The sequence below is a fragment of the Salmo salar genome, chromosome 06, assembly GCF_965601325.2.
Source record: "Salmo salar chromosome 06, fSalSal1, whole genome shotgun sequence".
Taxonomy (NCBI): Eukaryota; Metazoa; Chordata; class Actinopteri; order Salmoniformes; family Salmonidae; genus Salmo; species Salmo salar.
In genome coordinates this window covers 3,939,032-4,011,120 of record NC_138296.1, presented here as the reverse complement: position 1 = coordinate 4,011,120, position 72,089 = coordinate 3,939,032, and the positions used below count along the sequence as shown (strand labels likewise).

Genomic DNA, 72,089 nt, shown 5'->3' with positions numbered 1-72,089 from the left:
AAAGAAGTTCAAGAAATGGTCAGACAGGCCACTTCCTGTAAAGGAATCTCTCAGGTTTTGACCTGCCATTTGAGTTCTGTTATACTCACAGACACCATTCAAACAGTTTTAGAAAATTTAGGGTGTTTTCTATCCATATGTAATAAGTATATGCATATTCTAGTTACTGGGTAGGAGTGGTAACCAGATTAAATCGGGTATGTTTTTTATCCAGCCGTGTCAATACTGCCCCCTAGCCCTAACAGGTTAACATATAATGTCACATAAACCCAAACCACAGCTAAATGCAGCACTAACCTTTGATCTTCATCAGATGACAACCCTAGGACATTATGTTATACAATGCATGCATGTTTTGTTCAATCAAGTTCATATTTATATCAAAAACCAGCTTTTTAGCCCGGCATCACAGGGCTAGCTATTTAGACACCCACCAAGTTTAGCACTCACCAAAGTCAGATTTACTATAAGAAAAATGTTATTACCTTTGCTGTTCTTCGTCAGAATGCACTCCCAGGACTTCTACTTCAATAACAAATGTTGGTTTGGTCCCAAATAATCCATTGTTATATCCAAATAGCGGCGTTTTGTTTGTGCATTCAAGACACTATCCGAATGGTAAAGAAGGGTGACGAGCACGGCGCATTTCGTGACAAAAAAAATCTAAATATTCCATTACCGTACTTCAAAGCATGTCAACCGCTGTTTAAAATCAATTTTTATGCAATTTTTCTCGTAAAAAAGCGATAATATTCCGACCGGGAGTGGTGGTTTTCGTTCAAAGAGAGGGAAAATAAAACATCTCGTGCACGAGCCCCAGTCTAATGGTCCTCTGACAGGCCACTATCCAAACGCGCTAATGTGTTTCAGCCTGGGGCTGCCTCGATATCATTCAGCTTTTTCACGGGTTCTGAGAGCCTATGGGAGCCGTAGGAAGTGTCACGTTACAGCAAAGATCCTCAGTCTTCAATAAAAAGAGCCAAGATGAACAACAACTTGTCAGACAGGCCACTTCCTGTTCAGAATCTTCTCAGGTTTTTGCCTGCCATATGAGTTCTGTTATACTCACAGACACCATTCAAACGGTTTTAGAAACTTTAGGGTGTTTCCTATCCAAAGCCAATAATTATATGCATATTCTAGTTACTGGGCAGGAGTAGTAACCAGATTAAATCGGGTACGTTTTTTATCCGGCCGTGTAAATACTGCCCCCTATCCCCAACAGGTTAAACAGACAAGAAGGTGAACCTAAACAAACACGTACACGGAAAAACACAACGACTAAATAACAGGCCGGTAAGGCAACAAGCTATACACAGCACAATCTCCCACAAACCACTAAGACAAACACATACCTTAATATAGGACTCTCAATCAGAGGCAACTAGAAAACACCTGCCTCCAATTGAGAGTCCACACCCCAATTACCTAAACATAGAAATAGACTAAACTAGATAGAACTTAGAAATACATAAACATAGAACAGTGACCAAAAACCCCGGAATACATAAATCAACTACCCCTCTACATAGACACACACCCCGAACCACATAAAACAAATACCCTCTGCCACGTCCTGACCAAACTACAATAACAAATAACCCCTATTACTGGTCAGGACGTGACAAGCAGAAATCAGGGACACCAACGTTTACAAACAGTTGCTTTGACATTGTGTGTTTGTGCGTGTGTGTGCGTGTGTGTGTGTGTGTGTGTGTGTGTGTGTGTGTGTGTGTGTGTGTGTGTGTGTGTGTGTGTGTGTGTGTGTGTGTGTAATTAATGGGAATAAGTGTGTTTTATATTACCATACAGTATAACATATGATCATTCAACAAGTCTCAAGTTACCTTAACTTCTCATTTTGATACCTAGAAACATCTACATTAAATGAATTAGTGAAAAGTGAATGATGATGATTTCTAATATTGTGTCTGGTTTCACTTGACACACACACTGGACACACACTGGACACACACGGACACAGACTGGAAACACACACACACTGGACACACACACACACACACACACACACACACACACACACACACACACACACACACACTGGACACATGCACTGGACACACACACACACACACACACACTGGACACACACTTGACACACACACTGGACACACTCTCACACACTGGACACACACACTCTCACACACTGGACACACACACTGGACACACACATACATACTGGATACACACTTATACAATCACACACACACTGGACACACACACTGGACACACACTGACACACACACACGGACACACACACTTATACAATTACACACACACTGGACACATACACAAACACACTTTGCACATACACACTGTCTATCCCAGTTATATCTGCCTGTTAAATCCGTTTCTGGATCACAGGTTCTAGAATAGCTTCTATCCCAGTTCTATCTGCCTGTTAAATCAGTTTCTGGACCACATTTTCTAGAACAGCTATTATCCCAGTTCTATCTGCCTGTTAAATCAGTTTCTGGATCACAGGTTCTAGAACAGCTTCTATCCCAGTTCTATCTGCCTGTTAAATCAGTTTCTGGATCACAGGTTCTAGAACAGCTTCTATCCCAGTTCTATCTGCCTGTTAAATCAGTTTCTGGACCACAGGTTCTAGAACAGTGTGTGTGTGAGTTCAGGTGTATCCCTCAATGACTGTCTGTTCTTCTGCTTACCGCTACAGTGTGGAACATGGTGGAGAGAACACAATGAAACCTGGGCTTAGAAAATGTGAGTGTTGACTGCTGTGAAGAATATGACTAAGAATAAGTCTTAATTCAAGTTAAGTCAAAGTCAAAGACCACCATCATAACTGACTTGGTCATATTAAATATCAGCTGTAGTTCGACAGAAGCAGAAATCAGGGACACCAACGTTTACAAAGAGTTGTTTTGACATTGTGTGTGTGTGTGTGTGTGTGTGTGTGTGTGTGTGTGTGTGTGTGTGTGTGTGTGTGTGTGTGTGTGTGTGTGTGTGTGTGTGTGTGTGTGTGTGAATAAGTGTGTTTTATATTACCATACAGTATAACATGTGATCATTCAACAAGTCTCAAGTTACCTTAACTTCTCCTTTTGATACATAGAAACATCTACATTAAATTAATTAGTGAAAAGTGATTTAACATTCTAATGTGAATGATGATGATTTCTAATATTGTGTCTGGTTTCATCCATCAGATGTCTGTGATCTCACACTGGACCTAAACACAGTAAACAGACGCCTCTCTCTGTCTGAGGAGAACAGAAAGGTGACATGTAGGACAGAGGAGCAGCCGTATCCTGATCACCCAGAGAGATTTGAGGACTGTAGACAGGTGCTGTGTAGAGAGGGTCTGACTGGGCGCTGTTACTGGGAGGTAGAGTGGAGTGGGAGAGAGGCTGGTATAGGAGTGACATATAAAGGAATCAGCAGGAGAGGAGGGGTTAAGGACTGTTATCTTGGATGGAATGACAAGTCCTGGTGTCTGTTCTGCTCTGACAACAGATACTCTACCAGGCATAATAATAATCTCACTACCATAGACGTCCCCTCCTCCAGCTCCCACAGAGTAGGAGTTTATCTGGACTGGCCAGCCGGCACTCTGTCCTTCTATAGAGCCTCCTCTGACACACTGACCCACCTGATCACATTCAACTCCACATTCACTGAGCCCCTCTATCCAGGATTTATGGTTGATGTTGACTTCTTTGGGATTTGGGACTCCTCAGTGTCCCTGTGTCAGTGATACACACATGCTCACTGGACACACACACTCAACACACACAGACAGAGACACACACACACACACACACACACACACACACACACACACACACACACACACACACACACACACACACACACACACACACAAACACTGGAAACACAAACTTACTGGACACACACACTGGATACACACACACTGACACACACACACACACACACAGGACTCACACACACACGCTGGACACACACACACTGGACTTACACACACAAGCTGGACACACACACACACTGACACACACACAGACACACACACACTGGACTCACACCACTGACACACACTGGATGGACACACACACTGGACACACACACACACACACACACACACACACACACACACACACTGGACAGTCACACACACACTGGACACACACACACTGGACACACACGCACACGCACACCCACACTGGACACACACACACACACACACACACACACAGACACACACACACACACTGGACACACACACACACACACTACACAGAAACACACACATTGGACACACACACACTGGACACACACACACTGACACACAAACACTGGACTTACACACAAACACACACACACTGGACGGACACACACACTGGACACACACACACACACTGAATGGACACACACATTGGATGGACACACACACACACTGGACACACACTGGACACACAAACGACACACACCCTCACTGGACACACACGCTGGATGGACACACACACACACTGGACACACACACTGGACACACACACTGGACACACACACACACACACACACACTGACACACACACACACACACACACATTGGACACACACACACACAAACAAATACACAGACACACACTGGAAACATACACACACACTGGACACACTGGACACACACTGACACACACACAAACACACACACACACACACACTGGACAGACACACACACACTTAAACACACACACTGGACACACACGGACACACACTGGAAACACACACACACACACTACACAGAAACACACACATTGGACACACACACTGGACACACACACACTGACACACAAACACTGGACTTACACACACACACTGGACGGACACACACACTGGACACACACACACACACTGAACGGACACAAAAATTGGACACACACACACACTGGACACACACTGACACACACACAAACACACTGGACAGACACACACTCTTAAACACACACACTGGACACACACGGACACACACGGACACACATTGGAAACACACACACACTGGACACACACACACACACACACACAAACACACACTGGACACACGCACTGGACATACACACACACACACACACACACACACACTGGACACACACACACACACACACCGGACACACACTTGACACACAGACTGGACACACTCTCACACACTGGACACACACACTGGACACACACATACATATGGATACACACTTATACAATTACACACACACTGGACACACACACTGGACACACACACACACACACTGGACACACACACTGGACACACACACACACACACTGGACACACACACTGGACACACACACGGACACACACACGGACACACACTTATACAATTGCACACACACTGGACACATACACAAACATACCTTGCATATACACACTGTCTATCCCAGTTCTATCTGCCTGTTAAATCAGTTTCTGGACCACAGGTTCTAGAACAGCTTCTATCCCAGTTCTATCTGCCTGTTAAATCAGTTTCTGGACCACAGGTTCTAGAACAGCTTCTATCCCAGTTCTATCTGCCTGTTAAATCAGTTTCTGGACCACAGGTTCTAGAACAGCTTCTATCCCAGTTCTATCTGCCTGTTAAATCAGTTTCTGGACCACAGGTTCTAGAACAGCTTCTATCCCAGTTCTATCTGCCTGTTAAATCAGTTTCTGGACCACAGGTTCTAGAACAGCTTCTATCCCAGTTCTATCTGCCTGTTAAATCAGTTTCTGGACCACAGGTTCTAGAACAGCTTCTATCCCAGTTCTATCTGCATGTTAAATCAGTTTCTGGACCACAGGTTCTAGAACAGCTTCTATCCCAGTTCTATCAGCCTGATAAATCAGTTTCTGGACCACAGGTTCTAGAACAGCTTCTATCCCAGTTCTATCTGCCTGTTAAATCAGTTTCTGGACCACAGGTTCTAGAACAGCTTCTATCCCAGTTCTATCTGCCTGTTAAATCAGTTTCTGGATCACAGGTTCTAGAACAGCTTCTATCCCAGTTCTATCTGCCTGTTAAATCAGTTTCTGGACCACAGGTTCTAGAACAGCTTCTATCCCAGTTCTATCTGCCTGTTAAATCAGTTTCTGGACCACAGGTTGTAGAACAGCTTCTATCCCAGTTCTATCTGCCTGTTAAATCAGTTTCTGGACCACAGGTTCTAGAACAGCTTCTATCCCAGTTCTATCTGCCTGTTAAATCAGTTTCTGGACCACAGGTTCTAGAACAGCTTCTATCCCAGTTCTATCTGCCTGTTAAATCAGTTTCTGGACCACAGGTTCTAGAACAGCTTCTATCCCAGTTCTATTTTGTTGTTTGTGTTTGTACCACAGGAGGATGGTGGGACCTTAATTGGGGAGGACAGGCTTGTAATGGCTGGAGGGGAATAAGTGGAATGGTATTAAACTCGTGGTTTCCATGTGTTCCATTTCATTCACTCTGTTCCAGACATTATTATGAGCCGTCCTCCCCTCAGCAGCCTCCACTGGTATGTACTGTCCTATATGTGAGAGAGCTCCAACAAGGAATTACAATGTATATGTATTACTTTTAATACCTGCAAATGGCAAATAAACTACTTGAACTCCTTATTACATTTTACATTTTAGTCATTTAGCAGACACTCTTATCCAGAGCGACTTACTGTAGTGAATACATACATTTCATGCATTTAAAAAATATATATATATTATTTTTTTTGTACTGGCCCCCCGCGGGAATCAAACCCACAACCCTGGCGTTGCACACACCATGCTGGCGTTGCAATCACCATGCTCTACCAACTGAGCCACAGGGAAGACCTATGACTGTCTGCAGCCGACTAGGCTGTTGGCGTCTGACAAGAGGTGAAAATATTATAGGAATATTCTGCAAATGTTGATGAAGACGTCACTCAATCCACCCAAAACAACATGCCGTCTTTCCACAAGACTCCCATGAAGTTATAGTGTGACGTTATGAGTTGACGTTAAAGTAACATTCTCAGAACATAGTGCACTTGTTTTATACTGGTTTAGATGTATCCTCTGTTTAAACATTTAGACTCTTACAATAACACCATTAAAATACCAATGTGATCATTTGTTGTACGTCTTTTAAGTTGAGTAACAAATTGTATAATTATATATGGACATACGCTCCATAGTTGTACAAGTATACAAGGATATATTGTACTTTTCATAATAAAAAATACTTGAAACAAGAAAAGGATGTTAATTGTGAAAACAATTTCATTATTGATTTTACATTGCCTCTCCCAGTCGCAGGTTGACCTTTGTCATGAATCTTGACATGGAGGCAGAACTGCGCGGTTCTCTCATAACCCTCAGTCCCCAGGTGGGTAGATGGCAGGTTGTATAAAGAGAAGCTAGTGATGTTGGGATTCTCTCATAACCCTCAGTCCCCAGGTGGGTAGATGGCAGGTTGAATATAGAGAAAACAATAGGCTACATAAAAAAATCCATAAATGTATAATTATTGTGCAGTTTACACGAAGTGTACAAAACATTAAGGACACCTTTCTGTCCATGACAAACTGACCAGGCGTAACTCAATATTAGGAAGGTATCCTTAATATTTTGTCCACTCAGTGGCTCTGACCCTTTACGTAACAGTCAATCCTCTATTCCGGGAACCTTCTTTAAATGTTCCCAAATGTTTCCACACTGATACTCTCTCACAGCTGCTCCAGGGCCTCTTGGGTTGAGGAGTCATTCTCTTCTAACCTAATCACAGCTGCTCCAGGGCCTCTTGGGTTGAGGAGTCATTCTCTTCTAACCTAATCACAGCTGCTCCAGGACCTCTTGGGTTGAGGAGTAATTATCTTCTAACCTGATCACAGCTGCTCCAGGGCCTCTTGGGTTGAGGAGTCATTCTCTTCTAACCTAATCACAGCTGCTCCAGGACCACTTGGGTTGAGGAGTCATTCTCTTCTAACCTGATCACAGCTGCTCCAGGACCACTTGGGTTGAGGAGTCATTCTCTTCTAACCTAATCACAGCTGCTCCAGGACCTCTTGGGTTGAGGAGTAATTATCTTCTAACCTGATCACAGCTGCTCCAGGGCCTCTTGGGTTGAGGAGTCATTCTCTTCTAACCTAATCACAGCTGCTCCAGGACCTCTTGGGTTGAGGAGTCATTCTCTTCTAACCTGATCACAGCTGCTCCAGGACCTCTTGGGTTGAGGAGTCATTCTCTTCTAACCTAATCACAGCTGCTCCAGGGCCTCTTGGGTTGAGGAGTCATTCTCTTCTAACCTGATCACAGCTGCTCCAGGACCACTTGGGTTGAGGAGTCATTCTCTTCTAACCTAATCACAGCTGCTCCAGGGCCTCTTGGGTTGAGGAGTCATTCTCTTCTAACCTAATCACAGCTGCTCCAGGGCCTCTTGGGTTGAGGAGTCATTCTCTTCTAACCTGATCACAGCTGCTCCAGGGCCTCTTGGGTTGAGGAGTCATTCTCTTCTAACCTAATCACAGCTGCTCCAGGGCCTCTTGGGTTGAGGAGTCATTCTCTTCTAACCTAATCACAGCTGCTCCAGGGCCTCTTGGGTTGAGGAGTCATTCTCTTATAACCTAATCACAGCTGCTCCAGGGCCTCTTGGGTTGAGGAGTCATTCTCTTCTAACCTAATCACAGCTGCTCCAGGGCCTCTTGGGTTGAGGAGTCATTCTCTTCTAACCTAATCACAGCTGCTCCAGGGCCTCTTGGGTTGAGGAGTCATTCTCTTCTAACCTGATCACAGCTGCTCCAGGACCTCTTGGGTTGAGGAGTAATTATCTTCTAACCTGATCACAGCTGCTCCAGGGCCTCTTGGGTTGAGGAGTCATTCTCTTCTAACCTAATCACAGCTGCTCCAGGGCCTCTTGGGTTGAGGAGTCATTCTCTTCTAACCTGATCACAGCTGCTCCAGGACCTCTTGGGTTGAGGAGTAATTATCTTCTAACCTGATCACAGCTGCTCCAGGGCCTCTTGGGTTGAGGAGTCATTCTCTTCTAACCTAATCACAGCTGCTCCAGGGCCTCTTGGGTTGAGGAGTCATTCTCTTCTAACCTAATCACAGCTGCTCCAGGGCCTCTTGGGTTGAGGAGTCATTCTCTTCTAACCTGATCACAGCTGCTCCAGGACCTCTTGGGTTGAGGAGTAATTATCTTCTAACCTGATCACAGCTGCTCCAGGGCCTCTTGGGTTGAGGAGTCATTCTCTTCTAACCTAATCACAGCTGCTCCAGGGCCTCTTGGGTTGAGGAGTCATTCTCTTCTAACCTGATCACAGCTGCTCCAGGACCTCTTGGGTTGAGGAGTAATTATCTTCTAACCTGATCACAGCTGCTCCAGGGCCTCTTGGGTTGAGGAGTCATTCTCTTCTAACCTAATCACAGCTGCTCCAGGGCCTCTTGGGTTGAGGAGTCATTCTCTTCTAACCTAATCACAGCTGCTCCAGGGCCTCTTGGGTTGAGGAGTCATTCTCTTCTAACCTAATCACAGCTGCTCCAGGGCCTCTTGGGTTGAGGAGTCATTCTCTTCTAACCTGATCACAGCTGCTCCAGGACCTCTTGGGTTGAGGAGTCATTCTCTTCTAACCTAATCACAGCTGCTCCAGGGCCTCTTGGGTTGAGGAGTCATTCTCTTCTAACCTGATCACAGCTGCTCCAGGACCTCTTGGGTTGAGGAGTAATTATCTTCTAACCTGATCACAGCTGCTCCAGGGCCTCTTGGGTTGAGGAGTCATTCTCTTCTAACCTAATCACAGCTGCTCCAGGGCCTCTTGGGTTGAGGAGTCATTCTCTTCTAACCTAATCACAGCTGCTCCAGGGCCTCTTGGGTTGAGGAGTCATTCTCTTCTAACCTAATCACAGCTGCTCCAGGGCCTCTTGGGTTGAGGAGTCATTCTCTTCTAACCTAATCACAGCTGCTCCAGGACCTCTTGGGTTGAGGAGTCATTCTCTTCTAACCTGATCACAAACAAAGACAAGATTCAAGCAAATAAACATGATGGTCACAATGGGGAGGGGGATTTCCTCTAGATATGCCAGCTGCAAAGTCAAAATTGTATTACAGTTTTTTACAATCGTTAACATCCTTTTGTCCAATCTGTAGTCACATTTTCAAAACTCTAAACCCAATTAGCACAACATCCGTCTTGTTGTGGACCAGAACATTAACACAATTCATGTTGATTTCACAGAATATGCAGTTAATTAACATGTTTCTAAAACGCTTACATTTTCTTTACATACAAGTTTACCGAATAACAAAATGATGGATCTTTCTTGTCTTATTTACAAATGCTTTGCACACAGCATTCCAGAAATGAAGACCTAATGTTCAAAACCTTAAATATAGTATACAGCCTTAACTTCTGCAACAACAGCAGCTCAAAAACTGTATTGAAACAGCTGATAAGCATTTTTGAATGAGCAGATCATTGAAACATTTACAAATAGCTGATTTACTGTAAGTTGTGTAAAATAGACCAACCACAGCTGATTACAATCTCAACCAGTGACATTGCCAGGTGTTGAAGTTCTTTCAATTACATGGACATACACACTAAAAAGGGTACTCTTTGGATTGATATTGTTCAATATGGATACAGAACAACACAAAGAGAGAACAAATAATGTCTGGACAAGGGAGAGGAGTAGTTGGACCAGGGAAAGGAGTAGCTAGACCAGGCAGAGGAGTAGCTGGACCAGGGAGAGGAGTAGTTGGACCAGGGAGAGGAGTAATTGGACCAGGGAGAGGAGTAGCTGGACCAGGGTGAGGAGTAGTTGGACCAGGCAGAGGAGTAGTTGGACCAGGGAGAGGAGTAGTTGGACCAGGGAGAGGAGTAGTTGGACCAGGGTGAGGAGTAGCAGTACCACGCAGAGGAGTAGCTGGACCAGGGAGAGGAGTAGTTGGACCAGGGAGAGGAGTAGTTGGACCAGGGTGAGGAGTAGCAGTACCAGGCAGAGGAGTAGTTGGACCAGGGAGAGGAGTAGCTGGACCAGGGAGAGGAGTAGCTGGACCAGGCAGAGGAGTAGCTGGACCAGGCAGAGGAGTAGCTGGACCAGGCAGAGGAGTAGCTGGACCAGGGAGAGGAGTAGCTGGACCAGGGAGAGGAGTAGCTGGACCAGGGAGAGGAGTAGTTGGACCAGGACAAGGGAGAAGGAGAGGTAGGGGGAGAGGAGTAGTTGGACCAGGCGGAGGAGTAGCTGGACCAGGGAGAGGAGTAGTTGCACCAGGGAGAGGAGTAGTTGGACCAGGACAAGGGAGAAGGAGAGGTAGGGGGAGAGGAGTAAGAATGCGTGGTGGTGTTCAAAGGAGAGTAAGAGCTGTTGTCACTGATGAAATAAGAGCCACCATCATAGACCATGTGATAAACCATGGTCTATCACTGAGAGAGGCTGGTGAAAGAGTCCAGCCTAATACCATGGTCTATCACTGAGAGAGGCTGGTGAAAGAGTCCAGCCTAATACCATGGTCTATCACTGAGAGAGACTGGTGAAAGACTCCAGTCTAATACCATGGTCTATCACGGAGAGAGGCTAGTGAAAGAGTCCAGCCTAATACCATGGTCTATCACTGAGAGAGGCTGGTGAAAGAGTCCAGCCTAATACCATGGTCTATCACTGAGAGAGACTGGTGAAAGACTCCAGTCTAATACCATGGTCTATCACGGAGAGAGGCTAGTGAAAGAGTCCAGCCTAATACCATGGTCTATCACTGAGAGAGGCTAGTGAAAGAGACCAGCCTAATACCATGGTCTATCACTGAGAGAGGCTAGTGAAAGAGACCAGCCTAATCTCAGACGGTCAGCCGTGGCTTCCATTGTCCGGAATATTCAACAAACCAACAGGTAAGTTTTGCATTTCACAAGGGCTTCTTCTATCATTGCTGTTGCTATATCCCACAGTAACTGTAGGACACCAGTCACAAGGGCTTCTTCTATCATTACTGTTCTTATGTCCCACAGTAACTGCAGGCCATCAGTCACAAGGGCTTCTTCCATCATTACTGTTGCTATGTCGCACAGTAACTGTAGGACACCAGTCACAAGGGCTTCTTCTATCATTACTGTTGCTATGTCCCACAGTAACTGTAGGCCACCAGTCACAAGGGCTTCTTCCATCATTACTGTTGTTATGTCCCACAGTAACTGTAGGACACCAGTCATAATACTGTATTTTTGTTCCTCTAAAGGACACAACGTCTTCCTCCTTCCTGGGGAAGAAGAAAGCTCCTCAGTGAAGACCAAGAGCATGCCATTGTAGGATTGGTCATCGCTGACAATGCAATAAAACTGAGAGAAATTCAGACAATAATTGTAGAGGAAAACCTGGTATTTCACAGTGGAAAGCATCAGCCTGACTACCATTGGCTCGGAATCTGACCAAACACAGAGTTGGAATGAAACAGTTGTACACAGTTCCTTTTGTTTGGAACAGTGAGCGGGTCAAAGAACTCTGGCACCAATACGTCCAGGTATGGTGTCTAGTTATATAGTGAGTTTTACACTATGGGGTCAAGGAACTCTGGCACCAATACGTCCAGGTATGGTGTCTAGTTCTATAGTGAGTTTTACACTATGGGGTCAGGGAACTCTGGCTCCAATACGTCCAGGTATGGTGTCTATCCAATATGTCTAGTTCTCTAGTGAGTTTTACACTATGGGGTCAAGGAACTCTGGCACCAATACGTCCAGGTATGGTATCTAGTTCTATAGTGAGTTTTACACTATGCTACTCTACATGTTAACATGGGTTACAGTACATACAGTAGGACACTATGCTACTCTACATGTTAACATGGGTTACAGTACATACAGTAGGACACTATGCTACTCTACATGTTAACATGGGTTACAGTAGGACACTATGCTACTCTACATGCTAACATGGGTTACAGTACATACAGTAGGACACTATCCTACTCTACATGTAAAGATGGGTTACAGTACATACAGTAGGACACTATGCTACTCTACATGTAAACATGGGTTACAGTACATACAGTAGGACACTATGCTACTCTACATGTAAACATGGGTTACAGTACATACAGTAGGACACTATGCTACTCTACACATTAACATGGGTTACAGTACATACAGTAGGACACTATGCTACTCTACATGTTAACATGGGTTACAGTAGGACACTATGCTACTCTACATATTAACATGGTGTCGTGTCTTTGGGGGTACCATTAAACTGAAGATATGTTTATCAATTAGCTCCCTGTAATTATTATCACGCGATTAAACTGATTAATCGTTTAATTGTAATTAACTAGGAGGTCGGGGCACCAAGGAGAATATTCAGATTACAAAGCTATAATTTTCCTAATATAACTTTCCTGTACTATAATATTCTATTCTATTATAGTATAGGTCGATTATCTTCTTAAGTTTAAATGGTGTATTTACCTCGCGTTCAGTCTCATTCCAAAACGTCGTAAATTGTTGTATCTGCACGAACCCAGTCTTTACTAAAATCATCCATACATCAATTGTCTTAAAATCATTTATTTACTACACTAAGTAATTAACAGAAAAACATACAAACAGTAATTATTGTCACAAAGGATTGGTATCGGAATGTGCCCTTGTGGGCTAAACAGGCTGGTCGGCCTGTTGAACAATGGGTCATAAATGGTCAGCTGAGAAGTTTACACAGAGTTCATTAATATTACAATTGACAATTGAAGGCTCACTCATTCGGGAACAATTGCAATCAATATATATTTACGCTCAGTGTGTCGTCGTTCTTTGTTGGAGAGTAGTTCTGTTGGGGAGTTTTGTCCGCGTTCTCTCTCTCTCTCTCTCTTGGTTAGAATGGAAGTGTCAGAGCGACATTCATTAATGTCGTCATAGAATGGTGGTTTCGTTGGTCTTCGCGTTCGATGATATAATTTACTTAGCTGCAGACTAATAATTAATATCAAAGACTTGTTCTTATTCTGTCGGTATCAATAGTCTAAAAGTTAACCCCGTGGTATGGTTCACTTTCAGTAGAGGAATTGGATGGTCAAACCTCTGGCCATAGAGTGTAGGCCTGGTCTTGAGAAATGTAAATCAGGGAGTGTTTTATAGTGCCCATCGAACAGGCTGGTCAAATGACGCCTGGTCCTGTATATGTCCCTGGGGCGTGCCTATGACTGAGTTAGATTTGGTTACAGAAATACAATTCTATCACATTACATCAGTACATAGCATCTCAATGTCTTACAAAAGCTTTATCCTTATTAATACATTCCATACACCCATATGAGGCAAGTCTTAAACTGAGTCTATTATATAAACAGTTTTATGGTAATATGGCTATATTGTCTCTTCTGAGTATCACAAAATTGTACCAAAAGAGGCCAACGTCATGACATACCCCCCCTGGTGGTTTGGATCTTGTTTATCCTGCAAGTTACAAATCAACATAAAATCATGACCACGTGATGTCCCATTGGTAGATCATCGTTGCAGTCCTCTCTGGTGGTTGAACTTGGTAGGCTCTCTGAAAGCGGAGCCGTCCACCACAAGGATGGGCAGTTGATGTCCGGTTGGTGATCGCCGTTGCGGTCTCCTCAATTGGTGTACCTTGGTAGGTTCCCTGGAAGCTGTAAAGTACCCCAGGAAGGGCCAGGGGATGTCCTGGTTGGTGATCGCCGTTGCGGTCCCTCCCTCTGGTGGTTTACCTTGGTAGTCTCTCTGACAGCGGGCATGCCGCCACAAGGATAGGCTGTGGGTGTCCGGATTTGGGGTCGCCGTTCCGGACCCGTCGTCCAGACTGGAAGATCTGGGCAGTAACTTAGGCAGATGTTAACAACGCACACACACTCATGAAATATATATAATTACATTCATTCCCCAATGAGCGGCGTTGTGGCACTAAGTGATGGTTGTATGGGGACTTTGTTTATGGCTCTATCACTTCCTAAGTGTCAAAGGAACTGAACCGAAAAGGAATGAAAGCATAAACAAAACAAAAATATACAAAATATAGTTCACACAAAAAAAATCATCTAATTGGACTGTATTCTATATACGTCCAATGTTCTGGCAAAATGATTATCATGGCATTGTCTCTAATGCCATATCTAGGGTTTTCCTACTTGGTGTGTTGCTTAGGCGCTATCCTAAGTTGATAACTATATGATAAGTCTACAGCTGTAATGCACTAGTTTTGGGCAGTCTACAGGTATGACCTACGGACTTCTGGGAAGAAAACTGGTGAGTGCTGTAGAGTCAAAGGCCTAGAAGTAAATGTTCAACTTTACTAAGGCTGGTATATTGCTTGGGCCCTTAAGTGGTCCTAGCATAAATCCTAATTGGATGTTCCGTTGTGCATGTGCGTTTATGCTTACACAAGCGCGCATGTCAAGGGAAGAAAACCAAGTATCCGGGCAGATTACAACTTGTTCAGAATGAGTCTGACGTAGTCAGGTAATTTTCAGGTCAATGCCTGGAGGTCAGTCAGAATTGGTGTCAAGGGAGTCTGTAGTAGTTTTCTACAAGTCACTGTCTTCCACTATTGTAGTGGCAATAGGTATGAAGTCTATTTCATAGCTATGTTATCCACGGAGGAGCTAACCTCACGACGGAAGTACTCTTTAAGTATTGGACCAGTCATACGTGGTGTGATCATGGTTCATGACTTCTAATAATTTTACTCCTGAATGGAGGGTCCTATTTATTAGTGACATGTGTGTTAACCATTGGAAGAGGGCACTGGAGATTCCCCTCCACGTGTTGCGCTCTGAGTGACTCCTATGTCGCTGTTGTCAATGGTAATTTGATTTGTTAAGTCTCTAACCTTCTTACTGATTGTAGCTGGTATTGGTACTGGTACTCAAGGGGACCAGTTATCCTACCGATTTATTCTGAAATATTATCTACCGGAACACATGATTGGAGCATTTTACTAGTTGTATTGTAGTTGAATCTACGCATGGCAAAGAATGATTATTGTTGCCATTTGTTTTGGAGGTGGACAAGTCCACTGGACTTCCTTTACGACCAGCGTGGTACACCTCAGTACTATCTTAGATGTCTTCTAAGATAATCCCCGTCTAGGGGCCTGTCTGCTCCTCACTGTTCTCATAGGAGAGTTTACAACTAGATTTGATTTATGCTCTGGCGGCTTCGTACGGTGTTGTCCGTAGTCTCGACCCCCCCACCGGCCTCGATGAGGCTCATCATGGGTCTGGGCTACTATTCCCCCCCTTTGTGCCTCGGGACCCCCCCACCAGCGGGTGGTGTTGGTGTCCGATAAGCAAATTAAAAGGTCGGACCCTATGTACGAGTTGTCAGCGGCCGCGTTTTTATGAGAGTGGCTGTAACCTTTCAACCAAATCTCCTGGTGTTTGTGCTTCAAAACGCTCAGTGGCTGTCGAGGCATGTCAGTCACCACCGCGTCCGCGTGTGGCATCCTCTTCATTACCTGTGAACTGAGACGAGGATATCGGTCTGTGATATCGCAAAGTGTTTCACAAGTGGGAGTCATCGGGTCAGTTGCTGGACTGACACCATTAGTGTCATTGTAAGGGGTGACAATCCCCAACAAAGCGGAAGGTGTATCATCGGAAGCAGAGTATACTCTGCGCATCAATGTTTTTCTTGCTGGGACGGCCGCAGTGCTTGTGGAAGTGTCCAAAGGGAAAGAAAAGTTCATCTCAACTACCGTATTACATGACTGCCAGGAGGAGGGAAGTTGCTTATTCACAGAGACAGCTGGCTCGAAATCATGAAAAGACTGGTCAATCAGGTTGGCTGATGGAATGTGTCGAGATATCGTACTATCTCCGTGGATCGGATTTTGTACCAAGAGGTTTCTAAACGTCTTTTTCTCAAGGGGTGCTTTCGACAGATACCCCTCGTGAAGGACTGCGTTGCAGCTAGCGTTAGGGGGAGACGGTGTGGTCAGTGGAGAAGGCACTGTGGCCTGTGACCATACCTGGTTGGTTTTCCAATCCATCAATGGGAGTAACCGATCCATCAAGTCTGCTCCAAGTAGCAGGGTTACAGTTTCGAGGCTGGTAACATACACAGGGTGAACGAGCGATACGTCCTGGAAGTGTAGTTTCAGCATGACTCTCAATGTGAGAGGCGAGGTAGTCTGAGTGACCCCTCGAAGTTTAGTGTTGCATCGTTCCACTTTTAACCAACCTTTAGTTGGTTTCAAAGCCCTTTTGAGATCATCAAACAATGTTTGAGAGATGAGTGATATTGTCGTACCCGAATCAATTAGCGCATGACAAGCTAAGCAGTCCTCCAGGACTGTTTCCAGGTATGGCCGTTTAGATTTGTGGTTAGTGGACATATTCCCCACAAAGTGGAGTGGTCGTTCGCAACGACGTGGTGTGCAATGTCTGTTCAAGAAGGAAGCAGATTGACTTTTCTGATTTTGAGTGGGCTTGGCTTTAACGAAGCGTTTTACCTTTTTCTTCGCAACTTTTGTATCAGAGTCTATGGACAGAGCCCGGGGACTTGTTTCTTGATCAAGCGGGCCCTGGATAGGGTCTTGAATGAGAGCGGGAGAAATTTGAACTTTAACGTCCATGCTATGGGTGTTAATTCCTGCGGACCTGGTGTCCAGTAATTCCCCGTCTAGTCCTTGTGACTTATCTTTTACCCTTTTATCAAATTGTTCTCGCTTAAGTTCTTCCCGTAGTGGGACTTCTGGAGAACATTGTTCTACGTTTTGATCGTCCTTCAACCCTTTGTTACCCTTGTGCTCTGACACTTTTGGTGGGTTGGGTGCAGGAACGTAGCGAACGGGTCGATTGTAGCGGTAGTCATGTTGATGGCTACGTATTTTACAGTTATTTCGACCGCGGAGGTTATTGGAATCAGGGTTTCGTGGTAGAAACTGTTGTTGTGCGTCATCTCTCGACGCTCCAATACCTGTTAATGCACCCTCTAACTGGAGTGAGTGCTCCTGGTTAAACTTCAAAACTGAGTGGTCAGGGCTTACATACTGAAAAGCATTTACACATACTGTGTTTGATTTCTTTCAGAGAGTCATGGAGTTGGAGACTAATCAGACCCCACATTAAATCATGTATGTAGACGAGGCAGGGTTTAACCTGGCAGAAACACGTCGGAGGGGAAGAAACGTCATCGGGAAAAGGGCCACCGTTGATGTGCCGGGTCAGAGAGGAGCAAATATCACAACGTGTGCTGCAATCTGGAGTGCTGGTTTGGTCCTGCAGAAATGTCAGATTGGTCCCTACAACACTGAGCTCTTTCTGCTGTGTTTAGATGACCTCCACCAACAACTGGTGCCAGAAGCAGAAAGGGAACAGCTGGGAGGAAACAGGAGGACAGTTCTGATTGCATGGGACAATGTAGCATTCCACCATTCACATGCAATCACAAACTGGTTTGCAGCTCATCCAAGAATGGTTTCCCTTTTCCTCCCCCCCTACTCACCTTTCCTCCCCCCCTACTCACCTTTCCTCTCCCCTACTCACCTTTCCTCCCCCCCTACTCACCTTTCCTCCCCCCCTACTCACCTTTCTTCCCCCCTACTCACCTTTCCTCAACCCCATTGAGGAATGTTTTTCTGCCTGGGGGTCGAAAGTGTATGATCATCGGCCATATGACCAAATGTCCCTCCTGGATGCAATGGATGCCGGCTGCAGAGACATCTCAGCTGAAGACTGCCAGGGGTGGATAAGACATGCCAGGGGTGGATACGGCATGCCAGGGGTGGATAAGGCATGCCAGGGGTGGATAAGGCATGCCAGGGGTGGATAAGGCATGCCAGGGGTGGATAAGGCATGCCAGGGGTGGATAAGGCATGCCAAGCGTTTCTATCCAAGGTGCATAGCGAGAGATGACATAAGATGTGATGTGGACGAGAACATGTGTCCAAATGCTGAAGATGGTATAGATTAGAACAGGACTGTGCATGTTTGTGTTTTTTCCCTTCTGTGCCTTATTTACTGTAATTGTGTTTTATTTTTACACATTTGGAACCAAAGGTCATGTATGTTGGATTTGTTGTTGATCACTGGCAGCAAGTTCAGGTTGCTAATCAAGCTTTTACTGCAGCAATTCTGTCACATACTATTTTTTTATACTGTTGTCACAAGTATCTTCGTCTTCTGACGATAATGCGAAATCGTCATCGGAAAAGGTAGACCAATACGCAGCAGGTGTGCAGTTGTTCATTTTGAACATCAACACGAATACAAAAACAACAAACAAGAAAACGAACGATAAACTGACAGTCTGCAAAGCATAGGCTCAACACAGAACAATCACCCACAAATCACACACACAAACACACCCTAATATATGGGACTCTCAATCAAAGGCAGATAGACAACACCTGCCTTCAACTGAGAGTCCCAACCCCAATTAACCAAACATAGAAACACACACACCAGACTAACCATAGAATACAAACACATAGACCATCAACCAAAAACCCGGAAATACTAAATCAAACACCCTTTACACAAACACACCACCCCGAACCACATAAAACAAATACCCTCTGCCACGTCCTGACCAAACTACAAAACAATTAACCTTATACTGGCCAGGATGTGACAACTGTACATTCTATAAAGTCATTTTAGATAGTATGTTGACAAAAAATGCAACACATTCGAGTGGTTTACAGTAAAAGGAAACTGAATTATAAAAAACTATGGATTTCATATTATCTATTGTATGCAGGTAGAACTGAAACATGAAAAGTAATGCAGTTTTTGTAATGCCATCAATTGTTAGTATTTTGAAAGTTGTTGTGCAATGATTGATTATATGTTCCTCTTGGATAGAAAACATGTGCTAGAGTCACGCCCTGACCTTAGAGAGCCTTTTTATTCTCTATTTTGTTTAGGTCAGGGTGTGACTAGGGTGGGTACTCTAGTTTTTTGTATTTCTATGTTAGCCTGATATGGTTCCCAATCAGAGGCAGCTGTCTATCGTTGTCTCTGATTGGGGATCATATTTAGGCAGCCTTTTCCCACCTATTGTTTGTGGGATCTTGTCTATGTATAGTTGCCTACGAGCACTATATTGGCGGCACGTTTTGGTTTGCGCTTTATTGTTTTCTGTGAGTTTCATCTAATAAACATGTGGAACTCTAGGCACGCTGCGCCTTGGTCTACTCATTTCGAAGATCGTGACAGCTAGTGTTTTGACGGAAGAGCTTTGTAAAAAAGGAAACCGATTGGAGGCAATGGCCATGTAAATCTCACATTGCTCAGGCTTCTTCCTGCAATAATTGGCTCCGAGGTACCAGAGGATGGGAGAGCTTGGGAGATTTTGATGGATTTGAAAGACATTGTGGAACTAGTGTTGTGTTATGTGTTCACAGAGGAAGTGATTCAGTACTTGACTGTATAGATATCTGATCATAGACAACTACTGCAGGTCATGTGTTCACAGTGGAAGTGATTCAGTACTTGACTGTATAGATATCTGATCATAGACAACTACTGCAGGCCATGTGTTCACAGAGGAAGTGATTCAGTACTTGACTGTATAGATATCCGATCACTGGCAACTACTGCAGGAGGTATTTCCAAATATTCTTTGACCTACAATAAAGGAGGGGAGAAACTACTTGTGTGTCTTCATAAGAGTTTATTGTGACATGATAATTATATTTTCATGTTCTTTCTCAGGAGGGAACATCCCAAGACCCAGCAGCCATCAGGAGACCAGCAGCCATCAGGAGACCAGCAGCCATCAGGAGACCAGCAGCCATCAACTTAGTCATTATTGACAATGGAGATGTAGCTGCTGTGCCATTCCATCCAGGAAGAGTTTATGTGGTCTTTGAGGAGAACGTGGTTATGAAGGATTTCCGGTGCTGGCCTGATGTCCGGATGTCCTAGCCGTGTCTGAATCCTCACTTAGGAAGGGACCTGATCCTAGATCATAATGAATCAGATTACATGGACAGGGATCTAATCCTAGATCATAATGAATCAGATTACATGGAGAGGAGGACCTGATCCTAGATCATAATGAATCAGATTACATGGAGAGGAGGACCTGATCTTAGATCATAATGAATCAGATTACATGGAGAGGAGGGACCTGATCCTAGATCATAATGAATCAGATTACATGGAGAGGAGGGACCTGATCCTAGATCATAATGAATCAGATTACATGGAGAGGAGGACATGATCCTAGATCATAATGAATCAGATTACATGGAGAGGGGGACCTGATCCTAGATCATAATGAATCACATTACATGGAGAGGAGGACCTGATCCTAGATCATAATGAATCAGATTACATGGAGAAGGGGACCTGATCCTAGATCATAATGAATCACATTACATGGACAGGGGGACCTGATCCTAGATCATAATGAATCAGATTACATGGAGAGGGGGACCTGATCCTAGATCATAATGAATCAGATTACATGGAGAGGGGGACCTGATCCTAGATCATAATGAATCACATTACATGGAGAGGAGGACCTGATCCTAGATCATAATGAATCAGATTACATGGAGAAGGGGACCTGATCCTAGATCATAATGAATCACATTACATGGACAGGGGGACCTGATCCTAGATCATAATGAATCAGATTACATGGAGAGGGGGACCTGATCCTAGATCATAATGAATCAGATTACATGAAGAGGGGGACCTGATCCTAGATCATAATGAATCAGATTACATGGAGAGGGGGGACCTGATCCTAGATCATAATGAATCAGATTACATGGAGAGGGGGACCTGATCCTAGATCATAATGAATCAGATTACATGGAGAGGGGGAACCTGATCCTAGATCATAATGAATCAGATTACATGGAGGGGGGGGACCTGATCCTAGATCAGCTCTGAGACACTGCCTTTATGAATTAGGGCCCAGGAGTCACCAGGGCCAACTGTAAATTGCTCTGGATAAGAGCGTCTGCTCAATGACTAAAATGTAAAATGAGTCACCAGGACAGGCATTGACAGGACGGTCACAGCCACACGTTCACTGGTGAGGTAGGACACAAGATAACTGTTAGATAGGAACAACAGTAATGATACATGGTTAGGTAGGACACAAGATAACTGTTAGATAGGAACAACAGTAATGATACATGGTGAGGTAGGACTCAAGATAACTGTTAGATAGGAACAACAGTAATGATACATGGTTAGGTAGGACACAAGATAACTGTTAGATAGGAACAACAGTAATGATACATGGTTAGGTAGGACACAAGATAACTGTTAGATAGGAACAACAGTAATGATACATGCCCTCAATGTGAAGTGACATTAATCCATAAATACAGAGCACAAGTACAACCCTTTTTGTATAAACTTTTTAAGGTAGTAAGAAAATAAACATTCACTTAATATTTCAATAAATAAGTCTTGAATTACCAATAAATCACCTGCTAGCAATAACTAGCGTGACATTACAGTGCACTGATTGACGGTGCTGGTTAGCTCGTCATTAACATGGCTAGCTAAGCTAGCAGACACTTGATTAACTTGCAGAAATATGCTTTAAATACAACAGAAATATATACAGAGCCACATTCGCTATTGACTTTCTGATATATGACCCAGTGTTCCAGATACATTGTAGTGTTATACAGTTTTAAACAGTTTTTATGTCCAGCAGAAGGAGACCTGCTCTCAGAATATCTCTGACTGAACAGCAGGCAGACCAACTTTCCAAATAGGAGAGAAGCACTCAAAACCCTCTACTTGTTCTTTCAAGGAAAATAATACAAAAATAATGGTAAGTCTGAAGACCTCTCGCATTAACAACCTTACTACAATGGCAGCAAATATATTCGACACACATAATGAAAGGAAACGTTATTAATATCACCCCTCTTTCTGAGGTGAATGGTTTCACCCACTACTCTCCCGGAACTGCGGGGTTCTCTGATATCTACGTTGCGCGCATCGCGACTGAGGTTGATGGAAACTCTACATTTTCACTTTGTCACACATGCGCCTTTGATATCCCGTTCACGAGTATCTCTGTATCCATAAATAAACAGAATATTCCTCATTTAAATTCAAATGGGTTAAATTAAATAGTAACTGAAATCTGGACACTGACTGTAGGCCTATAATCTAATATAATATTAACTGAAATCTGGACACTAACTGTAGGTCTATAATCTAATATAATATTAACTGAAATCTGGACACTAACTGTAGGCCTATAATCTAATATAATATTAACTGAAATCTGGACACTGACTGTAGGTCTATAATATAATATGAACTGAAATCTGGACACTGACTGTAGGCCTATAATCTAATATAATATTAATTGAAATCTGGACACTGACTGTAGGCCTATAATCTAATATAATATTAACTGAAATCTGGACACTGACTGTAGGTCTATAATATAATATGAACTGAAATCTGGACACTGACTGTAGGCCTATAATCTAATATAATATGAACTGAAATCTGGACACTGACTGTAGGCCTATAATCTAATATAATATTAACTGCAGAATTATGCATTTCTTGAATTTATATGAAACAACAAATGTTAATTTAGGGGTGGAGAAATATTATTTATTTCAGTATCTCTTGAGATAATGTGAATAAGAGTGTGAGGTGTTATCTTTGACACTATGATGCAAGCAGACAGTATTTTCAACCTTATCAGAAACGTGTTTCATCGTTTTCTCAGCTTTTCATTTCCTTAAAACCCTTCAGATGGATGACATGGACATTTTGCACAGGACCAATCTTTCCACTGTTTTGGAGTTATTGAGTTTTCTTTCCGGTCCCTAAACTAAACCCTTCAGACTGATGACATTTGGACATTTTGCACAGGACCAATCTTTCCACTGTTCTGGAGTTATTGAGTTTTCTCCCCAGTCCCTAAACTAAACCCTTCAGACTGATGACATTTGGACATTTTGCACAGGACCAATCTTTCCACTGTTCTGGAGTTATTGAGTTTTCTCCCCAGTCCCTAAACTAAACCCTTCAGACTGATGACATTTGGACATTTTGCACAGGACCAATCTTTCCACTGTTTTGGAGTTATTGTGTTTTCTCCCCAGTCCCTAAACTTAACGGTCAACTTTACCAGTGTTAACTAGTAGATTACTAATGCATTCATTCTATCAATGTAAAACATTATTCTGGAGAGAACTACTTTATTTAGTCTATCAATGTAAAACATTATTCTGGAGAGCACTACTTTATTTAGTCTATCAATGTAAAACATTATTCTGGAGAGAACTACTTTATTTAGTCTATCAATGTAAACATTATTCTGAAGAGAACTACTTTATTTAGTCTATCAATGTAAACATTATTCTGAAGAGAACTACTTTATTTAGTCTATCAATGTAAAACATTATTCTGGAGAGCACTAATTTATTTAGTCTATCAATGTAAAACATTATTCTGGAGAGAACTACTTTATTTAGTCTATCAATGTAAAACATTATTCTGGAGAGAACTATTTAATTTAGTCTATCAATGTAAAACATTATTCTGGAGAGAACTACTTTATTTAGTCTATCAATGTAAAACATTATTCTGGAGAGAACTATTTAATTTAGTCTATCAATGTAAAACATTATTCTGGAGAGAACTACACATATAATATGTGAACAGCCTGAGTAGACAGTAGAAACAACAGTAAATGGTATAAGATATGATGAGATCATCATCACAACACATATAATATGTGAACAGCCTGAGTAGACAGTAGAAACAACAGTAAATGGTATAAGATATGATGAGATCATCACACAACACATATAATATGTGAACAGCCTGAGCAGACAGCAGAAACAACAGTAAATGGTATAAGATATGATGAGATCATCACACAACACATATAATATGTGAACAGCCTGAGTAGACAGCAGAAACAACAGTAAATGGTATAAGATATGATGAGATCATCACACAACACATATAATATGTGAACAGCCTGAGTAGACAGCAGAAACAACAGTAAATGGTATAAGATATGATGAGATCATCATCACAACACATATAATATGTGAACAGCCTGAGTAGACAGTAGAAACAACAGTAAATGGGATAAGATATGATGAGATCATCATCACAACACATATAATATGTGAACAGCCTGAGTAGACAGCAGAAACAACAGTAAATGGGATAAGATGTGTACATCCATCAATTTAAAAACACAATACTTCAGAGTATGTAGAAAAATAACGAGATATTGGTGTGCATGTAAACGTGGTCACTGTTGTTGTAAAGTCTAGTTACAGCAGGTGTTTACTGCCATCTAGTGGAAGATACCAAGAATACAGACAGACACAAATGTCAAGTTCAATAGCCTCGTTCAAGCATTGTACAAGTCCCTACACACAGAGTCCGGGGAACAGCCCAGCTAGTCGATTACCTATCAATTAGACTCTGAAACAAGTCCCTACACACGGAGTCTGGAGAACAGCCCAGCTAGTCGATTACCTATCAACTAGACTCTGTAACAAGTCCCTACACACGGAGTCCGGGGAACAGCCCAGCTAGTCGATTACCTATCAACTAGACTCTGTAACAAGCAGTTTTCAAAGTGGAAACTAATCAGTAGCCCTGCATGTTATAAGGTAGGCTATTTAGATTGTTATTATGGAGAAACCTATTTTACAACCCTTTTTTCCATAAAACATATTAACGCTCTAGAACCGATGCACATTAAGAAATGAGGTGACAAAACACAGGAAAACTACTTTAGGAGCTCTAGAGATAAGGTGACAAAGCACAGGGAAAACTACTTTAGGAGCTCTAGAGAGCGTTAGATAAATTCGCTCTGAGGTGGTTTAAACTGCGTTATAATGTCGACTTTGCTGATGGAAAACCATATCATGCGGAGGTTTTTACGAATGCTCAGTTATTGGGTCTCTGGAGTGGAAATGTGAAATGAAAGTTCTGGGACTCCATCATGTGCTTCTGTTCTGAGAAAAACTCCACAATGAAACTGACATTGAATGTGGAGAATGAAACATCTGTTGGCTGTCAAGTAGCCTATTAATCGTTATGCCTATCTAGTCTACTGTAGCCTACCATTTAATACTATAAATATGTTGAAATGACAGGAGTCATTGCAAATCATTTTGTGCCACTTGTGTAGCCAACCTGGAGCTGGTAAACTGATTTAATAAATAGCCTATAACTTCAGTTTATTGTTGTTGTAGCCTTGCGTTATTATTCAACTATTAATGTCCATGTTGAGTTAATTCAATTGGAAGTTATCGAGTGTTACCATGGTAACAGTTCTATCTCAATGGCTGATCAGATGTTAGAATGCATTAGATTGAAGGTAACAGTTCTATCTCAATGGCTGATCAGATGTTAGAATGCATTAGATTGAAGGTAACAGTCAGATCAGGTTACAGGTAATAAAACCCTGGCTGTTGTTGACAAGCATCGACCTGTTCAGTTCATAACCATAGTATTAATATTAGATTCATAGACCTGTTCAGTTCATTACCATAGTATTAATATTAGATTCATAGACCTGTTCAGTTCATTACCATAGTATTAATATTAGATTCATAGACCTGTTCAGTTCATTACCATAGTATTAATATGAGATTCATAGACCTGTTCAGTTCATTACCATAGTATTAATATTAGAGTCAGTGATTGAAATTACAACCCCCATCCTCAGTAGCCTATTCCAGCAGGCTACTGGGCAACAGAAGCACTTCTTACCTCAAAATCGCCTTGCTATTCATGTTAAAACTTCTTATGGATCCCTTCGCACGCCAATCCCGTTAACAGGATTGATTTGACAACACCCAGTGAAATTGCAGCGCACCAAATTCAAAAACAGAAATACTCATAATAATAATAATTCATAAATCATACAAGTGTTAAACATCGGTTTAAAGCTGAACTTCTTGTTAATCCAGCCGCAGTGTCAGATTTCAAAAAGGCTTTACGGCGAAAGCAAACCATGCGATTATCTGAGGACAGCGCCCAGCATACCAACACATGAAAATCAGATTTCAACCTGCCAGGCGCGACACAAAAGTCAGAAATAACAATATAATTCATGCCTTACCTTTGAAGATCTTCTTCTGTTGGCACTCCACTATGTCCATTAAACATCACAAATGGTCCTTTTGTTCGTTTAATTCTGTCGTTATATCTCCAAAATGTCTGTTTATTTGGCGCGTTTGATTCAGAAAATACACCGGTTCCAACTCGCCCAACATGCTACAAAGTATCTAATAAGTTACCTGTAAACTTGGTCCAAACATTTCAAACAACTTTCCTAATCCAACTTTAGGTATTTTAAAACGTAAATAATCGATAAAATTTAAGATGGGATAAATTGTGTTCAATAGCGGATAAAATGAAAGTGGAGCGAGCTCCAGGTCACGCGCCCCAAACAAAACAGTCCACTTGGCTTTACACTCAGAAAGGAAATGGCTACTTCATTACTCAAAAGAAAAACATCAACCAATTTCTAAAGACTGTTGACATCTAGTGAAAGCTATAAGAATTGCAACCAGGTCCCTCATAAAACTAGTTCCTCATAGAAACCTAATTGAAAAGACAGTGACTTCAATTATTTTTTTCCTGGATTGTTTGTCCTCTGGGTTTCGCCTGCCAAATAAGTTCTGTTATACTCACAGACATAATTTTAACAGTTTTAGAAACTTTAGAGTGCTTCATATCCAAATCTACCAATTATATGCATATCCTAGCTGGGCCTGAGTAGCAGGCAGTTTACTTTGGGCACACTTTTCATCCGGCTATGAAAATAGTGCCCCCTAGCCTTAAGAAGTTTTAAATGAATGAATCTGTCAATTTGAACTAAGCAAGCTGGTAAATCATATTTCCCAGGCTACTGCAGTCTATCTGATATAAGATGTAGGCCTACCAGGGGCTAGTTTACTACTGCAGTCTATCTGATATAAGATGTAGGCCTATCAGGGGCTAGTTTACTACTGTAGTCTACCTGATATAAGATGTAGGGGCTATTAGTTAGTTTTCAGGCCTTGTGGGCGAGTTTTGAGTAGTCATTGGGCTAGAAAAAGTAATTGCATTAAATCACATGACTGTTTGGATGTGTCTGTTAGTACATTTTCTACTTCTAAGAGATAATGAATAAAATAATTAATTGTCACTGTGTTAACCACAACCAACATGTTGGATCTCTGTTTAGGGCTCAGTGCTCTATAATGAGTCACTCTTGGGAGAGAGATCAGGGGGTCCCTGCCTCTAAAATGAGTCTCTCTGGGGAGAGAGAGGAGGGGGGCCCTGCCTCTAAAATGAGTCTCTCTGGGGAACATGACACCAAAACTAAGAGGTGAGTTGAAAATATTGTTTAAGATGTATTTAAAAAAAAAAAAAAATGTTTTATCAGAAATGATTGCTTATGGGTACATTCTATATAACTGTTCTAGATTTTAGATCAATTAAATAAAATAAAATTGTATTATCCACATGCACCGAAAACAACAGGTGTAGACCTTAAAGTGAAAAGCTTACTTATGAGCCCCTAACCAACAATGCAGTAAAAACCATGTATGGATAAGAATAAGAAATAAATTCAACAAGTAATTAAAGATCAGCAGAAAATAACAATAGCGAGACTATATACAGGGGGGTACCGGTACAGAGTCAGGTAATATGTACATGTGGATAGAGTTATTAAAGTGACTGTGCATAGATGATAACAACAGAGAGTAGCAGCGGTGTAAAAGAGGGGGGGGGGCAATGCAAATAGTCTGGGTAGCCATTTGATTAGATGTTCAGGAGTCTTATGGCTTTGGGGTAGAAGCTGTTTAGAAGCCTCTTGGACCTAGACTTGGCACTCCGGTGGCGCTTACAGTGTGGTAGCAGAGAGAACAGTCTATGACTAGGGTGGCTGGAGTCTTTGACAATTTTTAGGGCCTTCCTCTGACACCGCCTTGTATAGAGGTCCTGGATGGCAGGAAGCTTGGCCCCAGTGATGTACTGGGTTGTTCGCACTACCCTCTTGTCGTGACGTTGTATTAGTTAATGTGACGACTGTTGCTCATCGAATGATTAACGGTTTATAATTGCGTGATTAAATGAATTAAGCAATGAATCAAGCAATTATTAACTCATCAACCTGGGGCACCATGGGAACAGTATTTTGATTGAGTTTCTATTTCCCAAATTAACTCAAAGGATATCAGAATATCGTTTTTACAACAGTCGCTAAATTAATCAACCTCTTGTCTCATGTCTGAACGTCGCATAATCCGGGAATCTGCACGGACCCAGGTCCCACCAATGAGTTTACCACACCAATCTTAGTTGATTATTTATTTACTAGCAAGCTAAAATGATGATAAAAATACACATACACAAAACACAGTATAGCTATTGATTAGGACTTAGTATAACGGGCCAACACACTATGGCACGTGTTACCCAAGATGGGGATTTAGAAGAGAGAGAAACCAAGAAAGTACACGAGAGAAATATACATTTGGGTTCATTTGTCAGCCATGCTTATTTAAACCTAGCCTTGCCCCGAACTGCCGCTCTTATGGGTCAGTATATAATGATGTAATTACGTGTTGCAGGTCTCAGGTGGTAAGCTCCGCGTGGGTCGTTTAGGCTTCTCAATGACGCACTTCTCCGGCGCAACTCTCTGGTTGTCCTCACGATGTCAGTGTCCTTCTTGGCTTAGTGGTCTGATCCCTCGCGGTCTTCTGAGGACAGACAGCTCTGTAGCTCAGAGCTCACAGCTTCGGACTCGAACGGTGTAGATACCACGATTCAATGGAGAGTGGAGGCTGGGTGGTTCGGCTTGAATTCACCCGCTTAGACACAGCTACTCGTCAGTAGCTCGTGTAGAAAAAGATTTCTTTGTCTTCAACCTTGTTTCGTTTTGGGGTTCGTTGACTTTGTTAGACCTTCGCTGCAGCTTGGGGTCAATTAGTCTCATATGTTAATTCTTCACTCTCCTGTCTTATACCCTCGGATCAGAAGTGGGCGTAACCGCCTTTAGGGCAATTCTCTGGGCGGACCAAGTTAAGGGGCAAGGCCTAGATTTTGACTAAAATCCTATTTTAGACACTACCTTCACATCTCATCTTTACCAAAACATTCTCTTTGATTTGGATATTTTCCACACAACGTACAATGTATAAACATCAGGCATATACTGGGAAAACTCTTAAAGGTACAATGTTTTCATAATAACGTCATCTCTTAACCTTTAATAACAATTCAAAAGTTACATACATTTTCATATTCCACCTCTCGTCATGACCACCATTGTGGCTGACGGAAACCATTGTTCCAAAGTCCCTTTATTGCATGTTTAATGTTCTGAGGCCAGTTCTCCATAGTGAGAGGACAAAGGAATTTCTCAGTGGCCTAAGGTTTATTATGGGCGTGAGGTGTCATAAAACCCCCCACATCTTCAGACCCCTAGATCTCTCCTCTTGTTTTGCTTTCGCTGTAAAGCCATTCTGAAATCGGACAGTGTGGTTAGATTAACCTCTATGGGCATCTCCGGCGCGGCCCACGCTTGGATTGCGTCCTACCTGACAGGTCGCTCCTACCAGGTGGCGTGGCGAGAATCTGTCTCCGCACCATGCGCTCTCACCACTGGTGTCCCCCAGGGCTCTGTTCTAGGCCCTCTCCTATTCTCGCTATACACCAAGTCACTTGGCTCTGTCATATCCTCACATGGTCTCTCCTATCATTGCTATGCAGACGACACACAATTAATCTTCTCTTTTCCCCCTTCTGATAACGAGGCGGCGAATCGCATCTCTGCATGTCTGTCAGACATATCAGTGTGGATGACGGATCACCACCTCAAGCTGAACCTTGGCAAGACGGAGCTGCTCTTCCTCCCGGGGAAGGACTGCCCGTTCCATGATCTCGCCATCACGGTTGACAACTCTCTTGTGTCCTCCTCCCAGAGTGCTAAGAACCTTGGCGTGATCCTGGACAACACCCTGTCGTTCTCCACTAACATCAAGGCGGTGACCCGATCCTGTAGGTTCATGCTCTACAACATTCGCAGAGTACGACCCTGCCTCACACAGGAAGCGGCGCAGGTCCTAATCCAGGCACTTGTCATCTCCCGTCTGGATTACTGCAACTCGCTGTTGGCTGGGCTCCCTGCCTGTGCCATTAAACCCCTACAACTCATCCAGAACGCCGCAGCCCGTCTGGTGTTCAACCTTCCCAAGTTCTCTCACGTCACCCCGCTCCTCCACTCTCTCCACGGGCTTCCACCGGCACCTCCATACCTTCAGGCTCTGATCAGGCCCTACACCCAAACAAGGGCACTGCGTTCATCCACCTCTGGCCTGCTGGCCCCCCTACCTCTGAGGAAGCACAGTTCCTGCTCAGCCCAGTCAAAACTGTTCGCTGCTCTGGCACCCCAATGGTGGAACAAGCTCCCTCACGACGCCAGGACAGCGGAGTCAATCACCACCTTCCGGAGACACCTGAAACCCCACCTCTTTAACCTCTATGGGCTAGGTGGGACGCTTGCGTCCCACCTACGTAACAGCCACTTGCAGCCTGTGGCCCGATTTTCAAAACTTTAAAAATCCTATTACTTCAATTTCTCAAACATATGACTATTTTACAGCTATTTAAAGACAAGACTCTCGTTAATCTAACCACACTGTCCGATTTCAAAAAGGCTTTACAACGAAAGCAAAACATTAGATTATGTCAGCAGAGTACCAAGCCAGAAATAATCAGACACCCATTTTTCAAGCCAGCATATAATGTCACCAAAACCCAGAAGACAGCTAAATGCAGCACTCACCTTTGATGATCTTCATCAGATGACAACCCTAGGACATTATGTTATACAATACATGCATGTTTTGTTCAATCAAGTTCATATTTATATCAAAAACCAGCTTTTTACATTAGCATGTGACGTTCAGAACTAGCATACCCCCCACAAACTTCCGGGGAATTCGCTAACATTTTACTAAATTACTCACGATAAACGTTCACAAAAAGCATAACAATTATTTAAAGAATTATAGATACAGACCTCCTCTATGCACTCGATATGTCCGATTTTAAAATAGCTTTTTGGTGAAAGCACATTTTGCAATATTCTAAGTACATAGCCCAGGCATCACGGGCTCGCTATTTAGACACCCGGCAAGTTTAGCACTCACCATAATCATATTTACTATTATAAAAGTTTGATTACCTTTTGTTGTCTTCGTCAGAATGCACACCCAGGACTACTACTTCAATAACAAATGTTGGTTTGGTCCAAAATAATCCATCGTTATATCCGAATAGCGGCGTTTTGTTCGTGCGTTCCAGACACTATCCGAAATGGTAAAGAAGTGTCGCGCGCATGGCGCAATTCGTGACAATAAAATTCTAAATATTCCATTACCGTACTTCGAAGCATGTCAACCGCTGTTTAAAATCAATTTTTACGCCATTTTTCTCGTAGAAAAGCGATAATATTCCGACAGGGAATCTCCTTTTCGGCAAACAGAGGAAAAAATCACAAAGGCGGGGGCGGTCGGGTCACGCGCATAAGCCCAGAGTCCCTTGATCGGCCACTTGAGAAAGGCGATAATGTGTTTCAGCCTGGGGCTGGAATGACGACATTCTGTTTTTTCCCGGGCTCTGAGCGCCTATGGACGACGTGGGAAGTGTCACGTTAGAGCAGAGATCCTTAGTAAAAGATAGAGATGGAAAAGAAGTTCAAGAAATGGTCAGACAGGCCACTTCCTGTAAAGGAATCTCTCAGGTTTTGACCTGCCATTTGAGTTCTGTTATACTCACAGACACCATTCAAACAGTTTTAGAAACTTTAGGGTGTTTTCCATCCATATGTAATAAGTATATGCATATTCTAGTTACTGGGTAGGAGTGGTAACCAGATTAAATCGGGTATGTTTTTTATCCAGCCGTGTCAATACTGCCCCCTAGCCCTAACAGGTTAACGAGAGTCTTGTCTTTAAAATGCTGTAAAATAGTCATATGTTTGAAAAATTGAAGTTTTCGGATTTTAGAGGAATTTGTATTTCGCGCCACGCCCATCTTTGGATATTGGAGCAGGTGTTCCGCTAGCGGAACGTCTAGATGTATGAGGTTAAAGGTCTTACTCACATCGGCTGTGGAGAGCGCGATCACACAGTCTTCCGAAACAGCTGGTGCTCTCATGCATGTTTCAGTGTTAATTGCCTCGAAGCGAGCATAGAAGCAGTGTAGCTCGTCTGGTAGGCTCATGTCACTGGGCAGCTCTCAACTGCGCTTCCCTTTGTAGTCTGTAATGGTTTGCAAGCCCTGTCACATCCTACGAGCATCAGAGTCGATGTAGTACAAATCGATCTTAGTCCTGTTTTGACGCTTTGCCTGTTTGATGGTTCGTCGGCAGGCATAGCGAGATTTCTTATAAGCTTCCGTGTTAGAGTCCCGCTCCTTGAAAGTGGCAGCTCTGGCCTTTAGCTCAGTGCGGATGTTGCCTGTACATGGCTTCTGGTTGGAGTATGTACGAACAGTCACTGTGGGGACAACGTCATCAATGCACTTATTTATGAAGCCATTGACTGATGTGGTGTACTCCTCAATGCCATCGGCGGTATCCCGGAACATATTCAATTCTGTGCTAGCAAAACAGTCCTGTAGTTTAACATATGCTTCATCTGACCACTTTTTTATTGATCTAGTCACTGGTGCTTCCTGCTTTAATTTTTGCTTGTAAGCAGCAATCAGGAGGATAGAATTATTGTCAGATTTGCCAAATGGAGGGCAAGGGAGAGCTTTGTATGCGTCGCTGTGTGTGGAGTAAAGGTGGTCCAGTGTTTTTTTTCCTCTGGTTGCACATTTAACATGCTGATAGAAATTTGGTAAAACGGATTTAAGTTTCCCTGCATTAAAGTCCCCAGCTACTAGGAGCGCCACCTCTGGGTGTGCGTTTTCTTGTTTGCTTATGGCGGAATACAGCTCATTCAATGCTGTCTTAGTGCCAGCCTCTGACTGTGGTGGTATGTAAACAGCTACGAAAAATACAGATGAAAACTCTTTAGATATGTAGTGTGGTCTACAGCTTATCATGAGATACTCTACCTCAGGCGATAGCTCGAGACTTCCTTAGATATCATGCACCAGCTGTTATTTACAAAAATACATAGTCCACCGCCCCTTGTCTTACCAGACACAGCTGTTCTATCCTGCCGGTGCAGTGTATAACCAGCCAGCTGTATTTTGATAGTGTCGTTGTTCAGCCACAACTCCGTGAAGCATATGATATTACAGTTTTTAATGTCACGTTGGTAGTTTAATCTTCCGCGTAGGTCATCAATGTTATTCTCCAAAGATTGCACGTTTGCTAGCAGAATGGAAGGAGGTGGGGGTTTATTCGATCACCTACGAATTCTCAGAAGGCAGCCCTCCCTCTGGCCCATTTTTCTCCGCTTCCTCTTCACGCAAATCACGGGGATCTCGGCCTGTTCCCGAGAAAGCAGTATATCCTTCGCGTCGGACTCGTCAGACTCGTTAAAGGAAAAAAAGGATTCTGCCAGTCCGTGGTGAGTAATCGCAGTCCTAATGTCCAGAAGTTATTTTCGGTCATAAGAGACGGTAGCGGCAATATTAAGTTACAAAAAAAAAAAACACAATCGGTTGGGGAAACGTAAAACGTATGCCTTCCTCTCCGGCGGCATTTTTAGATGTGTATGAAAATGTGTTTTTTTGCTAAATGCTATATATCCATTGTTTATCAGGAATGGAATGTTGGTTTCCTGTATATCTGACTGTGATATGTGGTACCACCTAGATATCTATATATCCATTATTTAGCAGGAATGGAATGTTGGTATCCTGTATATCTAACTGTGATACGTGGTACCACCTAGATATCTATATATCCACCTAGATATCTATATATCCACCTAGATATCTATATATCCATTATTTAGCAGGAATGGAATGTTGGTATCCTGTATATTTGATTGTGATATGTGGTTGTCTCACCTGGATGAATTCACTTACAAATGCCATCTTAATTTGACCCAGTTTCTCACAACAGGAAAATAACAGCAAATGTGCATTTTTATGTGGATTATAATTAAGGGACATTTTTTGTAGGGCTTGATCCCTTTATAGAGCGACCAACATTTCTGAAAATGGATATATAGCGTTTTGGAGTAAAATCCTTCTTATGTTTCCCCATCTGAGCTCAGAGTAGATGAGAGATGTAATGTTTGTCTCTGTTCTGTTGAAGACCAATCAAGCAGGATAGACCAGACTCCCCTGTACCCAGCTGTGTGTCCATGAAGAGTGAGCAGTCTATGGGTAAACCAATAAACTTTCGAGAGGGAGACTTTTCTACTGAACAAAGGTAAGAATAACTCATGGATCATGGTCAGTAAGTTAAACAACACTGTCTCTAGTCATTTCTCATCTCCAATTTTCCCATTTATTTTTGTTGTTTTCATAATCCATAGGCATTTTTACCCCTAACTACATGTACATATTACCTCAATTTCCTCAACTACCTGGTACCCCTGCACATTGAATCAGTACTGGTACTCCTTATAGCCTCATTATTACCTCAACTACCTGGTATCCCTGCACATTGACTCAGTACTGGTACTCCTTATAGTCTCATTATTGTTAATTTATTGTGTTACAATTTCCTTTTTTTTATTTAGCAAGTTTTTCTTACTTTTTAACTGCGTTGTTGGGAAAGGTCTAGTAAGTAAGCATTTCACGGTAAAGTGTAACCTTGTTATATTCGGCGCATGTGACAAATACAATTTTGATTTAATATGATGTAATTTGAAGCTCATCCGTGAAAACATGTAATAGGGTCTAACGGTCGTCTTGGGCCGAACTGAACATGTTGAACAGAGCATGTTGAACAGAGCATGTCGAACAGAGCATGTCGAACAGAGCATGTCGAACAGAGCATGTCGAACAGAGCATGTCGAACAGAGCATGTCGAACAGAGCATGTCGAACAGAGCATGTCGAACAGAGCATGTCGAACAGAGCATGTCGAACTGAGCATGTCGAACAGAGCATGTCGAACTGAGCATGTTCAGGCTGTCAAATCAAAGCCACTCCTTCAGTATAAAGTTGATTTTAACATGAAAATGTGTCAGTTTGTCCCTTTCACAAGGTTGGAGTAATAACAAGTTAAACTACTTCAGACAGAATATTTTCAAAATTAACATCTAAGGAAGTAATTTTTACCTCTCTCATTGACTTGTCAATCCCCAAACCCTGGTCTGCTTCATATGCGTTCCCAGATAACATTTTTTACATCAGCAGTTGTCACAAAGTGCTTATATAGAAACCCAGTCTAAAAGCACAAACAGAAAGCAATGCAGATGTAAAAGCACAGTGGCTAGGAAAAACTCTAGAGAAAGGCAGGAACCTAGAGAGGAACCAGGATCAAAAGAAAGGGAGCGCTCGAATCAGTATTCTCTGTTACAAACTTTCCTTAACATTATAATTATTTCACAATACTGACCACGGATCAGCTTATATTAGCAGCTATGGCTGCAAATATTGAGGGGTCTTATTCTAATGCTTACCCAATAAAAATACACTAAATCACATATTCGGTACATCATTGCGTACATGTTAAGCTACACATCATAAAATATATTGAGACAAATTACAGACAGTAGTCTACAAGTAGGAAAATAGAACTCAATTGATCAAACATGACATGCATTACAATATGATTGAAATAGGCCTAAAGCCTACTGGTTATATTTTAATGCTCATCTCGGTTTTCATTTGAAGCATAATTTTATATGTCGCTTGTTTGTATCAATTGCAAAGACATCTGCAACTTTGTTCTGTTATCGGCGGTCACAGAGAGACGGATAAACCATGTGATTCTATGTTTAGCAGAGATCTTCTGTGTATGAAGTCACATGGAAGGGCAAAAAAGTATCTAACGACTCACTCAGCTGTTCTAGTGGTCTGAGGCAGGAGGTAGATTACTCAGCTGTTCTAGTGGTCTGAGGCAGGAGGTAGATTACTCAGCTGTTCTAGTGGTCTGAGACAGGAGGTAGATTACTCAGCTGTTCTAGTGGTCTGAGACAGGAGGTAGATTACTCAGCTGTTCTAGTGGTCTGAGACAGGAGGTATGTAACTCAGCTGTTCTAGTGGTCTGAGACAGGAGGTAGATTACTCAGCTGTTCTAGTGGTCTGAGACAGGAGGTAGATTACTCAGCTGTTCTAGTGGTCTGAGACAGGAGGTAGATTAGTCAGCTGTTCTAGTGGTCTGAGACAGGAGGTAGATTAGTCAGCTGTTCTAGTGGTCTGAGACAGAAGGTAGATTAGTCAGCTGTTCTAGTGGTCTGAGACAGGAGGTAGATTACTCAGCTGTTCTAGTGGTCTGAGACAGGAGGTAGATTAGTCAGCTGTTCTAGTGGTTGGAGACAGGAGGTAGATTACGCAACTGTTCTAGTGGTCTGAGACAGGAGGTAGATTACTCAGCTGTTCTAGTGGTCTGAGACAGGAGGTAGATTACTCAGCTGTTCTAGTGGTCTGAGGAAGGAGGTAGATTACTCAGCTGTTCTAGTGGTCTGAGGCAGGAGGTAGATTACGAGTGTTTTCAAGTGCAACGTTAGTAACAATAACAAATAATTTTTGAAACAGCTCAGAGATTTAGCGATTCTCCTACGAAGATTCTAATGATGAACTTAGCCTTAAAATGCTTTTGGGAAACGGATCCCTAGATAAAAACATCTGATAAATGACTAAAATGTCAAATTTAAAACTCATTAATGTATTGAATTATTTGATGTCACAAAATGCCGTTCTTTGTTGCATTTGACTGTGTAAAACCTAGCAGTACTACATATTTCTCGGAAAGTGAGGCAGATGTATAGCATTTTGCAATTGTCTCTCTGAAATGAAACCATCAAGTGATAGATTGTTTAATGACAGACACGTCTTTGTAATCGCATGCCATGATTAGCTACTGAAAAAACACACCAATCTTTTTTATAATGTCTTTAAACAATAACATCTAATTTACCAATATTTCTGAAAATGGATATACAGCATTTTGGAATTAAAGTCTTCTTATGTTTCCCCATCTGAGATCAGAGTAGATGAGAGATGTAATGTTTGTCTCTGTTGTGTTGAAGACCAATCAAGCAGGAGAGACCAGCCTCCCCTGTTCCCAGCTGTGTGTCCATGAAGAGTGACTGGTCTATGGGTAAACCTATAAACTTTCGAGAGGGAGACTTTTCTACTGAACAAAGGTAAGAAGAACTCCTGGATCATTGTCAGTGAGTTAAACAACACTGTCTCTAGTAATTTCTCCTCTCCCATTTTCCCATTTATTTTTGTTGTTTTCATAATCCATAGGCTAATCCTTTTGTCCATTTTCATAGTCCTAAAACAATATTAAACAAACACAACATTCCCTCCCTGTGTGTGTGTGTGTGTGTGTGTGTGTGTGTGTGTGTGTGTGGTGGGGGGGGGGCTCCCATGATGAGGAGATGTAATCACATGTTTTGTCCACAGAAACCAACAGGAGAGATCAGTCAGAGATTCTCAGTGGTCAGTCTTCCCAGAGTCATCAAACAGACCTGGCCTCCATATTCAGTGTATGTGGTCCTGTTATGTACATTTGTTTTTGTTTACCTCAAGTAAAGTTGATCTGTCAATCATTCATTAATGTGTTAATGAGAAAAAAATTCATCTCTTGCTTAATTTATTAAATTGATTTATTTCAGGTGCTTGAAGAGAATATTATGACATTTGTGAAGAACGAGCTGAAGATGTTCTAGAGGATTCTTAGTCCAGAACTCCCAGAAGGCTTTGAGAGTCAGAAGCAGGATAAGGAAGTGGTGGATGTTGAAGATGAGAAGCAGGAGAGAAGTGCCAGAGAGGGGGCTCTGAAGATCACACTGCACGTCCCGAGGAAAATGAACCAGAAGGAGCTTGCTGACACACTGGAGAAATGTAAGACCTGTCTGCCTCATGTTGAATGCTGTTTTATAACATTTAAAAGCTGTTGCTAAAGTACAGCTAAAGTAGCTGTGTAACTCAATGATATTGTAGCAGCCTTAACACAACACCTAGTGACCTTATCAAGTACCAGCAGGGATGGGTTGTGTTGATTAAAAACTTATTAGGGATAGGCGTCACGCTTGCCTATGTGGTGAAACTGGAGGGCGCGCAATTCAAATAAATAATCATAAATAATATGGATTTTAATATTTATGTACATATGTGTCTGATATCGGCTGAAAGCTTAACTTCTTGTTAATGTAACTGCAGTGCGATTTACAGTAGCTATTACAGCGAACACATGCCAAGCGATTGTTTGAGGATGGTGCCCCACATCAAAATATTTTTACACCAGCACAGGTTTCATACATTCACAAATAACGATTAAATATTCACTTACTTTTTGAAAATCTTCCTCTGATTTGTCATCCAAAGGGTCCCAGCTATAACATGTAGTGTCGTTTTATTAGATAAAATCCTTCTTTATATCCCAAAAAGTCTGTTTAGTTGGCGCCATCAATTTGAGTAATCCACTCGTTCAACATGCAGAGAAAGGAATCCGAAAATCTACCCCTAAACTTTGTTTCAACAAGTCAAAATATGTTTCTATTTACTCCTCAGATAATCTAAAATGTAATCAAACTATAATATTTCTTACGGAAAGAAGCAAGTTCAATAGGAAACCGATTTTAGCAGGTGTGTAATTTCTTCTGGGCGCCCGAAAACACGAACTTCCAAGACTGTGTCCTTCTGCTAAAACTTATATTTCTTATTTGTTTTTCAAGTTACAAGCCTGAAACCTTGAACATAGACTGCTGACACCCTATGGAAGCCATAGGAATTGTATCCAGGGAGCTATATGACCTCAATATGACCTTTTACTTGCCTTTCTAGGAGGATGGTCTCTCTACAGAATTCAAAGTGTTTTCTTTCCAATGGTACCAATTATATGCATATCCTGGCTTCAGGGCCTGAGCACTACTTTGGGCACATCATTCAGATAGGAAGTGGAGAAAAAGGGGCCTAGCCCTAAGAAATTGTTAATATAGGCAGATTAGCGAGAGAGACAACATTAAAAATACCATCAATAATAATATAATCAGTCATACCAGTCTGTAATGCATTATGAAAACATTAACACATTTATACAGTCAGTTAAGAGAATACATTATTATAATTTAAACTTCACAGTCTTACAATACTGTAGGCATTACATTAGACCTAATATTAATATCCTCTGTGTTATTTCTTCATTTAGATGAGCTTGCTGTGATTTGCCAAAGTGAACTCAAATCTAATCTAAAGAAGAAGTTTCAATGTGTATTTGAGGGGATCGCTAAACAAGGAAACCCAACAGTTCTCAATAAGATCTACACAGAGCTCTACATCACAGAGGGTGGAACAGGAGAGGTCAATAATGAACATGAACTGAGACAGATTGAGACAACAACCAGGAAACAAGCAAGACCAGAGACTCCAATCAAATGTAACAACATCTTCAAACCCTTAACTGGACAAGACAAACTTATCAGAACTGTGCTGACAAAGGGAGTCGCTGGCATTGGAAAAACAGTCTCTGCGCAGAAGTACATTCTGGACTGGGCTGAAGGAAAAGCAAATCAGGATGTCCAATTTGTATTTTCATTCCCTTTCCGGGCGCGGAATTTGATGAAAGGGGAAAAACACACTTTGATTGAACTTCTCAATCACTTCTCAAAGGAAATCAAAGAATCAAGAATCTCCAACTACGACAAGTACAGAGTGCTGTTCATCTTTGATGGTCTGGATGAGTGCCGACTGCCCCTAGACTTCCAGAAGAACAAGATCTGTTGTGACGTCACAGTGTCAACCTCAGTGGATGTTCTGCTGACAAATCTCAACAAGGGAAATCTGCTTCCCTCTGCTCTCCTCTGGATAACTACCCGACCTGCAGCAGCCAATAAGATCCCTTCAGTGTGTGTTGACCAGGTGACAGAGGTACAAGGGTTCAATGACCCACAGAAGGAGGAGTACTTCAGGAAGAGATTCAGTGATGAGGACCTGGCCAGCAGAATCATCTCACACATAAAGACATCAAGGACCCTCCACATCATGTGCCATATTCCAGTCTTCTGTTGGATTTCTGCAGTAGTCCTTGAACACATGCTGAAACATAAGAGAGAAGAGATGCCCAAGACTCTGACTGAGATGTACACACACCTTGTGGTGTTTCATACCAAACAGAAGAATGAAAAGTATCTAGGGAAAAAAGAGACAGGATCACACTGGAATAAAGAGAACATTCTGTTACTGGGAAAACTAGCTTTTCAACAGCTTTTGAATGGCAATTTGATTTTCTATGAAGAATACCTGAAAGAGGCTGGCATTGATGTCAATGAAGCCTCAGTGTATTCAGGATTGTGCACACAGCTCCTTCAAGAGGAATGTGGGCTGTACCAGGACAAGGTGTACTGCTTTGTTCATCTGAGCATTCAAGAGTTTCTGGCTGCTGTATATGTGTTCCTCTCATTCATCAACAACAATGAGAATCTAATGGCCGAACCTCAATCAACATCTAGGAACCTTTCTGTGCTGTTCAGAGACAAGCCTAAAGTTACTTTCTACAAGAGTGCTGTGGATAAAGCCTTACAAAGTGAGATGGGAAACCTAGACCTATTCCTACGCTTCCTTCTGGGCCTCTCACTGGAGTCCAATCAGAAGCACTTACAAGGTCTACTGACAAAGACAAGAAGCAGCTCACACACCCATGAAAAAACAGTCAAGTATATCAAGGAGAAGATCAGGGAGAATCCCTCTCCAGAGAGGAGCATCAATCTGTTCCACTGTCTGAATGAACTGAATGACCATTCTCTAGTGGAGGAGATCCAATTCTACCTGAGCTCAGGAAGTCTCTCAAAACCCAACCTGTCACCTGCACAGTGGTCAGCTCTGATCTTTGTGTTGCTGACCTCAGAAAAGGAGCTGGATGTGTTTGACCTGAAGAAATTCTCCAGATCAGAGGAAGGTCTTCTGAGGCTGCTGCCAGTGGTCAAAGCCTCCAGAGCTGTTCTGTGAGTACATCAAATTACATATTAGAAATATTCATCAGGAAGAAATATTCAGTTTATAGAATAATATGTATTATAATATGTATATAATATTATATTGAAAAACATTATTAAATGCACTGATTTTCACATTAATATAACTTTATGACCATACAATTCTAGGAGACGGAAAATGAATCTATATGTTGTTTGAGAAAATAAACCAAGTGCATCTGTCATTGTCCTTCTACACTACTCGTTAAATTAACAGTGTGTTTGTGAAGTCATGATGATCTCTTTGTCAGGCTGTCAGGCTGTGGAGTCACAGAGAAAGGCTGTGCTTCTCTGGTCTCAGCTCTGAGGTCAAACCCCTCACACCTGAGAGAGCTGGATCTGAGTAACAATGACCTGAAGGATTCAGGAGTGCAGCTGCTCTCTGCTGGACTGAGGAATCCCCACTGCAAACTTGAGACTCTGAGGTCAGTATTCCTGTAGTTGGTCAAGAAATGATAACTGTTCACCAGATCCACATGTGTTTACCAGACACACATAGTCCACACCATATGTGTTTGGACGGTGAAGGTTACAGTTTTAAATTTGGTGCTATGCTCCAGCATTTTGGATTTCAGATCGAATGTTTCATATTAGGCGACAGTGCAGAATGTCACCTTTAATTTAAAGTTATTCATACATACCTGTTTTACCATTTAGATATGAAATCACTTCATGTATCTAGTTCTCTCATTTGAATAAGTCTAATTTATTTGGACAAATTCACTTACACTACCTTTCAAAAGTTTGGGGTCACTTAAAAATGTCCTGGTTTTTGAAAGAAAATGACATTTTATGTCCATTAAAATAACATCAAATTGATCAGAAATACAGTGTTGACATTTTTAATGTTGTAAATGACTATTGTAGCTGGAAACTACTGATCTTTTATGGATTAGCTACATAGGAGTACAGAGGCCCATTATCAGCAAACATCACTCCTGTGTTCCAATGAAACGTTGTGTTAGTTAATTCATTAAGTTTATCATTTTAAAAGGCTAATTGATCATTAGAAAACACTTTTGCAATTATGTTAGCACAGCTGAAAACTGTTGTTCTGATTAAAGAAGCAATAAAACTGTAAAAAAGTATTAAATAATGAAGGCTTTTCTATGCGAGAAATTGCCAAAAACTGAAGATCTCGTACAACACTGTGTACTACTCCCTTCACAGAACAGTGCAAACTGGCTCTAACCAGAATAGAAAGAGGAGTGGGAGGCCCGGTGCACAACTGAGCAAGAGGACAAGTACATTAGAGTGTCTAGTTTGATATATATTAAAATACCCTCAAATAAAAGGTGACATTATATACTGTCACCTCATATGAAACATTTGTTCTCAAATCCAAAATGCTGGAGTATAGAGCCACATTTAAAATGTTAGCTTCACTGTCAAAATAGATATGGTGTGGACTGTATACTCAATACAATCTAAATCTGATACCTCACTGTCTGTCTTTTGACTGATACTGCTTTTTAAACTGGTCTGGTCATAATACTTTATTTTCTTTCTTTTTACAGTCTACTCAAATATTCGTACTAGACATACTCTCGTACTCTCTACAAGCAATACTTTGATAATTTGTCATTTATAATAATGATACATTAATTCATGAATAGATATGGCAGGTTTCAGGACACTGATGTACCTGAACATTTTGAAAAAATATACTGCCACTATTTTCACCACCAAAGAATAGCAGTGTGGTTTTAATATGATTTGACTCTTTGCAGGCTGTCAGGCTGTCTAGTCACAGAGGAAGGCTGTGCTTCTCTGGTCTCAGCTCTGAGGTCAAACCCCTCACACCTGAGAGAGCTGGACCTGAGCTACAATCACCCAGGAGACTCAGGAGTCAGACTGCTCTCTGCTGAACTGGAGGATCCACACTGCAAACTGGAGAAACTCAAGTATGTAGAGAATTTATGTCAATATTCATATCAGGCTAGTTAAGACAAACATTCTTACCACCACTTGGACAAAGTTATATACTGAACGTGTGTGTGTGTGTGTTTGTGTGTCCAGCATGTGTGTTTGTCCAGTGTGTGTGTGTGTGTGTGTGTGTGTGTGTGTGTGTGTCCAGTGTGTTTGTGTGGTGTCCAGTGTGTTTGTGTGTGTGTCCAGTGTGTGTGTGTCCAGTGTGTGTGAGTTTCTCAATGACACAGGCACACACACACATACACACTCACACACACACACTGGACCCCCTCCCCCCCCTACCACACACACAAACACACACACACACACACACACACACACACACACAAACATTCTTACCAACGCTGACCGTGTGTGTGTGTGTGTGTGTGTGTGTGTGTGTGTGTGTGTGTGTGTGTGTGTGTGTTCAGGTGTAACCCTCAATGACTGTCTGTTCTTCTGCTTCCCACTACAGTGTGGAACATGGTGGAGAGAACAGAATGAAACCTGGGCTTAGAAAATGTGAGTGTTGACTACTGTGAAGAATATGACTAAGAATAAGTCTTAATTCAAGTTAAGTCAAAGTCAAAGACCACCATCATTACTTACTTGGTCATATTAAATATCAGCTGTAGTTCTACAGAAGCAGAAATCAGGGACACCACAGTTTACAAAGAGTTGCTTTGACAATGTGTCTGTATGTGTGTGTGTGGCACGTTCGTGTTACATAAGAAATGTGTGATTGTGTTCATGATGCATACAGGTGTGTGTGTGTGTGTGTGTGTGTGTGTGTAATTAATGGGAATAAGTGTGTTTTATATTACCATAAAGTATAACATGATCATTCAACAAGTCTCAAGTTACCTTAACTTCTCCTTTTGATACCTAGAAACATCTACATTAAATGAATTAGTGAAAAGTGAGTTAACATTCTAATGTGAATGATGATGATTTCTAATATTGTGTCTGGTTTCATCCATCAGATGTCTGTGATCTCACACTGGACCCAAACACAGTAAACAGACTCCTCTCTCTGTCTGAGGAGAACAGAAAGGTGACATGGAGGAGATTGGAGCAGCCGTATCCTGATCACCCAGAGAGATTTGAGTACTATGAACAGGTGCTGTGTAGAGAGGGTCTGACTGGGCGCTGTTACTGGGAGGTAGAGTGGAGTGGGAGAAGGGCTGATATAGGAGTGACATATAAAGGAATCAACAGGAGAGGAAGGGGTGATGACTGTTGTCTTGGATTCAATGACAAGTCCTGGAGTCTGATCTGCTCTGACAACAGTTACATGGCCTGGCACAATAATAACTCCACTACCATAGGCGTCCCCTCCTCCAGCTCCCACAGAGTAGGAGTGTATCTGGACTGGCCAGCCGGCACTCTGTCCTTCTATAGAGCCTCCTCTGACACACTGACCCACCTGTACACATTCACCTCCATATTCACTGAGCCCCTCTATCCAGGGTTTAGGGTTTATCATGAAGAGTCCTCAGTGTCCCTGAAATTATAACCGTGGTTCAAATAATAACCTGACACACTGGACACACAAGCTGGACTCACACACACACACACACTGGTGTCATGAAGTTGCCCTCTTTGAGTACAGGGAGCACAGTTGACCCCCTCCCCCTTGCACCATCCCCCTACCTACCTCTCCCTACCCAGGCCCTGTGAAGGCGGTCGTAAATTCCAAAGGAACTGTCCTACCTAACAGGCCACAGTCTTGAGACTGAGTGGGTTTGGTATAGAGAACAAAGGATTCTTCCATCTCACAGGACGGGGTAACCGAACGACATTTATGTTCTGGAGAAGGTATAAAAGATCGGTGAAGAATCCAGCTACGAACTGGTCCGCTTGGTACAATTTTGTGATACTCAGAAGTTACAATAGTACCATATTACCATAATACTGTTTATATAATAGCCTCAGCTATGGGACTTGCATCTAAATGGTTGTATACAATGATATAATAAGATTAAAGCTATTTGGAATGCGTTGAGATGCTATGTACTGATGTTAATGTGATAGAATGTATTTCTGTTCAAAGCTTAAATCAGTCATCGGCACGCCCCCCAGGGACACAGACAGGACCAGGCGTCATGTGACAAGCCTGTTCTATGTTCACTATAAAACCCCACCCTGATGTACTTTCTTCAGACCAGGCCTCCACTCCGTTACGAGTTGGCCAATAGGTTTGACCATCCAATTCCTCTACTGAAAGTTAACTACACCACGTGGTTAACTTTTAGACTATCGATACCGACAGAATAAGAACAAGTCTTTGATATTAATTATTAGTCTGCAGCTAAGTACTCGATATCATCGAACGCGAAGACCGACGAAACATCCATTCTATAATGACATTAATGAATGTCGCTTTGAATGATCCATTCTAACCGAGAGAGAGAGAATGCGGACAAAAACTCTCGAACAAGGACAAAAACTCTCCAACAAGGATCCCGACGACACACTGAGCATAAATATATATATTGATTGCAATTGTTCCCAAATGAGTGAGCAAAGGATTAAAGGATTAGCATATCAATTGTTAATATTTATCAACTCTGTAGGGCCTTCTCAGCTGCCCTTTTATGACCCTTTGTTTAACAAGCCGACATGCCTATTTAGCCCACTAGGGCACATTACTCCACCAATGCTTTGTAACGATAACCAACTGTTTGTATGCTTTCTGTGAATTACTTAGTTTAGTAAATAAATGATTTTAAAACAATTGATGTATGGATGACTTTTAGTAAAGGCTGGATTCGTGCAGATACAACAATTTACGACGTTTGGAATGAGACTGGACGCGAGGTAAAATACACCATTTAAACCAGAAGATAATCGGTCAGATACTATAATATAATATACAATGTTAAAATATAGGAAAGTTATATTAGGAAAATTATAACTTTGTAATCTGAATATTTTCCTTGGTGCCCCGATCTCCTAGTTAATTACAGTTAAACGATGAATCAGTTTAATCGCATAATAATAATAACAGGGAGTTATTTTAATAAACATGTCTTCAGTATAATGGTTCCCTAAGACACAACATTTATGGAGCCCCCGTGCGAGGAATCTAAGATAGAATTGGACTTTGCTGTGAAATTCTATATATTGTGCAAACAGAATTGTTCAAACAGGCTGCTATCTATACAAAAAGTGATTGTGTGTATTTCCACTGGGAGAATCTATATAGAGTGGCTCCAGTCGTATGTCGATAGCAGTGAGTAATAAATTCCAGATACAACGTTTGACATGTTTGAACGAACGGAAATATATTTTTTCCCCTCGTTCATGACGAGAAGTCCGGCTGGCTTAGATCATGTGCTAACAAGACGGAGATTTTTGGACATAAATGAGCTTTTTTGAACAAAACTACATTCGTTATGGACCTGTGATACCTGGAAGTGACATCAAACGTTGTATAGCATAAATCATTAGGGCCTTTTTTAACCAGAACATGAATAATATTCAAGGTGGACGAATGCATTCTCTTTTATAACGTATTGGAACGAGGGTACCCAACATGAACTCGCGCGCCAGGTGTCTAATGGGCCATCATCGTTCCATGGCTCTTGTTCGGTCAGATCTCCCTCCAGAAGACTCAAAACACTTTGTAAAGGCTGGTGACATCTAGTGGAAGCAATAGGAAGTGCCAAAATATTCCTCAGCCCCTGTGTTTTTCAATGGCATAGGTTTAAAGGTAATACAACACATCAGGTATCCACTTCCTGTCAGAAAATGTCTCAGGGTTTTGCCTGCCAAATGAGTTCTGTTATACTCACAGACACCATTCAAACAGTTTTAGAAACTTTAGGGGGTTTTCTATCCATATATAATAAGTATATGCATATTCTAGTTACTGGGTAGGATTAGTAACCAGATTTAAATCGGGTACATTTTTTTATCCAGCCGTGCAAATACTGCCCCCTAGCCCTAACAGGTTTTAATAAGTTAAATTGTTGAACATACCTTTCTAGGTTCTTCCAATTAAATGAGACAACTTAAACAACCCTAATTATGCCATTAGTGGAAAAGCAGACAACAATGCTTTCCAAAATCAACCATCGGGCGCAGGCCTCGTAAAGGTTCTCTCCAGTCTAGCCCTGATGTCTTGCCATCCGAGACTGGCATCTGTCCAATACCATAGTGCACAGCTGAAGCATGAGCAGGTAACGGTAGACATAAAGGGACAGGTGGAGAGAACCGGGAAACCAATGACAAATGCAGAAAAGGGAAACATTCTGCTAGCTATGGAACTGCGTTTGAAAACTGAACAATTAAATGTAATTGCAAAAACGTATGACGATGGACAAGCACAAGCTCTTCAACAAAATCGTTTTCTACAGGAACAAAATCATATGCTACAGGAACAACTCGATTTAGCCAAAACTAAATACGATGATGTCCACGCCAAACTAGATAAATCTGAAGAGTTATCTACAAATAGGAGCGCTCAACTTGACAACATGCATGCTGTTTTGTTGAATGTTACTCAAAATAACACGGTTCTCCTCAAAGCGCGGCAGACCAAAGACGATCAGTTAATGAACACAATCACAAAGTTGGATGACAAATCAGCAGAACTTATTGAAGTCGCTGACCAAATGAATGATGAGAGAACTCAGGTGATGAGGATGGAAATATTGATTTCTAAGCAAGCAGAGGAAATCTCATCACTGAATCTCTCGCTCCGTACTCAAGACCTCTATCTGCAAACCATGACAGATAAGTTTGAGACCGAAAGGAGCAGGTGTGACACTCACGTGTCCAAAATCAGTACTCTAAGCGCTCAAGTGGACTCTGCAATGCAGCACAATCCCACCCTTAGGTACCATCTGGAGGAAATCCAGAATGGTCACGCTCTACAGTGCGACTACCCATCCAAGCAACCGGAGCCCTGTACTCACAGGAGTGAAGACAATAGGTTTCAGACCTTGCCTCCCTCATGTGTCCCTCAGTCTTCTCCTCTTGGCCCTTCGGCACTGAGTAATATGGCGCCTCTTGGCCAACAACAACAAGGCTTGGCTTCTTCTCTTGGCCTTTCGTCCCCAATCTCTCCACAGGATGAAGCCAACCCTCTCCGCCCGCTTGGCGCGGAATACCTTGACAAACTCGTCAAGAATTTCCCCACCTTTGACCCCGTTCCAGGTCAGCCAAATGATACTGAGACGTTCCTAGCTGACATAGAGGACGCGTTGGATGGCTACCCGAACGCTACGGGTTCTGACAGGGTTTACCTGTTGAAGCGAACGTCGAATAGACACGTGACGAGGTTCATTCGTCTACAACAGCAACACGTGCTAATTGACTACGCTAAACTTGCCACAGCTTTGAAATTAGAATTCAGTGGTTCTGCGACTCGCAAACACGATAGCTCACTGGCTAACACCGTCAAACAAGTTCGGAACGAACACCCACAAGCTTACTATCATAGGCTTCGTTCAGCTTACTTTGGCCTACTCACTGAAACAGGAATGGAAGAGCTTTTACCATTCAAACAAATGTTTCTGTCGAACATGTATCCCTCCTTCATTACCATTACCCGCCCACGTTGGCATGCCTATCTTACAACTCAGAGAGCTTGCAAGCACAGCTTTTGAGGCATCAAAAGTTCACAATGCTAAGAGCCCTGACCACTCGGTTCTGAAGTTTGACCAGGAGCACTCACTCCAGTTAGAGGGTGCATTATCAGGTATTGGAGCGTCGAGAGATGACGCACAACAACAGTTTCTACCACGAAACCATGATTCCAATAACCTCCACGGTCGAAATAACTGTAAAGTACGTCGCCATCACCATGACTACCGCTACAATCGACCCGTTCGCTACGTTCCTGCACCCAACCCACAAAAAGTGTCAGAGCACAAGGGTAACAAAGGGTTGAAGGACAATCAAAACGTAGTCCAATGTTGTCCAGAAGTTGTCCAGAAGAACTTAAGCGAGAACAATTTGAGAAAAGGGTAAAAGATAAGTCACAAGGACTAGACGGGGAATTACTGGACACCAGGTCCGCAGAAATTAACACCCATAGCAAGGACGTTAAAGTTCAAATTTCTCCCGCTCTCATTCAAGACCCTATCCAGGGCCTGCTTGATCAAGAAACAAGCCCCCGGGCTTTGTCTATAGACTCTGAAACAAAGGTTGCGAAGAAAAAGATCAAACGCTTCGTAAAAGCCAAGCCCACTCAAAATCGGAAAAGTCAATCTGCTTCCACCTTGAACAGAAATGGCACATCACGTCGTTGCGAACGACCACTCCACTTTGTGGGGAATATGTCCACTAACCACGAATCTAAACGGCCATACCTGGAAACAGTCCTGGAGGACTGCTTAACTTGTCTTGCACTAATTGATTCGGGTGCGACAATATCACTCATCTCTCAAACATTGTTTGATGATCTCAAAAGGGTTTTGAAGCCAACTAAACGTTGGTTAAAAGTGGAACGATGCGACACTAAACTTCGAGGGGTCACTCAGACTACCTCGCCTCTCACATTGAGAGTCATGCTGAAACTACACTTCCAGGACGTATCGCTCGTTCACCCTGTGTATGTTACCAGCCTCGAAACTGTACCCCTGCTACTTGGAGCAGACTTGATGGATCGGTTACTCCCATTGATGGATTGGAAAACCAACCAGGTATGGTCACAGGCCACAGTGCCTTCTCCACTGACCACACTGTCCTCCCCTAACGCTAGCTGCAACGCAGTCATTCACAAGGGGTATCTGTCAAAAGCACCCCTTGGGAAAAAGACGTTTAGAAACCTCTTGGTGCAGAATCCGATCCAAGGAGATATTACGATATCTCGACACATTCCATCAGCCAACCTGATTGACCATTCTTTTCATGATTTCGAGCCAGCTGTCTCTGTGAATAAGCAACTTCCCTCTTCCTTGCAGTTGTGCAATATGATAGTTGAGATGAACTTCTCTTGCCCTTCGGACACTTCCGCAAGCACTGCGACAGTCTCAGCAAGAAAAACATCGATGCGCAGAGTATACTCTGCTTCTGATGATACACCTTCTGCTTTGTTGGGGACTGTCACCCCTTACAATGACACTAATGGAGTCAGTTCAACAACTGATCCGATGACTCCCACTGGTGAAACACTTTGCGATATCATTTCGCAGGTACTGAAGAGGTTGCCACACGCGGACGCGGTGGTGACTGACATGCCTCGACAGCCACTGAGCATTTTGAAGCACAAACACCAGGAGATTTGGTTGAAAGGTTACAGCCACTCTCATAAAAATGCGGCCGCTGACAACTCGTACGTAGGGTCCGACCTTTTTGTTTGCGCATCGGACACCAACACCATCCGCTGGTGGGGGGGTCCCGAGACACAAAGGGGGGGAATAGTAGCCCAGACCCATGATGAGTCTCATCGAGGCCGGTGGGGGGGGGTCGAGACTACGGACATCACCGTACGAGGCCGCCAGAGCATAAATCAAATCTAGTTTTAAACTCCCCTATGAGAACAGTGAGGAGCAGACAGGCCCCTAGACGGGGATTATCATAGAAGACATCTAAGAATACTGAGGTGTACCACACTGGTCGTAAAGGAAGTCCAGTGGACTTGTCCACCTCCAAAACAAATGGCAACAATAATCATTCCTTGCCATGTGTAGGTTCAACTATAATAAAACTAGTAAAATGCTCCAATCATGTGTTCCGGTAGATAATATTTCAGAATAAATAGGTAGGATAACTGGTCCCCCTTGAGTACTAGTACCAATACAAGCAACAGTCAGTCCAGCTACAATTAGTAAGAAGGTTAGAGACCTAACCAATCAAATTACCCTTGACAACAGCGACATAGGAGTCACTCAGAGTGCAATACGTGGAGGGGAATCTCCAGTGCACTCTTCCAATGGTTAACACACATGTCACTAATAAATAGAATCCTCCATTCAGGAGGAAAATTATTAGAAGTCATTAACCATGATCACACCACGTACGACTGGTCCAATACTTAAAGAGCTCCTCCGTGGATAACATAGCTATGAAATAGACTTCATACCTATCGCCACTACAATAGTGGAAGACACAGTGACTTGTAGAAACTACTACAGACTCCCTTGACACCAATTCTGACTGACCTACAGGCATTGACCTGAAAATTACCTGACTACATCAGACTCATTCTGAACAAGTTGTAATCTGCCAGGATACTTGGTTTCTTCCCTTGACATGCGCGATTGTGTAAGCATAAACGCACATGCACAACGGAACATCCAATTAGGATTTATGCTAGGACCACTTAAGGGCCCAAGCAAAATACCAGCCTTAGTAAAGTTGAACATTTACTTCTAGGCCTTTGACTCTACAGCACTCACCAGTTTTCTTCCCAGAAGTCCATAGGTCATCCCTGTAGACTGCCCAAAACTAGTGCATTACAGCTGTAGACTTATCATATAGTTATCAACTTAGGATAGTGCCTAAGCAACACACCAAGTAGGAAAAACCCTAGATATGGCATTAGAGACAATGCGATGATAATCATTTTGCCAGAACATTGGACGTATATAGAATACAGTCCAATTAGATGATTTTTGTGTGAGAACTATATTTTGTATATCTTTTGTTTATGCTTTTATTCCTTTTCGGATCAGTTCCTTTGACACTTAGGAAGTTATAGAGCCATAAACAAAATCCCCATACAACCATCACTTAGTGCCACAACGCCGCTCATTGGGGAATGAATGTAATTATATATATTTCATGAGTGTGTGTGCGTTGTTAACATCTGCCTAAGTTACTGCCCAGATCTTCCAGTCTGGATGACGGGTCCGGAACGCCAACCCCAAATCCGGACACCCATGGCCTATCCTTTTGGCGGCATGCCCGCTGTCAGAGAGCCTACCAAGGTAAACCACCAGAGGGGGGGACCGCAACGGCGATCACCAACCAGGACATTCCCTGGCCCTTCCTGGGGTACTTTGCAGCTTCCAGGGAACCTACCAAGGTACACCACTACGGGGGACCGCAACAGCGACCACCAACCGGACATCACTGCCCATCCTTGTGGTGGACTGCTCCGCTTTCAGAGAGCCTACCAAGTTCAACCACCAGAGGGGACTGCAACGATGATCTACAAACGGGACATCACGTGGTCATGATTTTATGTTGATTTGTAACTTGCAGGATAAACAAGATCCAAACCACCGGGGGGGTATGTCATGACGTTGCCCTCTCTCTGGGTACTGCGAGCACAGTTGACCACCTCCCCCTGTGCCATCCCCCTACTTCTGCACCATCTCCCTCTGTATCCTACACCCAGGCTGCTGTGGTCAGAAGGCGGTCGTAAATTCCAAAGGGAATGTCCTGCCTCACAGGCCACAGTTGAGACAGAGTGTTTCACAGTATAGAGACAAAATAATTCTTCCACCTCCCAGGACGGGGGAACCGAACGACATTTATGTTCTGGAGAAGGTATAAAAGATCGGTGAAGAATCCAGCTACGAACTGGTCCGTTTGGTACAATTGTGTGAAACTCATGAGACAATATGGCCATATTACCATACTAATGTTTATATAAGTAAAACTAAATGCAAGTACAAGTAAAACTAAATGCATGCTCTTCAACCGATCGCTGCCTGCACCTGCCCGCCTGTCCAGCATCACTACTCTAGACGGTTCTGACTTAGAATATGTGGACAACTACAAATACCTAGGTGTCTGGTTAGACTGTAAACTCTCCTTCCAGACTCACATCAAACATCTCCAATCCAAAGTTAAATCTAGAATTGGCTTCCTATTCCGCAACAAAGCATCCTTCACTCATGCTGCCAAACATACCCTCGTAAAATTGACCATCCTACCAATCCTCGACTTCGGCGATGTCATTTACAAAATAGCCTCCAATACCCTACTCAATAAACTGGATGCAGCCTATCACAGTGCCATCCGTTTTGTCACCAAAGCCCCATATACTACCCACCACTGCGACCTGTACGCTCTTGTTGGCTGGCCTTCGCTTCATAATTCGTCGCCAAACCCACTGGCTCCAGGTCATTTACAAGACCCTGCTAGGTAAAGTCCCCCCTTATCTCCGCTCACTGGTCACCATAGCAGCACCCACCTGTAGCACGTGCTCCAGCAGGTATATCTCTCTGGTCACCCGCAAAGCCAATTCCTCCTTCGGCTGCCTCTTCTTCCAGTTCTCTGCTGCCAATGACTGGAACGAACTACAAAAATCTCTGAAACTAGAAACACTTATCTCCCTCACTATCTTTCACCTCTTGCATCTAGGCGTTCCGCTAGCGGAACCCCTCACCAATATCCGACCGTGGCGCGAAATACGAAACCCTTAAAAATGCTATAACTTCAATTTCTCAAACATATGACTATTTTACACCATTTGAAAGATAAGACTCTCGTTAATCTAACCACATTGTCCGATTTCAAAAAGGCTTTACAGCGAAAGCAAAACATTAGACTATGTCAGAGTACCCAACAGAAAGTAATCTGTAAAAAAAAAAATAAAAAAAAAATACGTTGATCATTTTTAATGATGATACATAGATTTATGAATAGATATGGAAGGTTTCAAGACACTGATGTATCTGAATATGTTGAAAAAATATACTGCCACTATTTTCACCACCAAAGAATAGCAGTGTGATTTTTAATATGATTTGACTCTTTGCAGGCTGTCAGGCTGTCTAGTCACAGAGGAAGGCTGTGCTTCTCTGGTCTCAGCTCTGAGGTCAAACCCCTCACACCTGAGAGAGCTGGACCTGAGCTACAATCACCCAGGAGACTCAGGAGTCAGACTGCTCTCTGCTGGACTGGAGGATCCACACTGGAGACTGGAGAAACTCAAGTATGTAGAGGGTTTATGTCAATGTTCATATCAGACATGTTTGACTTATCAGGCTAGTTAAGACAAACATTCTTACCACCACTTGGACAAAGGTATATGCTGACTGTGTGTGTGTGTGTGTGTGTGTGTGTGTGTGTGTCAAAGACCACGATCATTACTTACTTGGTCATATTAAATATCAGCTATAGTTCTACAGAAGCAGATATCAGGGACACCAAAGTTTACAAAGAGTTGCTTTGACAATGTGTGTGTGTGTGGCGTGTTCGTGTTACATAAGAAATGTGTGTTTGTGTTCATGTATACAGGTGTGTGTGTGTCCAGTGTGTGTGTGGATGTGTGTGTCCATGCACGCGTACAGGTGAGTGTGTGTGTGTGTTACGTTAGAAGTGTGTGTTTGTCTTCATGATGCATACAGGCGAGTGTGTATGGCGCGTTCGTGTTACGTCAGAGGTGTGTGTATGTGTGTGTGTGTGTGTGTGTGTGTGTGTGTGTGTGTGTGTGTGTGTGTGTGTGTAATTAATGGGAATAAGTGTGTTTCATATTACCATAAAGTATAACATGATCATTCAACAAGTCTCAAGTTACCTTAACTTCTCCTTTTGATACATAGAAACATCTACATTAAATGAATTAGTGAAAAGTGAGTTAACATTCTAATGTGAATGATGATAATTTCTAATATTGTGTCTGGTTTCATCCATCAGATGTCTGTGATCTCACACTGGACCCAAACACAGTAAACAGACTCCTCTCTCTGTCTGAGGAGAACAGAAAGGTGACATGTAGGAGAGAGGAGCAGCCGTATCCTGATCACCCAGAGAGATTTGAGTACTGGGAACAGGTGTTGAGTAGAGAGGGTCTGACTGGGCACTGTTACTGGGAAGTAGAGTGGAGTGGGAGAGGGGCTGGTATAGGAGTGACATATGAAGGAATCAACAGGAGAGGATGGGGTAATGACTGTTGTCTTGGATTCAATGACAAGTCCTGGATTCTGGACTGCTCTGACAACAGTTACTCTGCCTGTCACAATAATAACTACACTTTCATTGACATCCCCTCCTCCAGCTCCCACAGAGTAGGAGTGTATCTGGACTGGCCAGCCGGCACTCTGTCCTTATATAGAGCCTCCTCTGACACACTGACCCACCTGATCACATTCACCTCCACATTCACTGTGCCCCTCTATCCAGGGTTTAGGCTTTGGTATGATGACTCATCAATGTCCCTGAAATAACCATGGTAACTGTAAATAATAACCTGACACAATGGACACACACAAACACACTCGCTGGACACACACACTGAACACGTGCACATAGACACACTGGACACACACATTCAATGGACATACACAAACACTGGACACACACACACACTGGACACACACAATAGACACCCACACACAATGGACACACACAGCCAACACATACACTGGACACACACACACACTGGACACACACGACACACGCTGGCCCCACACACACACATACTGAACACGCGCACACACACACACACAAACACTGGACACACAAACACTGGACACACACACAAACACTGGACACACACACAAACACTGGACACACACACAAACACTGGACACACACACAAACACTGGACACACACACAAACACTGGACACACACACAAACACTGGACACACACACAAACACTGGACACACACACAAACACTGGACACACACACAAACACTGGACACACAAACACACACACACACAGGACAAACACACACACTGGACACACACACACTGGACACACACACACTGGACACACACACACTGGACATGCGCACATAGACAAACTGGACACACACATTCAATGGACACACACACACACACGACACACACACCAACACAGACATTGGACACACACACACACTGGACACACACACCAACACAGACATTGGACACACACACACACTGGACACACACACCAACACAGACATTGGACACACACACTGGACACACACACCAACACAGACATTGGACACACACACACACTGGACACACACACACAGCCTCACTGGACACACACACACACTGGACACACACACACAGCCTCACTGGACACACACACAAACACTGGACACACACACACACACACACACACACACACACACACACATCACACTGACACACTGGACACACACATCACACTGGACACACACATCACACTGACACACTGGACACACACATCACACTGGACACACACATCACACTGGACACACGGACACACACACACACTGGACACACACACACACACACACACACACACTGGACACACACACACACTGGACACACACACACACTGGACACACACACACACTGGACACACACACACACTGGACACACACACACACACACTGGACACACACACTGGACACACACACAATGGACACACACACAATGGACACACACACAATGGACACACACACAATGGACACACACACAATGGACACACACACAATGGACACACACACAATGGACACACACACAATGGACACATACTGACACACACACTGAACACACACTGGATACACACACGCTGGACACCAACACACACACAGTGAACACATGCACACACACACACAAACACTGGACATAAACACACTGGACACACACATACACACACACAATGGACACACACACATTCTGGACACCCACTCACTGGACACACACACACTGACACACACACACTCACACACTGGACACACTCACAGACTGGACACACACACACTGGACACAAACACACAGGACACACACAGGACACACACACTGTAACACACACACACACTGACACACACACACTGGATACACACACACTGGACACACGCACACACAGTGAACACACGCACACACAGTGAACACACGCACACACAGTGAACACACGCACACACAGTGAACACACGCACACACAGTGAACACACGCACACACAGTGAACACACGCACACACAGTGAACACACGCACACACAGTGAACACACGCACACACACACATAAAAACACTGGACATAACACAGTGTGATTTTATGATATATTTTACTGTTTGTGTTTGTACCACAGGAGGTTGGTGGACCTTAATTGGGGAGGACAGACTTGTAATGGGTGGAGGTGAATAAGTGGAATGGTATCAAACACGTGGTTTCCATGTGTTCCATTTCATTCACTCTGTTCCAGACATTATTATGAGCTGTCCTCCCCTCAGCAGCCTCCTCTGGTATGTACTGTCCTATATGTGAGAGAGCTCCAACAAGGAATTACAATGTATGTATTACTTTTAATACCTGCAAATGGCAAATAAACTACTTGAACTTCTTATGAGTGTCTGCAGCCGACTAGGCTGTTGGCGTCTGACAAGAGGTGAAAATATTACAGGAATATTCTGCAAATGTTGATGAAGACGTCACTCAATCCACCCAAAACAACATGCAGTCTTTCCACAAGACTCCCATGAAGTTATAGTGTGACGTTATGAGTTGACGTTAAAGTAACATTCTCAGAACATACTGCACTTGTTTTATACTGTTTTAGATGTATCCTCTGTTTAAACATTTAAACTCTTACAATAACACCGTTAAAATACCAATGTGATCATTTGTTGTACATCTGTCATAAAAATAGTTGTACTCATCCTTGAAAATGTCGTACTGGAGAGAAGAGGACCAAAACGCAGCAGGTATGTGCAGGCTCATCTTGACTTTTATTCACTATCAAAATGAATGCCAAAATAACAAACCATGAGAATGAACGAACAACCAACAAACAGTCTGGCAAAGCATAGGCTCAACACAGAACAATTCCCCACAACCCCAAAGACAAACACACACACCTATATAGGACTTCCAATCAAAGGCAACTATACACACCTGCCTTCAATTGGAAGTCCCAATCATCAACCCAACATTTAACAAACACAAACCTGACCAAAATTAAAACACTAGCTCCATCTGCTGGTCAGGACGTGACAACATCTTTTATGTTGAATAACAAATTGTATAATTATATATGGACATACGCTCCATAGTTGTACAAGTATACAAGGATATATTGTACTTTTCATAATAAAATATACTTGAAACAAGAAAAACCATGTTAATTGTGAAAACAATTTCATTATTGATTTTACATTGTCTCTCCCAGTCGCAGTTTGATGTTTGTCATGAATCTTGACCTGGAGGCAGAACTGTGCGATTTCCTCTAGATATGCCAGCTGCAAAGTCAAAATTGGCTGTGGAAAATAATGTTGTTTTATGGTCTTAATTTAAGGAATGATTAGCAGTGTGGTTAGGGTTAAGGTTAGGATTAAAATATGGTTTTATTACTTTGTGCCTGTTCAAGCTTGTATCACTTTTGCAGAACTGCCTCCAGGGCAAGACTCATGACAATAAATGCCAACCTGCCTCCCAGTCATCCCCTCCTTATCTTTACAAGGCTGCAGAACATGCAAGCTAGTGATGTGGGGGTTCTCTCATAACCCTCAGTCCCCAGGTGGGTAGATGGCAGGTTGTATAAAGAGAAGCTAGTGATGTGGGGGTTCTCTCATAACCCTCAGTCCCCAGGTGTGTAGATGGCAGGTTGAATAAAGAGAAGCTAGTGGTGTGGGGGTTCTCTCAGAACCCTCAGTCCCCAGGTGGGTAGATGGCAGGTTGTATAAAGAGAAGCTAGTGATGTGGGGGTTCTCTCATAACCCTCAGTCCCCAGGTGGGTAGATGGCAGGTTGAATAAAGAGAAGCTAGTGATGTGGGGGTTCTCTCAGAACCCTCAGTCCCCAGGTGGGTAGATGGCAGGTTGTATAAAGAGAAGCTAGTGATGTGTGGGTTCTCTCATAACCCTCAGTCCCCAGGTGGGTAGATGGCAGGTTGTATAAAGAGAAGCTAGTGATGTGGGGGTTCTCTCATAACCCTCAGTCCCCAGATGGGTAGATGGCAGGTTGAATAAAGAGAAGCTAGTGATGTGGGGGTTCTCTCAGAACCCTCAGTCCCCAGGTGGGTAGATGGCAGGTTGTATAAAGAGAAGCTAGTGATGTGGGGGTTCTCTCATAACCCTCAGTCCCCAGGTGGGTAGATGGCAGGTTGAATAAAGAGAAGCTAGTGATGTGGGGGTTCTCTCATAACCCTCAGTCCCCAGGTGGGTAGATGGCAGGTTGTATAAAGAGAAGCTAGCGATGTGGGGGTTCTCTCATAACCCCCAGTCCCCAGGTGGGTAGATGGCAGGTTGAATAAAGAGAAGCTAGTGATGTGGGGGTTCTCTCATAACCCTCAGTCCCCAGGTGGGTAGATGGCAGGTTGTATAAAGAGAAGCTAGTGATGTGGGGGTTCTCTCATAACCCTCAGTCCCCAGGTGGGTAGATGGCAGATTGAATAAAGAGAAGCTAGCGATGTGGGGGTTCTCTCATAACCCTCAGTCCCCAGGTGGGTAGATGGCAGGTTGAATAAAGAGAAGCTAGTGATGTGGGGGTTCTCTCAGAAACCTCAGTCCCCAGGTGGGTAGATGGCAGGTTGTATAAAGAGAAGCTAGTGATGTGTGGGTTCTCTCATAACCCTCAGTCCCCAGGTGTGTAGATGGCAGGTTGAATAAAGAGAAGCTAGTGATGTGGGGGTTCTCTCAGAACCCTCAGTCCCCAGGTGGGTAGATGGCAGGTTGAATAAAGAGAAGCTAGTGATGTGGGGGTTCTCTCAGAACCCTCAGTCCCCAGGTGGGTAGATGGCAGGTTGTATAAAGAGAAGCTAGTGATGTGGGGGTTCTCTCATAACCCTCAGTCCCCAGGTGGGTAGATGGCAGGTTGAATAAAGAGAAGCTAGTGATGTGGGGGTTCTCTCATAACCCTCAGTCCCCAGGTGGGTAGATGGCAGGTTGTATAAAGAGAAGCTAGTGATGTGTGGGTTCTCTCATAACCCTCAGTCCCCAGGTGGGTAGATGGCAGGTTGTATAAAGAGAAGCTAGTGATGTGGGGGTTCTCTCATAACCCCCAGTCCCCAGGTGGGTAGATGGCAGGTTGAATAAAGAGAAGCTAGTGATGTGGGGGTTCTCTCATAACCCTCAGTCCCCAGGTGGGTAGATGGCAGGTTGTATAAAGAGAAGCTAGTGATGTGGGGGTTCTCTCATAACCCTCAGTCCCCAGGTGGGTAGATGGCAGATTGAATAAAGAGAAGCTAGTGATGTGGGGGTTCTCTCATAACCCTCAGTCCCCAGGTGGGTAGATGGCAGGTTGAATAAAGAGAAGCTAGTGATGTGGGGGTTCTCTCATAACCCTCAGTCCCCAGGTGGGTAGATGGCAGGTTGTATGAAGAGAAAACAATAGGCTACATAAAATAATCCATAAATGTATAATTATTGTTGTGCAATTTACACAAAACATTAAGGACACCTTTCTTTCCATGACAAACTGACCAGGCGCAACTCAATATTAGGAAGGCATCCTTAATATTTTGTCCACTCAGTGGCTCTGACCCTTTACGTAACAGACAGTCCTCTATTCTCTCTCACAGCTGCTCCAGGACCTCTTGGGTAGAGGAGTCATTCTCTTCTAACCTAATCACAGCTGCTCCAGGGCCTCTTGGGTTGAGGAGTCATTCTCTTCTAACCTGATCACAGCTGCTCCAGGACCTCTTGGGTTGAGGGGTCATTCTCTTCTAACCTAATCACAGCTGCTCCAGGACCTCTTGGGTTGAGGAGTCATTCTCTTCTAACCTAATCACAGCTGCTCCAGGACCTCTTGGGTTGAGGAGTCATTCTCTTCTAACCTAATCACAGCTGCTCCAGGTCCTCTTGGGTTGAGGAGTCATTCTCTTCTAACCTAATCACAGCTGCTCCAGGGCCTCTTGGGTTGAGGAGTCATTCTCTTCTAACCTAATCACAGCTGCTCCAGGGCCTCTTGGGTTGAGGAGTCATTCTCTTCTAACCTGATCACAGCTGCTCCAGGTCCTCTTGGGTTGAGGAGTCATTCTCTTCTAACCTAATCACAAACAAAGAAACGATTCAAACTAATAAACATGATGGTCCAACACAATAGGGGAGGGGGGGGGGGGGCATAGTGAAGTTATGGGAGAGGAAATAGAAAGGAAAGACTTCCTCCGTGGCAGGTAAGCAGCATCACAGTCTCCAGCCACCAACTTACCAGACTGAGTGAGTTCTGAACATCCCTCTCTGTCCTCTAATCCTGTCAGGTAAGCAGCCTCAAATTCTACCCTCACCAACTTACCAGACTGAGTGAGTTCTGAACAGCTTTCACTCGAGCTGTCGCTACCAGGTTCATACACAGACTCTGATGCAGCAGATAAATCAATCTGTAAATCAGTGTTACTGTCCTACTTGTCTGTAATATTGAAATTAAAACAATCAAAATGAAAGGTCCACACAGTCAAAATTCCTATTTTTTTTGTGTGTGTCATTTGTACCACAGCTGATGAAACTATACAAACAAAATACAATCTACATAGGACCTTCTAATCAGCAGGTTTTATGTTGGTGGAGTTTTGGCTTGCTTGGCGACATCACCAGGTGGTATAAGTTAATTGACCAATAACAAAGAGTTTGAAATCTCTCTGGCTATAACATATCATTTTGAGGCTACATTTCCATCCCATTAGTGGATTGATCCATGTTTAATCATGTTTTGAGGCTATGTTTGTTTACATTGATGGGTTATAACCTTTAGATATGAAGTATACTTATTCATGTCACTGAGGGAAAAAGGGTAATGTATAACGTTTACATTATGTCAGGATATGTCACTGAGGGAGAGAGGGTAATGTATACCGTTTACATTATGTCAGGATCTGTTATTGTTAGCCATCAGGGATCCTCTGGGAGCAGAAGAGACACAGTCTGGTACAAGTCACCATGACAGCCGTGATTTGAGGAGGAGTGAATGTGGGCAGAGGTCAGGTTAGGTGAAGTGAGGAAGGACATATATCACTAATCTTCTGTCGAGCAACAGAGGCTGTTCAGGTGTGTAAGGAGGGACTCAGCATAGGTGAAAGGGTTAAATACCAGTGCTTGTGTGAATATATTCTTTGTCTAATGCAGATGTATGGCCCAGTGGGTGAATAAACTTGGTTTGAACTTTATTAACCTCTTACATCTAGACGTTCCGCTAGCGGAACACCTGCTCCAATATCCAATGATAGGCGTGGCGCGAATTACAAATTCCTCAAAAATACAAAAACTTCAATTTTTCAAACATATGACTATTTCACAGCATTTTAAAGATAAGACTCTCCTTTATCTAACCACACTGTCCGATTTCAAAAAGGCTTTACAACGAAAGCAAAACATTAGATTATGTCAGCAGAGTACCAAGCCAGAAATAATCAGACACCCATTTTTCAAGCTAGCATATAATGTCACAAAAACCCAGAAGACAGCTAAATGCAGCACTAACCTTTGATGATCTTCATCAGATGACAACCCTAGGACATTATGTTATACAATACATGCATGTTTTGTTCAATCAAGTTCATATTTATATCAAAAACCAGCTTTTTACATTAGCATGTGACGTTCAGAACTAGCATACCCCCCGCAAACTTCCGGCGAATTCACTAAGAATTTACTAAATTACTCACGATAAACGTTCACAAAAAGCATAACAATTATTTTAAGAATTATAGATACAGAACTCCTCTATGCACTCGATATGTCCGATTTTAAAATAGCTTTTTGGTGAAAGCACATTTTGCAATATTCTAAGTACATAGCCCAGGCATCACGGGCTAGCTATTTAGACACCCGGCAAGTTTAGCACTCACCAATATCAGGTTTACTATTATAAAAGTTTGATTACCTTTTGTTGTCTTCGTCAGAATGCGCTCCCAGGACTGCTACTTCAATAACAAATGTTGGTTTGGTCTAAAATAATCCATCGTTATATCCGAATAGCGGCGTTTTGTTCATGCGTCCCAGACACTATCTGAAATGGTAAATCAGGGTCGCGCGCATGGCGCAATTCGTGACAAAAAAAATCTAAATATTCCATTACCGTACTTCGAAGCATGTCAACCGCTGTTTAACCTGTTAGGGCTAGGGGGCAGCATTGACACGGCTGGATAAAAAACATACCCGATTTAATCTGGTTACCACTCCTACTCAGTAACTAGAATATGCATATACTTATTACATATGGATAGAAAACACCCTAAATTTTCTAAAACTGTTTGAATGGTGTCTGTGAGTATAACAGAACTCAAATGGCAGGTCAAAACCTGAGAGATTCCTTTACAGGAAGTGGCCTGTCTGACCATTTCTGGAACTTCTTTGCCATCTCTATCATTTACTAAGGATCTCTGCTCTAACGTGACACTTCCCACGTCGTCCATAGGCTCTCATAGCCCGGGAAAAAAGAGAATGTCGTCATTCCAGCCCCAGGCTGAAACACATTATCGCCTTTCTCAAGTGGCCCATCAAGAGACACTAGCTTATGCGCGTGACCCCGACCGCCCCCGCCTTTGGGATTTTTTCCTCTGTTTGCCGAAAAGGAGATTCCCTGTCGGAATTTTACCGCTTTTCTACGAGAAAAATGACGTAAAAATTGATTTTAAACAGCGGTTGACATGCTTCGACGTACGGCAATTGAATACTTTGAATTTTATTGTCAGGAATTGCGCCAAGCGCGCGACACTTCTTTACTATTTCGGATAGTGTCTGGAACGCACGAACAAAACGCCGCTATTCGGATATAACGATGGATTATTTTGGACCAAACCAACATTTGTTATTGAAGTAGACGTCCTGGGTGTGCATTCTGACGAAGACAACAAAAGGTAATGACATTTTTATAATAGTAAATATGATTATGGTGAGTGCTAAACTTGCCGGGTGTCTAAATAGCGAGCCCGTGATGCCTGGGCTATATACTTAGAATATTGCAAAATGTGCTTTCACCAAAAAGCTATTTTAAAATCGGACATATCGAGTGCATAGAGGAGGTCTGTATCTATAATTCTTAAAATAATTGTTATGCTTTTTGTGAACGTTTATCGTGAGTAATTTAGTAAAATGTTAGCGAATTCCCCGTAAGTTTGCGGGGGGTATGCTAGTTCTGAACGTCACATGCTAATGTAAAAAGCTGGTTTTTGATATAAATATGAACTTGATTGAACAAAACATGCATGTATTGTATAACATAATGTCCTAGGGTTGTCATCTGATGAAGATCATCAAAGGTGAGTGCTGCATTTAGCTGTCTTCTGGGTTTTGGTGACATTATATGCTGGCTTGAAAAATGGGTGTCTGATTATTTCTGGCTTGGTACTCTGCTGACATAATCTAATGTTTTGCTTTCGTTGTAAAGCCTTTTTGAAATCGGACAGTGTGGTTAGATTAACGAGAGTCTTATCTTTAAATGGCTGTAAAATAGTCATATGTTTGAGAAATTGAAGTAATAGGATTTTGAAGATTTTGAAAATCGCGCCACAGGCTGGCAGTGGATGTTACGTAGGTGGGACGAATTCGTCCCGCCGGTCCCATAGAGGTTAAAATCCATTTTTATGCCATTTTTCTAGTAAAAAAAGCGATAATATTCCGACCGGGAATCTCCTTTTAGCTAAACAGAGGAAAGTAAACAAAGCTTTCGGTCGACGCGGGCACGAGCCTGAGTCTCACAGTACTGTAACCAGCCACTACCCAAACGCGCTACTTTTTTTCAGCCAGAGCCTGCAAAGCCACGATTCAGCTTTTTACCGCCTTCTGAGACCCTATGGCAGCCGTAGGAAGTGTCACGGGACAGCTAAGATCCTCACTCTTCAATAAACAGAGACAAGAAGAACGACACCTTGTCAGACAGGCCACTTCCTGCCTGAAACCTTGTCAGGTTTTTGCCTGCCAAATGAGTTCTGTTATACTCACAGACACCATTCAAACAGTTTTAGAAACTTTAGGGTGTTTTCTATCCATATGTAATAAGTATATGCATATTGTAGTTACTGGGCAGGAGTAGTAACCAGATTAAATCGGGTACGTTTTTTATCCAGCCGTGAAAATACTGCCCCCAAGCCATAACAGGTTAACCTCTATGTGGTGCACTCTCGTGGTGCACTCCATCAACAGCAGGTGCATTTCAAGAGCGGCAAATTTGAATCCAAATAAATGTCAAAATTCAAATTTTTAAAAAATACAACTATTTTACACCATTTGAAAGATAAACATCTCCTTAATCTAACCACGTTTTACGATTTCAAAAAGGTTTTACGGCGAAAGCATAAATTTAGAGTATGTTAGGACAGTACATTTACAAGAGTTGTGTGTAATGTTTTGTCAAGTCAAAGACAGGGTCACCAAAACCATAAAACCAGCTAAAATGATGCACTAACCTTTTACAATCTCCATCAGATGACACTCCTAGGACATTATGTTAGACAATGCATGCATTTTTAGTTCTATCAAGTTCATATTTATATCCAAAAACAGCGTTTTACTATGGCATTGATGTTGAGGAAATCGTTTCCCTCCAATAACCGGCAGTCAAGTCAGCGTCACAAATTAAATAATTAAAATTAGAAAACATTGGTAAAATATTATATTGTCATTTAAAGAATTATAGATTTACATCTCTTGAACGCAATCAACTTGCCAGATTTAAAAATAACCTTACTGGGAAATCACACTTTGCAATAATCTGAGCACTGCGCCCAGAAAAATACGCGTTGCGATACAGACTAGACGTCATGTTGGGGAGATCTAAAATCGAAAATACTATGTAAATAATCCATTACCTTTGATTCTCTTCATCAGATGTCACTTCCAGGTATCACAGGTCCATAACGAATGTAGTTTTGTTCAAAAAAGCTCATCATTTATGTCCAAAAATCTCCGTCTTGTTAGCACATGATCTAAGCCAGCCGGACTTCTCGTCATGAACGAGGGGAAAAAATATATTTCCGTTCGTTCAAACATGTCAAACGTTGTATAGCATAAATCATTAGGGCCTTTTTTAACCAGAACATGAATAATATTCAAGGTGGACGAATGCATACTCTTTTATAACGTATTGGAACGAGGGTACCCAACATGAACTCGCGCGCCAGGTGTCTAATGGGACATCATCGTTCCATGGCTCTTGTTCGGTCAGATCTCCCTCCAGAAGACTCAAAACACTTTGTAAAGGCTGGTGACATCTAGTGGAAGCAATAGGAAGTGCCAAAATATTCCTCAGCCCCTGTGTTTTTCAATGGGATAGGTTTAAAGTCAATACAACACATCAGGTATCCACTTCCTGTCAGAAAATGTCTCAGGGTTTTGCCTGCCAAATGAGTTCTGTTATACTCACAGACACCATTCAAACAGTTTTAGAAACTTTAGAGTGTTTTCTATCCATATATAATAAGTATATGCATATTCTAGTTACTGGGTAGGATTAGTAACCAGATTAAATCGGGTACATTTTTTTTATCCAGACGTGCAAATGCTGCCCCCTAGCCCTAACAGGTTAAGCATCTGTGAGTTTTTTACTCTGTTTATTTAGAACCTAACAGACGGCTTTGTCGGCAGGATTCACCACAATTTATAGTCAAACCAGAGAGTCCAGATCAGTGGAGCAGGAGCTGGCAACAAACAAGGTAGACACAGTTCCTACACCTGTTACCAACAAACAAGGTAGACACAGTTCCTACACCTGTTACCAACAAACAAGGTAGACACAGTTCCTACACCTGTTACCAACAAACAAGGTAGACACAGTCCCTACACCTGTTACCAACAAACAAGGTAGACACAGTTCCTACACCTGTTACCAACAAACAAGGTAGACACAGTTCCTACACCTGTTACCAACAAACAAGGTAGACACAGTTCCTACACCTGTTACCAACAAACAAGGTAGACACAGTTCCTACACCTGTTACCAACAAACAAGGTAGACACAGTTCCTACACCTGTTACCAACAAACAAGGTAGACACAGTTCCTACACCTGTTACCAACAAACAAGGTAGACAGTTCCTACACCTGTTACCAACAAACAAGGTAGACACAGTTCCTACACCTGTTACCAACAAACAAGGTAGTCACAGTTCCTACACCTGTTACCAACAAACAAGGTAGACACAGTTCCTACACCTGTTACCAACAAACAAGGTAGACACAGTCCCTACATCTGCTACCAACAAACAAGGTCGACACAGTCCCTACATCTGTTACCAACAAACAAGGTAGACACAGTTCCTACACCTGTTACCAACAAACAAGGTAGACACAGTTCCTACACCTGTTACCAACAAACAAGGTAGACACAGTTCCTACACCTGTTACCAACAAACAAGGTAGACACAGTTCCTACATCTGCTACCAACAAACAAGGTAGACACAGTTCCTACACCTGTTACCAACAAACAAGGTAAACACAGTTCCGACACCTGTTACCAACAAACAAGGTAAACACAGTTCCTACACCTGTTTCCACTCATTTTGACATCTTGGGGTGATGAGAATCGAGCACACAGTAGGACTGGTCTGTATGATTTGAAATGTTATCCCCTATCTGCCTGCTGGGAACACAGTAGGACTGGTCTGTATGATTTGAAATGTTATCCCCTATCTGCCTGCTGGGAACACAGTAGGACTGGTCCGTATGATTTGAAATGTTATCCCCTATCTGCCTGCTGGGAACACAGTAGGACTGGTCTGTATGATTTGAAATGTTATCCCCTATCTACCTGCTGGGAACACAGTAGGACTGGTCTGTATGATTTGAAATGTTATCCCCTATCTGCCTGCTGGGAACACAGTAGGACTGGTCTGTATGATTTGAAATGTTATCCTCTATCTGTCTGCTGGGAACACAGTAGGACTGGTGTGTATGATTTGAAATGTTATCCTCTATCTGTCTGCTGGGGACACAGTAGGACTGGTCCGTATGATTTGAAATGTTATCCCCTATCTGCCTGCCAGGAACACAGTAGGACTGGTCTGTATGATTTGACATGTTATCCCCTATCTGCCTGCTGGGAACACAGTAGGACTGGTCTGTATGATTTGAAATGTTATCCCCTATCTGCCTGCTGTGAACACAGTAGGACTGGTCCGTATGATTTGAAATGTTATCCCCTATCTGCCTGCTGTGAACACAGTAGGACTGGTCTGTATGATTTGAAATGTTATCCCCTATCTGCCTGCTGGGAACACAGTAGGACTGGTCTGTATGATTTGAAATGTTATCCCCTATCTGCCTGCTGGGAACACAGTAGGACTGGTCCGTATGATTTGAAATGTTATCCCCTATCTGCCTGCTGGGAACACAGTAGGACTGGTCTGTATGATTTGAAATGTTATCCCCTATCTACCTGCTGGGAACACAGTAGGACTGGTCTGTATGATTTGAAATGTTATCCCCTATCTGCCTGCTGGGAACACAGTAGGACTGGTCTGTATGATTTGAAATGTTATCCTCTATCTGTCTGCTGGGAACACAGTAGGACTGGTGTGTATGATTTGAAATGTTATCCCCTATCTGCCTGCCAGGAACACAGTAGGACTGGTCTGTATGATTTGACATGTTATCCCCTATCTGCCTGCTGGGAACACAGTAGGACTGGTCTGTATGATTTGAAATGTTATCCCCTATCTGCCTGCTGTGAACACAGTAGGACTGGTCCGTATGATTTGAAATGTTATCCCCTATCTGCCTGCTGTGAACACAGTAGGACTGGTCTGTATGATTTGAAATGTTATCCCCTATCTGCCTGCTGGGAACACAGTAGGACTGGTCTGTATGATTTGAAATGTTATCCCCTATCTGCCTGCTGGGAACACAGTAGGACTGGTCCGTATGATTTGAAATGTTATCCCCTATCTGCCTGCTGGGAACACAGTAGGACTGGTCTGTATGATTTGAAATGTTATCCCCTATCTACCTGCTGGGAACACAGTAGGACTGGTCTGTATGATTTGAAATGTTATCCCCTATCTGCCTGCTGGGAACACAGTAGGACTGGTCTGTATGATTTGAAATGTTATCCTCTATCTGTCTGCTGGGAACACAGTAGGACTGGTGTGTATGATTTGAAATGTTATCCTCTATCTGTCTGCTGGGGACACAGTAGGACTGGTCTGTATGATTTGAAATGTTATCCCCTATCTGCCTGCTGTGAACACAGTAGGACTGGTCCGTATGATTTGAAATGTTATCCCCTATCTGCCTGCTGTGAACACAGTAGGACTGGTCTGTATGATTTGAAATGTTATCCCCTATCTGCCTGCTGGGAACACAGTAGGACTGGTCTGTATGATTTGAAATGTTATCCCCTATCTGCCTGCTGGGAACACAGTAGGACTGGTCCGTATGATTTGAAATGTTATCCCCTATCTGCCTGCTGGGAACACAGTAGGACTGGTCTGTATGATTTGAAATGTTATCCCCTATCTACCTGCTGGGAACACAGTAGGACTGGTCTGTATGATTTGAAATGTTATCCCCTATCTGCCTGCTGGGAACACAGTAGGACTGGTCTGTATGATTTGAAATGTTATCCTCTATCTGTCTGCTGGGAACACAGTAGGACTGGTGTGTATGATTTGAAATGTTATCCTCTATCTGTCTGCTGGGGACACAGTAGGACTGGTCTGTATGATTTGAAATGTTATCCCCTATCTGCCTGCTGTGAACACAGTAGGACTGGTCCGTATGATTTGAAATGTTATCCCCTATCTGCCTGCTGTGAACACAGTAGGACTGGTCTGTATGATTTGAAATGTTATCCCCTATCTGCCTGCTGGGAACACAGTAGGACTGGTCTGTATGATTTGAAATGTTATCCCCTATCTGCCTGCTGGGAACACAGTAGGACTGGTCCGTATGATTTGAAATGTTATCCCCTATCTGCCTGCTGGGAACACAGTAGGACTGGTCTGTATGATTTGAAATGTTATCCCCTATCTGCCTGCCAGGAACACAGTAGGACTGGTCTGTATGATTTGAAATGTTATCCCCTATCTGCCTGCTGGGAACACAGTAGGACTGGTCTGTATGATTTGAAATGTTATCCTCTATCTGTCTGCTGGGAACACAGTAGGACTGGTGTGTATGATTTGAAATGTTATCCTCTATCTGTCTGCTGGGGACACAGTAGGACTGGTCCGTATGATTTGAAATGTTATCCCCTATCTGCCTGCCAGGAACACAGTAGGACTGGTCTGTATGATTTGACATGTTATCCCCTATCTGCCTGCTGGGAACACAGTAGGACTGGTCTGTATGATTTGAAATGTTATCCCCTATCTGCCTGCTGTGAACACAGTAGGACTGGTCCGTATGATTTGAAATGTTATCCCCTATCTGCCTGCTGTGAACACAGTAGGACTGGTCTGTATGATTTGAAATGTTATCCCCTATCTGCCTGCTGGGAACACAGTAGGACTGGTCTGTATGATTTGAAATGTTATCCCCTATCTGCCTGCTGCGAAGACAGTAGGACTGGTCTGTATGATTTGAAATGTTATCCCCTATCTGCCTCAACACAGTAGGACTGGTCTGTTTGATTTGAAATGTTATCCCCTATCTGCCTGCTGTGAACACAGTAGGACTGGTCTGTATGATTTGAAATGTTATCCTCTATCTGTCTGCTGGGAACACAGTAGGACTGGTCTGTATGATTTGAAATGTTATCCCCTATCTGTCTGCTGGGAACTCAGTAGGACTGGTCTGTATGATTTGAAATGTTATCCCCTATCTGCCTGCTGGGGACACAGTAGGACTGGTCCGTATGATTTGAAATGTTATCCCCTATCTGTCTGCTGGGAACACAGTAGGACTGGTCCGTATGATTTGAAATGTTATCCCCTATCTGCCTGCTGGGAACACAGTAGGACTGGTCCGTATGATTTGATCTTATAATCAGTGCACATTAAGGCCACCGGCCTCCAGTTCTTCACCTCCATAGGGTCACCCTTTTTTGGCAGTAGGGTGAGGACAACCCTTCTGCAGCTTAACGATAGTAACCCTCTGGTCAAACTATCGTTAACTACTGCTAGCTAATCCTCTCCCAACATAGCCCTTTGTCCATTCTTTTTCACTAAACCAAAGAAACATTTGGCTGAGGCATCCATTTCAGAGATTCCCTGAAACGTACTTCTCACCAATGCCCACTCTGCTCTGATACCCAGCAGGTCTGCCAATGCCCACTGTGCTCTGATACCCAGCAGGTCTGCCAATGTGACTTTCTTCCTCTTGAGTGCCTGAATATGGCCTCGATCTCCTGTGGTCTCAACTAACGTCAGGAGTTCCACTATTTCAGACTCTAGGGCGTTCATTGATCTGGTTATATCTCTGGTGACATTCATTATGTATTGATTACAGAATTGTTGAATCTGGATTTTCCCTATATC

At 42.9% G+C, this 72,089-nt stretch overlaps 1 protein-coding gene and 2 long non-coding RNA genes across 3 annotated transcripts; all 3 read left to right on the top strand.

Moving 5' to 3' along the window:
• Window positions 1-1,700: 1,700 nt before the first annotated feature.
• Window positions 1,701-7,217, top strand: LOC145879784 (uncharacterized). Its single transcript, XR_014392540.1, has 2 exons — window positions 1,701-2,745; window positions 3,192-7,217. It is a non-coding gene; the product is annotated as an uncharacterized LOC145879784 (long non-coding RNA).
• Window positions 7,218-40,198: 32,981 nt separating this feature from the next.
• On the top strand, window positions 40,199-44,061 carry LOC123743362 (NLR family CARD domain-containing protein 3-like). The gene is made up of 3 exons (XM_082976240.1): window positions 40,199-41,979; window positions 42,261-42,434; window positions 43,740-44,061. Exons 1-3 carry the CDS (start codon window positions 40,598-40,600, stop codon window positions 43,954-43,956), a joined length of 1,773 nt encoding a protein of 590 aa, XP_082832366.1. The 5' UTR covers window positions 40,199-40,597; the 3' UTR covers window positions 43,957-44,061.
• A 271-nt stretch (window positions 44,062-44,332) lies between these two features.
• LOC145879785 (uncharacterized) lies at window positions 44,333-46,657 on the top strand. Its single transcript, XR_014392541.1, has 2 exons — window positions 44,333-44,442; window positions 44,904-46,657. It is a non-coding gene; the product is annotated as an uncharacterized LOC145879785 (long non-coding RNA).
• Window positions 46,658-72,089: the final 25,432 nt, after the last annotated feature.

Coding starts and splice junctions, on each gene's coding strand:
- LOC123743362 (XM_082976240.1), top strand. CDS start 40,598: ATGAAAGGGGAAAAACACACTTTGATTGAACTTCTCAATCACTTCTCA. Junction 41,980..42,260: donor AAAGCCTCCAGAGCTGTTCT/GTGAGTACATCA, acceptor TCTCTTTGTCAG/GCTGTCAGGCTGTGGAGTCA. Junction 42,435..43,739: donor TGCAAACTTGAGACTCTGAG/GTCAGTATTCCT, acceptor GACTCTTTGCAG/GCTGTCAGGCTGTCTAGTCA.